Below are 71,807 nucleotides of genomic sequence, written 5' to 3'. Positions count from 1 at the left end.
TGAAGAGAAAGCAACCGCACATAAACGAAAATAGGTTAGTATTAAGTACCATGACAATAATCGTTACACAGTTCAAAATTCGGCTAGAACTAAGGTTTTCATCCTTGCATCTTAAACTGCAACATCTTATAACTAAAAGCTAACTGCCTCTTGCCTTATTTATCATTGATTCCTACCATATACCCTTTTATTTTTTTTATTTTTCAATTTCCTTTCTTCTTGTAGATGATTAAAAATTATAGAAAGTAGTTGGGTTCTAGTATTGAATTTTGAATAGAACATTCAGTAACCAGAATATATTGTGATTTGGGACTAACTAACATTGGTTACAACATAAGTCTCCATGATTAATACCTGGGCCTTGTCATCACCTAATAATTGTGTTATATGTCCAGACCAATAACAGTCACTACTCCACCAGTCCACAAAATTACCCACCCTCCAAGAATCACCAGCAATTACTGTGACTTCTGAGATCTCAGCGACATGAGGCATTTCCTTCTCATTATATAGAGGTGGGTAAGGTGGCCTCACCATCAATTCTCCACAATACCCTTTTCTGATCCTCGAATAATAAGAGGGCACCTGATATAGCTTTGTCCAGTCTACTTCTGCAGAAAGCAACAAAAACCAAATGGAAAGAGGTTATTTGTACATGTAAGAAAATGGAATCTACAAATATAAAATGTCGAAGGAAATTGGAGCATTTTTCTATTTTTCCCCTGTTTCACTTATCATATCAACTAAAACTTTTACTTATAAAAAATGCAATGTGTCAACTAGGTGCACGTGCGAGGCTGGAGGGTTTATTATCTGAAGCTACCAATGCAACTTGTGCAGACTGTGGAGCACCAGATCCCAAATGGGTGTAATTATTTACCCCTACTCTAATTTTGCCTTTTGTTTTTTATATCAACATGTGTAATTTGGCATGATCCAAAATTACTTTGAAAACTAAAACTTAGATATCTTATTACTGGAGCTTTTATTTGTATCAAATGTTCTGGAGTACATAGAAACCTTGGAGTGCATATATCACAGGTATGGACTATGGTATGGATGTCACTAACTGATCAAACACTTTTAACAAGTTCTGTTTTTGTTGATTTTTCTATTGCTTCCAATTGCATTAAACAGCTGCACAAGTCCATAGCTTCTCCACCTAGTAAGTAGCATGTACTACTTTCAGCCCACCACGAACTACTTGCATTATTTCTATTTAAGCAATAATTAGACTATTTTATTAAGATATTAGAGTTAATTAGGTGTTCCTTTATTAAGTGTTTTCCTATTACACTTAAAATACTAATTTGACTATACTAATTACTGAATCCTTAATTTACGACTTAGCATGGGACGGAGGGAGTGTTAACTTTTTCAATCCTCCAAATATAATAACATTGCAGCCTTATTCAATTCTTCTTCTCCTCTTCTCAATTAATTCTTCCCTCTTCTACTCAAATTCTTTTTGAATATATCAGGAATTGAAGAACTCTAATGTGTTAGTGCGCCTCGATTCATGGAGTGCGCGCCCCATCGCCCCATCGCCATGCGCACCAAATTTTTACATAATCCCCTTGCAGCGCCCCACGTCCCTAACAACATTGTATATAGTAGAAAAGGTACAATGTTAAACCACATAGAACATATATTAACTAGAGGCAACTATGAGACTTACTCTCCTCGCTGAAGTCAATATATTCTAAGGCATGTCCAAGTATCCCCTTTTTCTTGCAGATCTTCTGAATCTGATAGAAGGATATTAATATCCATGTAAGTACAATATGCTCAAAATTGATCAAAATCATCAAACAATATATGAACATAGCTATCAAATATAAACGGTATCGGCAAATGGAACAAAAATAATTATAACAATATATTATGTCAATGTAAAAAGAGAACTAAAACCACTATATGAGTCGGGTCACTTTTCTTGTCACCAATCAGTTTTAGGATGGAAAACCATGGATGTCTATCATGGTATCAGAGCGGAAAAAAAACTCACCCCTCCAAGTTCACCTTGAAGAGTTTGGGGAGGTGTAGGCAAATGGAACAATAATTATAACAATATCACACTTCAATGCAAAAAGAGAACAGAAACCACTATATAAGTATCATAAACCACTTCCCCTAACATCAATTGGTTTTAGGATAGAACCCTATGGATTCAATCAAAAGCAACATTAAGGTCTTAAGTTTCCTAAGCTTAGGTGTTCCACTAAGGCATATGCCTTTGGGAAGCAAGTGTGGAAAATATAAATAAAACTCATAAAATGAAGTCAATAACACATGACACAAACCAATGTTATGGATGACGTATGGCGGCTTACGGGGGATAAGCCAAAAAACAGCCACATGGATATATAGAGGTGCCCACGGTTCCAAAACCGCCAGTTTTGGTTTTGGTTCAGAACCGGCGGTTTTCCGGCGGTTTTCCGGCAGTTTTTTACGGTTTCGAACCGCCGGTCTTTTGCGGTTCCGGCTTAGTTTAACGGTTTTCACGCCTTTTTCGCGGTTCCGGCACGATTTCGGTTCAAAAAATTTAGGTTCGGGTAAATTCTCACGGTTTCGGTTCGGAACTGTAACCGGCGGTTATGGTTTCGGTTTTAACCGCCGGTTCGTTAAACCTTGGGCAGGTCTAGGGATATGGCATATCGATCTGGCGTGATATGGCGGTCGATAAATTAATTAATAAAGTGTTAGTAATATATGTATACATAAATTTAAAAAATTAGAAAATAATAAAAAATGTAAATATCAACTATTAAAACAATAAACATGACCTCTTAGGCAAGGCTTGCTTTGTAACCAAATCTACACACCACAACACAACATTGCCCTCCCCAACAAAATAATAGATTTAAGAAAATAAGTCTTCTTTTCCCCCAAAAGTTTCAAAAACTACGTGCAAGACTGAGATAAATGACCAGTACATTCCTAAGCATATTTTCCCAAAACACTTTCCTAAGTGTTCCCTTCGTCCATGAAATGTTGTCCACTTTTGCTTTTTTCCATTTTTGGTATATGGATCTCACTTTCTACTAACTCATTACACTCAAATTCTATTATAAAACTAATATATGAATGTGGAACCCACATTCTACTAACTCTTTTCACTCACTTTTCTTCACATTTCTTAAAACTCGTGCTGAGTCAATTGTGGACAACATTTTGCGGACGGAGGGAGTATCCCAAAGCAATCCACGTACTAGTTTGAAAATCTTCAAATAAAGAATTCTAAACCCAATCGAAAGCACAAGAAGCAAGAATAAATCGACAAAACTCATGTAAACAAATTCGACTATATAGAAATATCTGCATCATGTGCCTAGGCTCAGTCTGAACAGAGAAGAGATACACAAGTAACACAAGCAGAGAAGGAGCCTTCTCAAGGCAAATACCTGATGAAGTGTGAAAGCTCTTATGTAACTGATTAAAAGTAGTGAACGAATTATGCCCAAAAAACAAAGCCTGTCAGAGTATACGTCCGAAACACAGGATTATACAGAAGAAACTAAACCTATTCCGCAATTAAATCACTACCCGAAGATTATAGCTAATAGCCCTGAAATATTCTCCCACAATTCCTGTTGAACTGAAGCTCGAGATGTTTAAGAGGCAAGAAATCCAAAAACATGATTATGGAAATTTTTATCCCTTTTTAATCTCATACTTTAAGCTATACAAACTTCTGAGAGCAGCAATTTGAAAGCTTGATAAAGCCAAATACGTATATACAATGAAAATCTGAGCACGTGATGATTTCATCATTTTCCCTCTAAATTCGCATGAACAGACGGCATAACATTAAATGTATTTCAGAAAAAAAAATTACATAAAACAGAAAATAAGTAATGAGTGCTTGAGAACGAAATCCAGAACATATTTACCGTACCTTGCATCGGAACCACGCACCGCGAAACCCCTCTTCGAAAGACCTAACTTCGGCCAATTGACCAACCTTGAACGGTAGATTGACCTTGTTTTCCATCATCAACTATTCACCCAGATTTCCTGTCGTGTTTCAAATGGTTTTAGCTTGTTAAGTGGAATGGTTTTAGCTTTTAGATAGTTTGTTAAGTGAAAAGAGTAAAATAAAAAATAAAAATAAAAAAAAACTAAACCCCAATCCCTAGGCTCTTCACGTCCCGTCCCCGCAATATTAGGAGGGGTGTTTAATCAGAGTGGCCGCCAAAGGGGTAGGCAGTAACTCAGTATCTTGTTTGAAGTCCACCTCCTAAGGTCTCCCACTTGATCGATCCTTGCTCATTCTAGCAATTGCGTCCATCCGAAACTAACTGTGCTACTCCTGCAGACAAATAGAGATAATATTTCTAATTTTAGTTCGAATAAACTAAAATCAAAGTAAAAAAATTAAGTATTTTAAAATGATGTTTAAAAGCATTGCTCTAGGCATGCACAAGGGTCGTAAACCGCCGGTTCCGGGCCCGAACCGGCGGTTCAAGGGTCGAGAAAATGCCGAACCTGAACCTGCCCGCCTAGCTCCCGGCGGTTCCGGTTCAGGTTCAAAAAACCGGCGGGTTACGCGGCGGTTCAAAACCGCCGGTTTTCGGCTTGAACCGCCGGTTCCGGGCCGGTTCGGCGGTTCGACGAATTTTTATTTTATTTTATTTTTTTTTGCATTTTTCAACTTTTCAATTTTAATCAAATTAATTTACACTTTTCAAGTTTGTTTTTGTATGCAATGTGAGTAAATAAAATTGAAAAAAATACGGCTAAAGTTGCAATTTTATTGAAATTGCATGTTTACAAATTACACGTGACAAGTTACAACAATTACAAATTGAAAACATATGGCGGTCTTGAAGTCTTAAACAAAATTTAAATACAAATGAGACTACTAGTGAAGAACTAATTACAAATGACAAGAAATGACGTTGAAGTTCTTAAACGTATAAGTGTATTATATATATACTCTTAACCGGCGAAGAAGATCTTTCTACATAACTAAATTAAGGACACCTTTAGCAATTCAACTTTAAATGTTGAGTTTCGTCTAACAATCAACAATTATAGTAGAATTGTCAAAAGTTTCCCTCATTTAGCCATATAGAGAAATATACTTCATCGACTAGAGTATATACAAATACAATTATGAAGGAGAAGTGGGGTATTTATAGGAGTAAAATTGGAAGAAATAAAAAAAAAATTCAAATTTCAAATTTTCAAATTTTCGGCCGAACCGCCGGTTTACCGCCTGAACCGGCGGTTCAACCACAAAACCGGCGGTTTTTCCACAAAACCGGCGGTTTTTCCACAAAACCGGCGGGTTGGTCCACGGTTTTCCGACACAAACCGCCGGTTTCTGACCTCACCTAGCCCCTACGCCTGAAAAGCTTCCGGAACCGGCGGAAACCGGTCGGAACCGCCGGTTCAAACCGGCGGTTTTCGTCCAAAACCGGCGGTTTTCACCCAAAACCGGCGAACCGCCGGTTCATACCAATCCCTACTTTGAACCCCTACGAACCCCTACGAACCCTATGCCGTTCGACCCTTTGAACCGGCGGTTCGAACCGCCGAACCGCCGGTTCAGGTTCAATATATTGCCGAACCTGAACCGGCCCTTCCGACCCTGCGACCCTTCTGCCGGTTCAACCCGCCGGTTCCGGGCCCGGTTCCGGTTCATGAACCGGCGGTTCCGAACCGCCGGTTAACCGCCGGGTCGGTTTGTGCATGCCTACATTGCTCCAATAAAATTAGTCTGGATAAAAAGCACACAATAATTATTACTTCTGAAAAGAAAGACTAATGAGATTAACTTTAAGATTATCTCCATCGGCAACCTTGGGCAAAAGGGTCTTCGTAATGACAAAACAAAATGAATATATTAAAATAATAAAGTTGGAAATTGGGAGTGACATGACCCATGCAGGGGTACCAAAAAAATATTGAAATACCGCACCTACTGTATCGAAAAAGTACTGTAAACATTGGTTTTTCGGTATACCGCACTTTTCGGTACGATAACAGTATCAATTTTCCTATATCGCGGTATCGCAGTATACCGAATCCTTGGTGTATACCGAAAAATCGGTATATATTGAAATATTATATAAATATTAGTATATTATATTTAATATTATTTATATATAAAATAGAATAAAAAGAAAAAAATCACCAAAAATTCTACTTTTAAATATTTTATGTATAAATTTATTTATTTTTTGCATAACAGTATTAGGTGTATCGTACCGTACTTCGGTATACCGCAATAACGGTGAGGTAACAGTATTAAAAGTTAACCATTCCGAATTTTCGGTATACTAAAAATTCAGTATGGTATCAGTATTAGGCATTCTCGATACGGTATACCGTACCGACGCACTTCTAGACCCAGGTCACAAAACCATGATGCAATACATGCGCCTTGTTTTTTCATTTACTTTTATAAATTTAAGTTAGTATTTTAATTATACTAGTATTACTTATTTTATTTTTAAAAATAATTATTTACCAATATTTTATTATATTTTTTTAGGTCAATGATTGATTATTACATTTAATTGTATTTTGACTTTTAGTATAACAAATGATGGTTATTTTATTTAATTGCATTTTAATTTTGACATAAAATGGTCATTGAAAAAGCTCTAAGATCTCTGTAAGTTGATATGACTCTAGTTCGCATGCAGATTAAAACAGATAGGGTTCACGCACTTGATCAAGATAAACTGTTAATGGATCAAGTAAGCTACTAACTGATCGTTGGGTGAACAAACTAAGAAACTTAGGCTTTCAAGACCTTAACCCACAATACTATAGACTAGTAAAGGGAAGTAAGGGTCGAATCTCTCAGGGACAGAGGCATGTTGAGTTGTGTTTGGGACATTGGGAAGTTTTGGCTGCTGCCACGCTTTACAGTGGGTTAAGTTTAAGACTAAGAAACTGAACTGATCAAGTCACTAAACTAAACGGATCAACTAAACTGGACAAGCTTAAGAAGGAACATAAGTAACTGATCAACTAGACTATGGATGTAAAGGTACTTCTGCAAAAGGTAACTTGGGACCACTGACACAACCGAACGCACTACTATAAAACTGAAAACAATAAAAGGGATGACAGGGACTGCTACTCTAACGAACTACGACCTTCTTCTTCGCTAAGCAACTTAATTTAGAACAACTACGGCAGATCTAAGCAGAGCACCTAACATAAAACATGAAACGAACAAATCAAACACGGATCCATGCAAAATGAACGGAAAGAAAACAGATCTATAGTATCTATCCTAATTTTATGCAAGTTGATGAACTAAAACTTAGATCTACGTACATTTAACTACGTGAAATCCAAAACAGAACAACAAACAATCATCAAAGCATAATCTAACTCAGAGATCACCAACTCCAAACCAACATGCATCCCAAACTACATTTCAGACTGAGATCTAAACATAAACCAACTAAATCATGCAGATCTAATATCTAACTCAGAATAGAACACTATTGACTGGCGAAAACAAGACTAAATCTAAGCAGAAAAACTAAAATCAGAAAACATCATATCCAAACCAGCGTGCACTAAAAACTCCATTCATAAACGATCTTCAATATTGACAACTAAAACCTAAAATTCCAAACTCGGATTCAAGGATCGAGCAACAAACAAAATGTAACAAGAGTTAACTAAGAGAGAAACATCAAATACAGCTAAGATTCAGAAATTATCCAGAAAAGATAAACTAAAAACAGAGTACCAAAGTTTCGACCCCTCGGGGTTTAAGAAGAACACAAACGATGAAGGATTCTTGAAGATTCAGCTCCCTCCTTCCTAGATGAGGAAGAAGAGAGTGATGTGATGGTAGAACGTCGACTCCAGTAGCTGCTAACTGATGGGGTTTGGTGCCCCTTGCGCAGCGGAAGACTTGTACAAAATAAATAAATCAGATACTAATCTATTTGAACGATTATGCGTTAATCAATTGACATGTTAAACAGATAATTACATGCTAGAACGCAAATAATTCATGCTTAAAGAATATAAATCCTAAAACATGATTTCTACGGTTTAGGGTTACCGATTTGATTCTCCAAAGAATTGTTGATTGCTTGCGCCTTCTCCACGATGATCTTCAATACTAGACCACAGATCTTCTAACTAGTTCCCGAACTGTATTCCGAAATAAGTGTGGGCTGATCTTATCAATGTACTAGGACTCGAATAAAGAAGATAGAAAAATCTCACGGAGGAGATCTGAAGAAAAAACGTCTCCTTCATTAATTAGAGAGGGACGAAATTTTCTGGGAAAAATAATTAAAATTTTCTGTCTCATTTATTCTCCTATTTATATTAAGTTCATATTGGGCTCAGTCAAGGATCTATGAAAGGTTTTGGATATGGCATCACCCAATTAGCTTTTTACTAATTAAATTGAACCCACAATTTAATATAAGCTTATATTGGAATATTACAAGCAGTCACTACAGAAGTAATATTGCACTATCCACCCAAATCTGAAATTACAAGTAATCAGGGTTTCCGTTTTGTTTATTGTTTATTTCCCGCCCTTAAGATATAAATGTCCATTAATTAATTAATTTCTGCTAAGGATTTAATTAATTAACATCTTATTTATTCCAAGAGTATATCAAATGGCATGCAACAAGAGTACCCGATTGGAAGATTGAGCGTCACACAAGAAAAATCCTCAAGGGCGAAGGGCAGTAAAGACTTTTCGGAGGATAGTTGCCTTAGGGATCAAGACCTCACGCCTTCCTATAAATAAAAATAGAGAAGGAGGAAGGAGGAGCTTCCAGTTCTTGACACTCAGTAGATTTCAGCTCTCTTCTAGGGCTGAAATGGGGGCTCCCAACACTCCAAACTCCTACATTCCATCGCATACACACTTGGTTCCTGTCTTAGTTTAGTTTCGTAGTGGTTTGGTGTTGGTTTTTATCACTTTAACCGTTTGGTTCTGTAATTCCGCTTCGAGAAGGGGCGATGAAACAATTTCTATCTTTGGTTTTGTCTATTTTCAGTTTACATTACGTTTTGTTGCAGACTCTTGATGTTTTGATTCAGTGACATTTAGTGTTATGATTTCGATTCCCGTTGAAATGTTCTGTTTACCATGCATGAATTCTCTGATCTACTTTTGATTTTCGATTTATGATGGATATCTTAGCTCAAGTGTTTTGTTATGGTTTGATTTGGTTGGATCTGAGTTTTTTGACTTATGTTTTTGTCTAGTTCTGAAGAAAATTATGGATAAGCTGTTTTAGGATCTTTAGATCTAGTATCTGATTTGTGTTATCTGTATGATCATGGTTTAGTTTCTTATTTACGTAGGTGCAATTTAGTTTTTAGGAGTAGATTTAAATTTACAAGTTGTTATGATAGTTTTTGTTATTAGGAAATTGTTCAGATCTGATTTTGTTCTGTTTTTCATGATTTTGTGAAGAAGATGAAGTTGTTAGGAAAGTTTTACTTTATCGTACGTTTTGCAGGTGACTGGCAGTCGTCCATTTTTATTCTGTTTGGCTATTTCGGGAAATTTAAGTATGAGTTGATCGAGTAGCTTTAGTCCCGTTTAGTAAGTGGATCAGTTTAGTTAGTTTAGTCTCTCCAGTCAAGTAGTTTAACTTAACCCACCCCGTAAAGCGTGGCAGCAGCCATCCCCATTTGTGTCCGCAACAAATGTAAAACACATCGTCTCTGTGGGATCGATCCTTACTTCCCTATACTAGTTAATATTATTGTGGGTTAAGGTTTTGAAACGCTTTTGAGTCTCTCCGTTTGCACACTCAAGTTGGATTAAGTCGAGTTGATCAGTTGAGTTTCCACTGGATCCACTCACTGGTATTTGCAGGTAAGAGGGCATACACTTGGCCAGCTGGATCAGTTCAACAATCTAACTTGAGCAATTCACAACGACAAGAAGAGAAGAAAAGGAGCACAAGACAAGAGAATCGAAGCGACTTTCAGGTACCCCTTCCGTTCCAACTGAGATGACACACTTTCCTTTTTAGTTTTCCACAATCAAGTTGACACATTTCTAGTTTTTGGTAACTTTCTCTCACCCAGCACACGATTCATTGCAATAACAATACTAGCACCTCTAGATATTGATCACCAATACCCAAGATGTCAAGATTCTTGGATTACAAAAAATCCGCACCATTTGATAAATCAAAGTAGTGCATAATCAATATCGTATGCTCAATGCTATGTCGACAATGATTAAGAAATAACAATCACCTAGACCCCGTCTTTCTGTAAATAGCAAGAAAGACTTATTTCAACGGTTAGATCCTTCAGTGCTATACCACAACAGCGTCGTTTATTTTCTAAGGTAAGGAAACATGCAGACTGACACTGCAACCTATAATGACAGGTAGCCAAAGCCTATATAGGTTGTGAAATTCTATTTCTCTTCTACAAAGAACTGACTGCATCATCTTTTGTGAACGTCGTTCACGACCAGTCTACTATGCAAAAGAATTAGACTTATTTGCTTCTTATACATTTAAATTTTTGAGAAACATCTTATAAATGCATAAGCAAACATCAATGCGATAAAATTACCTCTTCTCGCCTTGGGTTAGAAATGGATTATAGAGTTTATAGTACACAAGCAATCCTATTCGTGCAACATGCTCGAAACATGTTTTCCAGTATACCAATCCTAACAATCTCCCACTTATACTCAGAATCAAGCTTCGAGTATACCCACTTTAAAAAACTCTCCCACTTATACTCTAAGCAGGTCTCGAATCATGATACATCGAACTACCATACTTTTCACCTCATGTGTAAAACATGCTGCTATACAGGCAATTTGTGAAAAATCCTATCAAGTTGTTCTCTAATGACATCTTGTTAACCATAATGTCTTGCTGCGCACTTTTTCCTTAATTAATTTCATACTTCCTCTCTATGTGATTGCTTAGCTTCATTAGCTCATGTTTCCCTCGAGTTAGACTTATGACCAGAGTAATCATAACAAAATGTAATACTCATACACATACTCGAAATCACGGTCAAAACTATTAGAGCATCTCCAAGGGGAGAGGTAAATGGAAAGGTAAACTAATATAACTACCATATTTACCTTTTTTCCTTGAAAAATCATTCTCCAAGGGGAGAGGTATTTGAGATCATATTATACCGTTTCCCATTTTGAAGAGGTATCTTTACCTCCCCATCAACGGAGAGGTAAAATCTTATAACTACCATATTTGCCTTCTTTTCATGAAAAACCCTTCTCCAATGTCAAAGGTATTTGAAAAGATATTACACTTTATATTTTTTAATGCATTTTGTACTATTATTTTATTTTTAAAAAATAATTTACCTTTTTATATTTATTTTCCCTTTGGAGTGTGTTACTTTTTAGAATGGTATATTTCACTTTTTAAAAAGGTAAATACATAATATACATTTTCTATATACCTTCTCCCTTGGAGATCCTCTTAGGAAGTTACTGGGATGAACAACTACCTTAGCAGTTTCTGATGAAACCACACTTGTAATTTTTATGATAGAGTCTATGATTTGATCACACCCCTTCATGTCTCAGTATTCAACTCCTAAAGTGAACACATAGTCAGAGAATGACTCGATCATCGATCAATTATAAAATCGAGTCGATGTAACCTAAAGGACATAACAACATGGATGCCTGATAAACTAGAGCATACCATTTAGTCTTCTTTAAGTACTATAGTATATTCTTTACCCGATCCAATGTCCTTGGCCATGGTTAAAATGATATCAACCTCCCCGGCGCTCTCTTCCCCCCGCCGTGGCTGTCTCCCGGCCGGCAATGGCCACGACAGCTTAGTTATTGTGGACACTCTAATCTTTGAGAATGCTTTGAAATTAAGATAGAGCCTCCATCTTCAAGATGGAATCCAAACTAAACGTTTAATTTCTGCAAAAGTTTAACAATCGAATAAAGTTTTGAAAATTCCTCTTTTTCTCCACTGAGATTTAGGTTTCGAGACACCACTGTCACTGCTATAACATCGTCGATCCTTCACCGTGAACCAACTCCAACCTCCTCCTCTCTTTGATCACCACCCTCCCTCTCGCATGCTGCCCCAACTATCTCCTATCTGTGATTATTTTTGGTCGATCGTTTGAGTAGGCGTGTGTAGGTGTTTGAAGAATTTCGATCAATACCTTCAATCGCTGAGTGTGTAAGGCTGATTTCGTGGTGCAAGGTGTGAAAAATGGAGAAGCAAATTGACGGAGAAACTGCAAAAGAGAAAACTGCAAAAGATGAGAGGAAACCGTCGACTAAAGAGATGGAGAGAAAAATGAGAAATTTTATTAATAGACTACATTTTGGTAAGTGTTCACTACATTTTGAATCCAACTCAACGAATCCTACAAATTTCCTGCCAAGTGATGTTCTATATGTTTGGACCACCATCAAACACCATTCAAATCTCTAAAGAGCCATTAATCACATTAGCAATTCTGTAACTCCACAAAAACGTATAATCTTCCAATCTTAGATGACTCAGCCAACTTAGTAGCATCTTATACCCCTAGCCAAGTTCCTTGTTGTGCAAAAACTTGCTGCAAAGCCAGCAATCTGCCTCAAATCTTTGAGCATCAAGACTAAGAACAATGACAACACCAATACGAACACCATCACATAGAAGCATAGAATAGCCTTTCTTCCTCACCCAAAACGAACAACAAATCCAGCTGTAATGCAACTATCTTGCCAACACAACGAACAAGGAAATCAATACTTCAAGACACGAGAAAATCCACTATGGATCAGCCACACTATCCCACCAGTCCATTGCTCAGAAGCTAACCAAGAAGCTCTACAGATCAACATCCACTCAACAATTTAGAGCATTAGAAGACGGTCAGACCCGACTATGCTTGACCCCAAATTGAAAACAAAAGCCAATAATAGGCTAGAAAACAAATATAGAATCAACCGATTGATTTAATCGGGAAGAATAAAATTGATTCACCGATCAGAAACAATACCAACGGAGTCACAGATCAAAAACATTACAACTGATTCACGTATCAGAAACAGATCGACAATCAACCGATTAAATCGGGCAAAATACACAATCAGAGATTCAACAAAGGAGGTATCATCAACAAATTTGAGACTCAGATCTCAAACCAAATAGAGAGATACACAAAAACAGAGATAGATTCAACCGATACTCGGTGAATAAAAAACAGAAACATAGATTGATATGAGAATTTTAAAAGAGAGAGAACGGATTAAAAATCGGCATTGAGAAAATAAAACAGAAACATTTGAAGAGAGAAAACTGAAAAACCAGGAGCACCGATAAGAAGACAGAATCCGGTGAGAAGTAAGACGAACTCTCCAGAGACTTGCGGAAGAACTACGCAGATTCTCACCAATCCAAAAAAAAACTGAATTCTAAGAAAAAACACTAACGAATATTCAAAAGAAAATTAGGATAGAGGTAATCAAAGACGCAACGAATTTGCACTCTGATACCATGTTGAAAACGGAGAATTAACCTGGATGGAAAAACCTCCATTGGAAGAGGTTGAAGAAATGCTCAATTAAAAAAATGGAGAGAAAAGGAGAAATTTTATTAATGGACTAAATTTTGGCTAAGTGTTGTTCACTACAAATATTACAATGAGAAGCCTTATATATAGGCTTGGTAAAACCAACTAATCAAACTAACTAATTACACCAATCAAACTAACTATACATTTTATTTTCAATTTCAACACCAGGTGAGAGGATTTCCTCAATTTGGATTTCTGCATGCAATTGGGATTGACGGCGAGCGTGTTGGGTTGAAGGATTTGTGTGTGAGCGAAGGAGACGATGTTGTATTTGCTAATGTATTCTATTTGGGAGAAAAAGTTTGGGCCATTTTTCTTTATTTTGTTTTGAGTTGTTGGCCTTCCGTTTCATTTTATTTAGCCACTCTATAATAAAGTATTTGGTCCAGTTCATACTAATTTAGTTGGACTGACATTATATTTTTGTTAATATGGACCTCTTATCTTTTTTTCTGTGGCCCATCATTGTTAAAAATAAAAATGATATTATTTGGATATGTAATTTCGTTTATTATAATAGCTGTTTAAATTTTAAATTTTTGCCTATTTCATAAAAAAATTGAAGATTTAATTATGCTTAATTTATTTTGATTCGACTAATAACATTTTTTTTGTTTGTGTAGCTCATGTTGGTGGATCTGTTGAGAGTAGTCCATAATTATAAGTGATTTTTGAGCAACATAGTTCGTGTAATTTGAGTAGAGTAATTTCAATTTTTCAAAATCCTTAGATTTGTGAGTGTTGTATGATTTTTTTCACAAATTAAAAATGTATTCAATTGTGTGAGATATCGAAATTCTTTTTTAGATTAGTTCGAAAGGTTCATGCTTCTTTATAATTATTTACAAATTGCAATTATTATTTTAATATTGTCTGGCCATGCATAGCATGAGTGCTAAAACTAGTTATCATTAAACATCATCCCAAATTCTTGAAATCGCATGGTTTTAGCAGTTACTACTTCTTATTATCATTAAACATCTCAAAGAGTTATTTTGTCATTTTGGGTTGTCTATAATTTATAGAAACATTTACTATATTCCACTTTTAATATGCGAATGACATTCCATTAACTTTTTACACTCACAACCCATCATAAAACAAATATCAAAAACTCATGCCAAGTTAAAATGACTCTTTAAATGGTGGACGGAATGAGTAGTTAGTAACCTTTGATTTTGCTTTTTCCTTAAAAAATACCCAAAACCGAACCGAAATAATTTTGGTTTGACTATTTCAACCCAAACCAAACAAGATTGAAATGGGTTGCTTCAGCGCAAATGAGTATGCATTCATTGATCTCAATTTGGTTGGAGAGGAATTAATGGTTGGAAGAAAGCAGTCTAAATAATGGCAAAGCAAATAATGGTAAGGCTGAATATCTGCTTCTGAATCTGCATCACTGTGTTTCACTGCACCAGTGCATGTAGAGAACACCATAACAACTGAAAACAACCTCCTCCCGAGGGGAACAAGTCAAACCACAAATGAAACAATATTTCTCAGTTTACTAACATAAGGAGTAATATACAGAGGGAAACAAAAACAAGTCTCGAATCTCTTCTATTCTTTCATCCGTGGAGGCGGAAATGAGTCTCTGAGGTGCTCGACTGCGTTTCTCCATCGGGAGTTTTGCGTTTTCGGCTATTCCCATACGGGAGCCTGTCACATGAAGAATCTCAAAAACTAAAATGGAGCAAACAAACTACAAAAAGGACAAGATTTATAACAAATACTATAAATACCCCAACTGTAGGGTGGTGTCTGAGGTTTCATCTGCAAGCCCACCGTTGCATGCTGTTTCAGGACTTCTGGACGACTCTTCTTTCTTGACTGGGTCGCTTTGTTTATGGTACTCGATACAGAGTGGCGTAGGAGAACTGCTCAGCGGGTAAAAACCTCGAAGCTCTTCAACCTACATTTCATGTGGATCCGTTATTATCTTCAGATATGCAAAGAAAAAAATGTGTCTTTAATGAAAAGTGCGTTCACCTGTCTACGTAATGTCTCATTTTCCAGCACAGCCCGTTGTTCCTGCAAATAGGAACAAATCAGTACAACGCTGAAAAACATCTGCATTTACATGATTTTGAGTTGCTTAGCCAAAATCAATGTTTTCGTATAAAAAATCAGTAAATTCCGAGCAAATTTCTTACCTGCATTCGACACTGTGCCAGCTCTTGCAATAATAACTGCTCCTGTAAATATGTGAGCTCCGAATATGTCAGAGAAAGTAATACAAAAATGTGATCCAAAAATTATTAAGTAGATATCCAGTTAGTGTTTGAATGATTAACCTTTCTATCCTTTATGCACATCAACCCTTCACTTAGCTGTCGTTCAAGTAGATGCAATTCTTGTGAGCTCATGCCCGTTAAGTCTTTACCCATCAGTCGCCTAAACACCCAACCATCGGGAAGCTATAAAAGGGATTTCCAAAATGTTAATGGGAAAATATAGTTAAAGAAATCATACAGCTGCTTCACTTTAAGCTTTTCTATCTCCTCTTTGAGGACATCCGTCTCCTTGGGCTGTGTTGGCTTCTGTAAAGATAACAAGAGCTCAAAACACAACTCCTTCCGAACAAGGAAGAAAAGATTTATGCTTTTAGCATGGTAAATCAGCTAAATAACCAATCAACTAATTAACCAAGGAAAAACAGAAAGTTGTACTGAGAAATAGCATACCTCGGGCTCGAGTTCGGGGGCAGGACTCTTTGTAATATCCACACATTTCTTGTATCTTGATAGTATTTTTTTCATACTGTGAAATATAAATAAAACAATGAAATTGGAATAAGATGATCTTTTGCATCACTAGTGTATTCGATTAGCCCTCAAAGTTGACGAAGATACATCAAACAGGGTTAAATAAATAGTCTAACTTTTGGCCTGAGTTCAAGAAACAGTCCGACCTCAGAACACAATAATCCAGAAACCAACCTTTCACCATACCTAAAAAAGTAGCACAAGAGCAAATATCCTTTACCTGAATGCTACATTTTTTGATTTTGCACAACAATTTAAATGGCTAAGCATTGTCTGACCTTAGAATCAATGTTAACACACTTACTCTCAGATGAACAAAATGCTATAAGGAATTGCAAGAAAATGAAAGAAAATTCAGGACTTCAGGGCGCCAACTGCCAAGGCAGCATTCTAGTACTGAAAATTTGCACGTTTTTCTACAAATAACACCATTCCACAATCACCCCACATCAACTCGAAAAGAAAGAAGGAAGGATAGGCTCCAAATCTTCCAAGTTATACAGAAAACACTGAGGTATTATAACTACATTGGTTTTAATGACAAAGTCAGTATTTTTACCTCAGCAAATTATTAGTATTTTTGTGAAAAGAATATAGAATTTAACACGGCCAAGACACTCTAATACCTTTACTCAGAATCTCAGATCAAACAAAATGATCATAGTTTTGCTTCAAAAGATGGTCTTATTCCTTTCTTTTTGTCGCATATGGCATAAATAGAAGCACACTGGGGTTTCATTAGGACAATAAAATGAGACTGCTAACAGATAGTAGTACATAACATGTCCCAGATGAGGCATATCTTTTAAACAAGTCCGATGTGGACAATACTTTACACAATGATAAACAAGGCATGATAACAATAAATCAACTGCTTCTCGTTTTCAGGTTGACATGATCAAGTACTTGGAGAACTTTGGATCAAAGTGAAGTCAAATTATTCCAACTTTCATTAAAAATTCAATAAGATTACTTTGCTTCTCATGTCATCACAATAATGGAAATACAAAGTATTTAGTAGCATTCCCAACTTCTCATCCCTATGTTGATCAGCAATGGAAATCTTCATACATTTAGACAATCAGTATATATCTTCTTGGCAGATACCACAGTGGCAGAACACCTCATTTTGAAGTTTGTAGTTCTCTTTTAAGCCATTAGTTCATAATCTAATACTGAGAGCATCAACAAATACACCAGCCTCACCCCCACCCCAAAATAAGTGTTTCAAACTAAATTAACAATGAAGATTAAGATAGAAACAGAACAGTGAAATATTCATATACACATTTCAGAAGTGCTTAAAAGATTGTTTGTAACCTATTTATGCAATGTTCCATTGCCTTTACCGATTTCAACATCAAGATAGCTTCAATATTACTACAATTATATGGTTTCAAGAAAACAATACTAAACCAAACAACGAAAATGAACTCACATATTTGCAAAGTGCAAAACAGGGTAAAAGGTCATTTGAAACTGCAAAAATGTGCAATCTAAAATGAGAACAATAACTGGCCAAAACATTAATCAACATAAATGAAGGAAAAACTCCAATCATTTCACACCAAAAGGAAGAAAAAAAAATCTTGAATCACCCAAAAACAAAAAACCAGAAATATCACAAAACAAGCCAACATGCAAAGCCCTCACTGCAACATTAAAAATAATCACCCCCAAATTCCCAAAAAAGAATCAATTTTTAACAACGACAATAACAAAAATCGAAAATCAAACCCCAAAAATTCAATCTTTAAGAAAGAGAATGGCATGCACACCTTGAATTAGCAAATTCAAAGAGTTTCCCAGTGTTGGAAAAAATAATAACAGCAACTTCAGCCTCACACAAAACAGCCAATTCATTAGCCTTCTTGAACAAGCCTGCCCGCCTCTTTGAGAAGGTGACCTGTCTGCTATTGATATTCTCGATCTTTTTAATCTCAATCTTGCCCCGACCCATTTAATATCCGAAAATGGAAACGAGGAAAAGGGTTTGGATGAGAAAAGGGGGAAGAGAGGGGGGAGTATTTATAATCCCACAAATGGCACTGAAACGGCAAGCTTTTGCATGGTCTACTCTTGTATGCGGTGCATGACACTCTCTCTCATTTCTGTCTCTCTTGCCACATTAAGCTCTCACTTTGCTTTTATTGGCCATCTGCGCGGGTCCCACTTTCCACTTTTCAGGTTTTCATATTCATATTTATGTTCAAGAATGGGTTTGTACAGTTGTATATACCCGGTGAAAATCGTTCAAATCTGCCTAGATTTGGTAAAATATCTTTGACAATGCTAGTATGAGAAAACGCTGCCAAGTGGGCGATTCTATTTTCGTAAAATGCGTACTTTTTTGGGGTTTGCCATATTTACCAAATTTGTGACAAAATTTGAATTTTTGATACCTTATTTATTAGCGTTTTAAGGCTACCATATAAACATGCACAAACCGAACCACACTGTCGGTTAATTGGCGGTTTGGAACCGCCAGTTCACAAACCGGAACCGGCGACGGTGGTTCGGCGGTTCAAGCAGGCCGGTTCAGGTTCAAAAAAATCGTGAACCGGAACCGGCGGTTCAGCGGTTCCAACGGTAGGATTCCGGCTAGGGCGTAGGTTTTCAGGCATGGTGTGCAGAAAAACCGGTCGTTTACATAAAAAATCGGGGGTTTTCGTCAGAAACCACCGGTTTCCGACGATTCAGGACGTTTTCAGGTGGCAGCGTATAGGTGGCAGTGTATAGGCCTGAAAACCGTCAGAAACCGCCAGTTTTCAGCCAGAAATCGGCAGTTCCCGACAGAAACTGTGGTCAGAAACTGCCGATTCAGGCGGTAAACCGGCCGAAATTTGAAATTAATTTTTTTTTTATTTCTTTCAATTTTACTCCTATAAATACCCCACTTCCCCCATCATTTTTACTCACCCCATTCTTGTGTTAACAAGGATTTCCTTCTCAATCTCAATTTCTCTATTCTCTATCATCATTCTCTCTAATTACTCAAGTTGTTTACTACTATATTTGTTGTTGTGTTCGTAATTTACCATTTATTCAATACTCCATATTCCATACTACTTTCATTTTCCATTATATCTTCTTCTCGTGGTGGATCGGGATGTGGTGATCGGGGCAAAGGAATTTCCCAAGATCAAAGTAGTCGTCCCCAAAAATCAAAGCGACCTAGTCGTCGAGAATTTATGGAAGAGGTTTCCCGAGTGGCGGTTGAACGCATGCAAGTAAGTTCTAAAAAATAAAATTATTTTTACAATTCATAATTTCATAAGATTGAGTTTTTAAATTTTTTTTGTGTTCCTAATTAAAACTTCAACTTATATAATATTTATAGAAATAAGAAAATCATAGGACCGCCATGCTACTCGCTCAAATGTATCAAGGTGGGGGGCGGTGGTAGTTCCATGCAACAAGATGACGAGTACGACGTGGCTATATCGTCGAACTCGGACATCATTCTCGTTCTCGTATTCCGTCTAGCACCGGCGGAAATGAGGACGTGCCTCCCCTCCACCCACTAAAAAAGCATTGAAATCTGATATTTTTGTTAAACACTACAAGAAGGTCCCGGTAGTAATTTCAAGTCCTAATGATCCACTATCTCAAGAAGAGACATCGGCGTTTCATGCATATTGTAACTATTGTGATAAAGTCTACAAATTTGCGAGTGGCGGGGGATATGGCACCCTCCGTCATCATTTGGTGACAAAGCATCCGGTAGAATGTGGCATTGCCGCTACCCAAACCCAACTAAACTTACAACCCGGTGGCTCAGGTTCGTCAGGTACGCATCTTTTTAAATATGATCCTAAAAATTTTACTGACGTTATGACTAGATGGGATGCAATGAAGCATTTTCCTTTTAATGTTTATGATGACAAAAAATTTGAGGTTACTATGCAAAGTGGTTTGAACGTAGCTGTCAAAAGAGTAGGTCGAATGACCGTTCAACGATCTACCGTTCGACAATGTTTGGAGAAAAAAGTTGAATTATCACGTTATTTACTCAACTTGGGATACAAAGTGAACATTTGCTCAGATGTACGGACTGATTCTTTTAATAGACATCCATACATGGGCATTACGATTCACTTTGTGTACAATAGTTGGACTTTGAAAACAAGGGTTTGATTGGTTTTAGAGAATTTGAGACACCACACACTGCACCCGAAATTACTTCTTTAATTATTCAAGTTTTGAATGAATTTCAATTATGCAATAAGATATTTTCTGTTGGTTTTGATAATGCAACTGCTAACACTGCAAGTATTAATGACTTGATTGCGGCTTGTGCTCCGGTTATTGGTGGTAAGTATTTTCATCAAAGATGCATATGTCATATTTTGAATTTATGTGTACAAGATGCGCTTGAATTATGGCAAAAGCATGTTACTCCTATTAGAACTGCAGTTAGATTAATCCATCAAAAGTCGCCTATTGGCAAAGCTTGGAAGAAGTATTGCCATCAAAAGAAGGTAAGATATACGAATTTTACCATGGATGTGTCTCATAGATGGAATTCGACATATGATTGTCTGAATTCTACTTTGAAGCATAAAGATTCTTTGTGTGATTATTTTAGAACATATCCCATTTTTTATTTATATCTGCCGCATAGTTGTTGGGATCATAGCGTGAGTTTATTTAAATTGCTCAAATATTTCAAAAATGTGACTGTTGAATTATCGGGTGCTTATTATTGCACTGTTGTTCGTGTTTTAGAGCATTGCACGTATCGCTTGGTTTTAAAATTGTGATGAAAAATGCTTACTCTTCTCCTGAATTGATGTGTGTTTTATATTATATGATTGACAAATGGCTTAAGTATTTCAGTGAGATTCCAACTGTGTTTTTGACTGCAAAGGTCTTGGATCCAAAATGGAAATTAGCCAGTACCTCCAGGATTTTGGATTTTTATTATAACAATTTGAGTTCTATTGATCTTGGTCCACTTCAAGCATTGCAAGCGGATACCAATGACCAATGTGGAGTAAACCTAACCGAAACATTTCAAATAAACCTCCCGGACAGGTCAATTGTCCAACAAACCTTCGAGTTTAACTTGCGTGCTCTCTACATCGAATATGAAACCAAGTATAACAGTACCCACCAAGTCAGAAGACCTACCCCTCCTCAACAACATAATTTTGGCTTCGCATTTCAAACTGATTATGATGACCCCGATGCGCAATCCCAATTAGCCGACCTATACAGCTACTACACCGGCGGATGGTCGACCTCAGGTGTGGTAAGTGAATTAGATTTATATTTCGATTCACTCTTTTCCTTTGGTGATGAAGGTCCTACAACTCCCTCCCAAATCGGCGTCCTCGATTGGTGGGGAACACACGAGACAGATTTGCTTGCCTTTTGATGAGGGTGGCTTGGGTATTCGCCGCTTCAGGGAAGTGTCAGTGGCTTTTGGGTTTAAGCTGTGGTGGAGACTGCTAGCTCAGGATTCTCTTTAGGCCAAGTTCATGACCCAGAAGTACAGTATACTTCCTTGTCATTTGCATACATCTCCTTGTGGGTCGCATGATAGTCCTACTTGGCGTCGTTTGCGTCGTATTTGGTCATACATGCATGAGTATATCCGTTGGTCCTTGGGTGAGGGGAAGATCAGCTTCTGGGATGATGTTTGGCTTGGGGCTAGTCCCATCCGGAGTCTGTGCGTCCTGGGAAATGATCCTCCTCAATCTCAGGCCGTTGCATCATATTGGCATGATTATGCATGGGATGAGGATATGCTGCATAGTTTATCTTTCAGGTTTGGCGTACCTATAGATGTGATAGACCAGATCAGAGCTACGCCGATCGAGTTGGGGGCGAAGGATGTGAGGCGGTGGAGTCTGACTAGCCATGGCGAGTTCTCTGTGACCTCAGCCTGGGAAAGCATCCGGACTAGATTGCCGAAGAGGGAGATTTTTGGGCTTATCTGGAACCAAAGGTTGACCCCTACCATCTCGGTGTTCATTTGGAGGTTGTTATTTGGTAGGTTGCCGGTGGATGAGAAGTTGCAGAGGAGGGGGATTGAGTTAGCGTCTAGATGTCAGTGTTGTCAGTCTCCTTCAGTCGAGTCTCTTAGTCATGTCTTTTTCTTGAGTCAGTCGGCTTTTTCTGCATGGGAGTATTTCGATGCCTAGTTTCCTTCCTCGCACACACCGATTCACACGAGCACTGATATTGCACTTAGACTAGGTCACTGGCGGAGGTCCTTTTTCCAGAGGGCTCCTGCCTTACATATTAGTTTTCTTGTTCCCTGTTTGTTTGCTTGGTTTCTTTGGACGGAGAGGAACGGCTGCAAGCATGGTGGTCATCCTTTTCGTCACTCTCATGTTATTTGGCAGGTCACTCACCACCTGCACGTGCTTGTCTTGGCCGGCAAGATCACCCCGACCCACTGGAGGGGATGCTCGCCGTCGGTTGATTTCATGCCTTTCTCCCCCAGACAGCGTGTTCTGCGGTCACTCATGGTCCTATGGCATCCCCTGATGCCCCTTGGGTGAAGCTAAACACTGACGGTGCCTTCTCTACATCAACAATGGAGGCGGGGAAGGGAGGATTGGTTCGAGGCTCTGATGGAGGACTTTTGCGTGCCTTCTGTGCTCCAATAGCCGCAACATCGAGCTTTGAGGTGGAGCTATTGGCTCTAATTCGGGGGTTCGAGATAGCTATGGAGCTTTCGACACACATCTGGATTGAGCTTGACTCAGCGGCTCTGGTTACCTTGTTGTCATCTAGACAGCTTGGCGCTGCGGATTTCAAATATCACATGGCTTTGATCCGGAGTATGACTTCTCAGTGACATGTTCGGTTCTCACACATCTACAGAGAAGGGAACCGAGCTGCTGACTTTCTTGCAGGTAGGGGGGTTCAGACCCCTGCCCTTACTTACTATGATCCAATCTCTGCGCCTCGGTATCTGAAGGCGCTGGTTAGGATGGACCAGCTGGGATATCCTAACTTCCGTTTCCGACATAGAGATGTGGGTTGATCCAGCTTCTTTGGTGGCTGGTTTTGATAATTTTCCGTTTCTCCCTCGTATATATATAGTCAGTTTTTTTCCACTTGATAGTACGGAGGATCTCGACTTGTGGGACCTCTACTTGGCTTCTTTATGTTTTTGTTTAGATCCTAGTCACTTTTGGGCTAAGATCATGTTGTTAGAATATTTTATCTTGATATTATTTACGGGTTGGAGGTCTGCCTAAACCTCCCGCCCACAAAGGGCGTTCTTGATTTTAAAAAAAAAATAGTTGTACATTCTTGCAATTTATACAACTTCTACCATGCATTTTGTGCTGCTAAAACTCATTGGAGGAGACATTTTATGTTCCTAAATTGTAGCCATTGTTAATGCTTACCTTGAGTTTCCAAACTGTGTCTGGCCTACCTTATGTGTAAAGCTGTATATTTATGTTTCAAACAAAAGAAAATTAACTTTGTGTAATAGGAAGTACATTAGACATGAGAGCTAAGGGTTTTAGTTACATTTCCAGTTTTTCTTGTTCATATCCAAAATGCTGGACATTCTTTACAATAAATTTTTGGTAACATTACATATTATATATAAATTACACATTATTCCTACAACCCATGCAGTTCCATTTAGTACCAGCATTTAGGTATTAGGTTATTATATACCATACAATTCACGTGTTCGCAGCACCACTGAGGGCCCCAAAGTGGTACAACAACCGTGCTGGAGTATCGTTTGGTTTTGGAGGCAAACTTGTGTCATTTAACTATGATGAATCTTCAGAGGTATTGATCAAAAGAGCTTTGATTATTGATTTTTCTTGCATATGTTACATTAGTCTGACCACAGGTTCTTTATCCAGGTATATGTGCACAATTTAATCGCAGAAGATGGTTTGGTAAGTCGATCTTCTGAGTTTGAAGCTGCAATCAAAGATAGAGATAGATCATCACTGAAACTTCTGTGTGATAGGAAATTGCAAGAATCTCGGTATGTCTTCGATTTCCAGCCTTATTCCCTAATAGTCTTATCTAAATCTACTATATTCTTCTCAGGTCTGATGAAGACAGGGAAACATGGGGATTTATGAAGGTTATGTTCAATGAGGATGGGACAGAAATGTCAAAGCTTCTTACCCATCTTGGTTTCACTCTTCCAGTTGAAGAAACTAAATCTATAAACAATGAAGTCTCTGAGAAAGGGAATAGTCTCTCTACTGATGATAGTGTGACGATTAAAGACACATCATTGTATACAGCTGACAGTGGGGAAGATTTCTTCAACAATCTTCCTAGTCCAAAGGTAGATTCCCCTTGTAATGATGAATCTGTCACTGGAGGCTCTAGTACGGAATACCAACAACAATTGAATGGCCGAGAGGATCCTTCATTTGATGATGCGGTACAATGTGCTTTGGTTGTTGGGGACTACAATAAAGCAGTTGCACTTTGCATTACTGCAAATAGATTGGCGGATGCTTTGGTCGTTTCTCATGTTGGTGGTGCCACCTTGTGGGATAAGACACGTGATCAGTACCTCAAGTCGAGTTGTTCTTCGTACCTAAAGGTGATTATGTTTTCCGAATTCGTATAGGCTTCTTCATGTTTTTTTTGTACAATTTTCTCTATATTTGTTATACCTCAGGTTGTTTCTGCCATGGTAAAGAATGACCTTATGAGCATAGCAAAAAGAAGGCCCCTAAAATAGTGGAAGGAATCCCTCGCTCTATTCTGTACCGTAAGTCTTTCTTTCGCTCACAAACTAAGATGTGTGATTGTTTCCTCTGTAAACATGGGCATGTAAACTTCATCTGGTGAAATCTCTTAACAATGGTGTGTACATGGTCATCATTCAGTTTGCTCAGGCAGACGAGTGGATTCTGTTATGCGACACTCTTGCTGCTAGGCTCATTGCAGCCGGTGATACAGCTGCAGCAACAGAATGCTATATATGTGCTGGGAACATTGATAAAGCAGTGGAGATGTGGTCAAAGAACCTCACACAAGAGCACGATGGTAACTCCTACATGGATCGTCTTCAGGTAAGCTTGTATAGAATATAGATGGATTCAGAAAACAAAAATTAAGCTGGACCGAACAACTTACGCACATGTTTGCTACTTGTAAAGATTTAATGGAGAAGACAATTGTGTTTGCTTTGGCGACCGGACTGAAGCGGTTTAGCTCTTCATTCTACACGCTAGTCGAGAAATATGCTGAAATTTTAGCAAGCCAAGGTCTCCTAACTATAGCAATGGAATACTTGAATCTTTTGGGTACCGAAGAATTGTCTACTGAACTTATTATCTTGCGCGATCGAATAGCTCATTCAATCAAGCCAGGTGCGCCTAAAATATGAAGTTTAATCATCGTTCCTGTGAATTGAAATAATCTACATATACAGACGCGGAGACTGAGAGTAGCGAGGCTTGTGATAAAACTGAGTTACAAACTGGAGCTGCTGATGAATCAAGCTATTGTGGCGTTCAAACTTATTATCAAGTAAGTATTTCATGTTTCTTGGGACGTAGAAGTTGCCTAATAAGTATATGCATAACATCAGTGTTATATTCTCCGCCTCAGGTGCAACAGTACATATCCTCAACAAAACGATGTTCAACCTGGAAGATTTGTTCCAGCTCCAGTGGTGATTATATATAGTGTGAATGTTTGTTGAGATTTTTGCAAAGCTGATGATTCCTTTCTGTGCATACAGGCGCACTTTCCTCATGCGAATACTCAGCCTCCTCCCGTGTCGGAGCAGTACCTGCAGCCACCAACTCTGGCTTCTCATCTGTACCAAGTACGCGCAACTCTTCAACTTATATAATAAACTTAACCGTTGTTCTGATTTTGCCCCGTCTCACTTAGGGGACTGATTATCAACGTGCTACTGGATACGGAGCCACTCCAATGCAAACAACGGTTCCTACAGTTTTCACGCCACTCAGTAATTCCTCACAACCTCCTAGTCCTGCTCCTATACAGCCACTTGCTGCTCCCCCGCCAACTCTACACACTGTCGATACATCAAACGTACCTGGTAAGTAAAATCAAGATTTTATGCATTGTTGTTTTGTTAGTTAATGAAGAGAGAGGAAAAAGTAGAAATGGCATTGTTTCCATTTTAGGAAATACATTAGTTTGAATCCATATATGATCTGTTGTGAATCTGCAACAGCGTCACAGAAGGCAGTCATCACTACTTTAACAAGACTTTACAATGAGGTAACCGAGGCATTGGGAGGAGCGCCAGCTAAGAAACAGGAAATAGAAGACAACTCAAGGAAGCTGGGAGCCTTGTATGCAAAGTTCAACAGTGGAGACATATCAAAAAATGCTGCAGAGAAGCTCATACAATTATGTCAGGCACTCGACAAGGGTGACTATGGCAATGCCCTCCAAATCCAGGTAGAAGCTACCAATAATTTTAATATATGTGTGAATGATCGATACATTTCAATGTGATGTTCTTCTATATAATATAGGTTCTTCTCACGACGAGTGATTGGGATTGGGATTGGGATGAATGCAACTTTTGGCTATCAACACTCAAAAGAATGATGAAGACAAGGCAAAACTTGAGATAGCTCACACAAATTCCTATTTACCATCATCTTTTATGGCTTTACCGGCTTGATACATACATGCATACGTACATACATATCAACCTCACTCTAAGCGCATCAGAGCATATTGCTGTTTGGATCTGGAGAATTGTACTTTTTTGGTTAAATGTAATAAAAGAAATATTTGTGCATAGACAATAAATAATTAAGAAAAACATTTGTGAGCTTTGATCTGGAAATTATTTACAGTCGATTGGAAAAGACACGCCTCCAAACTCTCAATTCATTCATCACTTGCCAAAATACTACTCTATCCGTTTCTTGTTAATAGAGGCATTTCATTTTGGCACGGAATTTAAGAATAGTGTGTTAAATGGATGGCGAAAAAGTAAGACAGATGAAGAGAGAATAAAGTAAAATGGATAATTACTTTTTGTCTAAAATAGAAATGACTCAATTAACTTAGAACTTTCCAAAATAGAAAAATGACTCTATTAACATGGAACGGAGGGAGTAGTACTAAATTAGTAGTATGTCTTAAGTAGGGTGTCGAATCCACGAGAAAGATAGAATCATTAAAATAAACCTAAATGGTAGGAGTCAATTCCTATAGGTGAGAACTCGTCGGACAAATCTATGAGTTTCTAGGAGAAGAGCTGCGGTCGGCGATTGTGTAGTGCAAGAACTAGGGTTTCGCAAAACCCTAGTTGGAGATTTTTAAGTTCAAGTTTAAAAAATACAATACCAATGTGATAATGTATTTCTTAAGTGAATAAAATATACACTGCTCCTATTTATAATACTAGGACTCTATGTGGTTAAACTCTTTTTTACATTATGGGAAAGATGAAATTGAGCTTATAATTTTGTTCGACTCGTTACATTAAATTAAAGCAAAAAATAATAAAAAGTAAATTCAACAGGGGACATAATCCTTGTAACGCTCGGGATGACGTCTCTGGCGGTGTGATCTCTCGACCCTAAGCCCTGGCTCATTGGGCCCTCTAACTGACAGCTGGGCTTTCATCCCTGGCTCTTGGCGAGTAAATGGGCTCGACGACTTGAGTGTGTTGCTCTTGGACTGTTGTACTGATAGGGACCTCGAGCCCGAAGCCCAAACGACCAACTAAGCCGTGGCCCGACATCTTTTATTGTTAGTTTATTATTTAATTTCCTTGTTTAGCTATAGTATTTTTGGAACACAAACCTTGCTCCTCAAGCAAGATATTTACCGTATTTTAGCATAGGATTTATATAAATCTTTTCGGGTTTTCTTCTTGATTCTTTCCCGAATCGTACAGTCGAATCAAGTAGGGTCCGGACTCTATAAATACTAGAGTCCATTAGAGAGTCAAAAACATTGAGAAATAAAGTATAAACTTATTCTCATTCCTGGTTCTGGCGGAAATCGCCCCCTAGCACCTCAACTAGGGTTTATCTTCCTTTTATTCTCGTGTCAAACGTGCGTGCTCAATCCCGATAGAACAAGGTTCTATCAATTGGTGCTTCCATTGTTAACTCTTCCTCCATCCAAATCTCTCAAAACTCACTACTCACGACAAAATCCTCACAATCTCAATCCAAACTCCAATCATCACAGCCACGTAGCCACCGCTTGTTTCCATGGCTTTTATTCAGGAATCTTTACAACAACATGCTCTCCGTGAGATCCTCGTGGACTTGCGCCAACTGGTTGCTGCTCATGGTGAATTTCTAGCCAATTTCAGACGTCATACACTGACCGAGGAGCCTCCGGACAGCCTTGTCGAGCGCTCACCTCCACATCCACCGTGGAATACTCGGCCGCCGGCCCAGCAGCCAGTCGTAGAGCCTCCGCGGTGTTGGACACTTCCTCCGTCGATCACACAGCCGCCGCCGGGATTCAAGGCAGAGCCCTTACCGAGCCTTCGCGTCGATCCCCCTCGCTTTGACGGCGAAAATGCTCAGGATTGGATTCATAAAATCCAACACTACTACAATAATCAGTACATGCCGCTCCATGATCGTTTATACCTGACCCAATTCTTGTTTGATCATCCAGCAGCGGAGTGGATGACGTACTGGGAGGCAAACAATAAAGGCAAAGGGTGGGACGATTTTCTATTGGCAGTCCGTTACCAATTTGCTCTGGGATTCACTGTGGAGGTCAACGATGAAGAGCAATTAGGTGGCAGTTCGTTGTGTGTTGGTATCCCCAACGAGGTGATGGACGCCGATGTTGTTTCACAAAAATTTGCATTGGAATTGGTGTCTGATGATGTCCCTAGCAAGGTCGGCGCTCCCTCTGATGGAGTTGTTCTCTCCGTTGCATCAAAACGTGTTACAGACTCACTTTTTGTGACTGATCCTAGCGACGAGGCTCTTAAGTTGTGCGAGTTTTCTAGCCACGAGGTTGATGGTGATGATGCTCTTCTTGCTGTTGAATCTGCACAAATAGATGCACAATATATGGCTACTCCTACACCATCCGATAGTGATTATACGGAGTCATGTCTCGAGCAACAAAATTTGCTCGGTGTTGGTGATCAAAACTTGTTCAGATTGGAACAAACACTCACCACCGATGGTCGCTCGATCCCTCCGCGTGTACTCAGTTTTACTGTTATCATGAATGTGAACGGTGAAGATTGTGGAGTAGAAGATGGTGCGAAGATGGACTACTTAGTAAAGCATGGTTTGGAGCTTCCTCATCGGGAAAAGCAAGATGAAGATTCTGTTGCAACTGACATTGAACGAGGAATGAGACCTCAACATGAAGATGAAAGCATTCCTACTTGCTTACAGACGGGATCAGTCAAATCTCAAGTTCCGTCCCCGTGTCCGCTGAATCTTGAGATGGAGATATTGTTGGACCATTTTACGGCCAAAATGACGAAGCAACAGGGGGAGAACATGAAACAGCCTTATTACCAAATATCTGTCAGCTGCCCCCTCTCCACCAAGCTGAGCAGGCAATTTTACGCCCCTTTTTCTGTTCTCGGGTGGCATTCTAATTCCGAGCTCTATGCTAATGTAGTGCACAAAGGAGATACATCTAAGGCTGGTCATTACTACAGCTTCATTCACTTACACTCCACTGAATGGTACATATCTGATGATTCTCGAGTTTCTGCTGCAGATGGTGATGAAGTTTTCGAGCAGATGGCATATATTCTGCTCTACGCTCCGCACAGCACTCTCTGGTTTACCGATTTCATTCTAGCTCTGCAGTCATCAAATGGATTTGCTTCTTTAGTGGCATCACAACTACTCCCTACTTTTGAGCTTGGACAGGGTGATGCAACTATTTTGCCTCATGATAAGGAAGGAAACGGATTAGAGACTAATGGAGATTACAAGCAGCTACAGACTACTATTTCCTTCGTTCCTGACTTTACAGAACAGTGTCAAGATGAGATTTTGTGTGGGGGAAATGGAGCTGGTGAAGCTGATAAAGATCCAAGTTTAACCAGTGAAAATAATTTAGTTGCTGATGGAGATGAAGGTTTGTTTGCTGATGAATATTACCAATTTGCATTTTGGCAATTGCTATTTTTATGCATATGGCTTGACCCGTCTGATGTTTTGAAAAGGAAACAAGGCAGGGTGTTTCTAGTTTTGCTTCATGCAACCATTTTTGATCATTTGAAGGAAGTTGAGAATAATGTAATCATGGTAGAGGGTTTCAATTCAGAAGAAGAGAGTAGCTGGATTGATGTTGTAGCAAACTTAGGTGGGGAAATCCATGCAGCCTCCAGGGAGTTAGGAGACCATGTCGAGAATGATCTATCACTCGATTTTGGGATAGCAGCTTGTGGGGATAATGACAAGGGATGTCTGTTCGTTGATAACAGGAGCTTCTACAACATTGGTCTGCCGAGATCGAGGCTTATAATTGGGCCGAACATTCAGTGTTTTGGCTTGCTTGATGAGTTTGGCAATTATACTATGCGGCCATGTCTCTCGAGTGCCGTACAAGTTCACGCATTTGATGTGACTAAGGCCTTGCAGGAATCAGGAGGCGTAGACCTTTGCTTTCCGATTGAGGACGAGCCATTCCTCCTCGGATACAATATAGATGGGGAGCGAGTTATCGATGGGTTCTTCTCTCGTCCATGGCTTCTTAACAAAAATCAGTTTTCGCTGATTCGATTATTCACTACGAGAGAGGGCATGATTGCTTATCATTGTGGTGTTTCTAAGCTTGATGAGGCAGATGGGGTTGCCAGGTGTTTGTTGGAGTTTACGATAGGTGTGACGGGTTCTCTGAAGTTCGACTCATGGCCACCGCGACTTTTCGTCATCATTGGAGGTGGTTCTGGTCTAGGAACGGGGAGAACTTGGATTGCTGCTATAGCAGACATATGTAGGGAAGCAAATGCAATCTCAAGAGAGTTTGAAGAGGTTGTTCTCAACGTTATGCTGCTAATGATTCAAGCCCATTTATTAGCTAAACGGAGTACAAGAGCAGTATACAATCCAGGTAAGAATCCTAGCATCAAGACCGAGTCGTCAATTAATTTAGCGAGTGCAGATGAAGGGCTAGAAGTTCAAATTGGAGCAGAGATGGCAAGCTTGGAAGCTAGGCAATCAGCTGCAAAGGAAGCATACATGGCTTGTGGCTCCTGTGTGTTGCTTCAATTTCGAGCTTTAGAACACGGAGTTATAAAGTTGATCTTCTGCTGCATTTTCTTCATATCCGCCTTGAGGACAAGGCGATTGTTATCGGGGAGGGAGTTGATAGGGACCTCGAGCCCGAAGCCCAAACGACCAACTAAGCCGTGGCCCGACATCTTTTATTGTTAGTTTATTATTTAATTTCCTTGTTTAGCTATAGTATTTTTGGAACACAAACCTTGCTCCTCAAGCAAGATATTTACCGTATTTTAGCATAGGATTTATATAAATCTTTTCGGGTTTTCTTCTTGATTCTTTCCCGAATCGTACAGTCGAATCAAGTAGGGTCCGGACTCTATAAATACTAGAGTCCATTAGAGAGTCAAAAACATTGAGAAATAAAGTATAAACTTATTCTCATTCCTGGTTCTGGCGGAAATCGCCCCCTAGCACCTCAACTAGGGTTTATCTTCCTTTTATTCTCGTGTCAAACGTGCGTGCTCAATCCCGATAGAACAAGGTTCTATCATGTACTCATATCAACTCCCCCAATGGGATGCTCCTTGTTCCCAAGGAGATGGAAGGAAAGCATGTCAAGATTATCTCGAGCAGTTCCCATGTGGTGATGGAATGATGTGCAAGCTTTGCCAATTGAGATCGTGCGACCGGATGTTATCGTTACGACTGGAGCTTGAGCAAAACCAAGTTCTCTACACATTTTCCTTTTCGGATGTCTCACTCTAATTGACACATTTACTAAAATGGAAACATAATTTTATCTACTTAATTATCTCTCTTACTTAATATTTTCTCCACTCAACTCACAAAATAAAACTGCATAAAATTGCATGTCAAATAGGATATGCTCCATTTAAAGTTAGACGGAGGAAGTGATACTTTTAGTAAATGTGACAAGTTTTGACGAGCAGACTCAAATATCCAATTCAATTACGCTTCATTTGTATAGAATTTCAAGGGAATGTATTTCTTTTTTTAAATACTGGTAGTATACATTCTCAATCTAACTAAATAAACTAATATACATAGTACGATGAATTAAGCATAATGTGACGTTTAAAAATAGTTGTACGGTAGAGGAAGTCTTGCTCTTTCCCCGCCTATTCAAAAGGGAAAGAAAACACTAGTTTGAATCTTTCAATCAACGCCAGCCAGAACAATCCCAATATTTTGGTGTCATAAAAGTGTTTCAACTCTAATTTGAATTGATCGAATATACCATACTAGCATGGATGATTATTTGAAGAAAAATTTTGACGTAGAAGCCAAGAGGCCATCCGAAGAAAATCTCAAGAGATGGCGATCCGCGGTGTGGCTCGTCAAGAACCCTCGTCGTCGCTTCCGTATGGTCGCCGACCTCGCAAAGCGCGCCGAGGCTGAGCGCAAACGCCGCAAGATTCAGGTTCATTTATATATTTCTCAGTACATGTTTTCCTACGCACTTCGTCATATGGAAATAGGATCAAATTAATTAATTTTACTTCTAACTCTGGATATGTGTATCTATATAATAGAGCTTTTAATTTGAGTGATACTATGATAGATTGATAGGAGTAAAAAGATGATCATAAAGTGCAAACTAATTAATTGATCAAAGTAAATGGTAGGGTCTCATAAAAAGTAATAACAAAACACAAATTAGTATTAATAAGATATTGTCTTCCATTAATAAGTAGGAAGCTCAGTGTTTCTGTGGATTGTATTTAAAAATATCTAAATGTTCTATTTAGTAGAAATTGGTACAGAATACATATATGACATTCTGAATTAATGCAATGAAATTTGCATGATTGCATGCAAACTACTACTTGTAATCCCTTTATTCGTTCCTTTCGTTCCTTCATAGTTGAATTATTTTTCCAATATTAGGAAGTTTCTCTATCGTTGAGTCATTTTCATAATAGTACTCCTCTGTTCCTCAATATATGTCTCACTTTAACCCGACACGTTTTTTAAGAAATATAGAAGAAAATGGATTGTAAAAGCTAATGGTATGTAGGTCCTACTTTAATATATTAGTTTTATACAGTAATAAAATGTGAGTGGAATTGAATTAGTGTAATGTAAGGCCCATTACCAAACGTAGTAAAAGTGAAGTGAGACAATTTATAAGGGGCGGACCAAATTGAAAAACTAGGACAAATAATGGGGATGAAGGGAGTAATAATTAAATCACTTTTTTTCTTTCCTACTTTATTTCCTTCTTACTACTTTATTTCCTCTACTTTATTCATTTTTCTACTTAATTCTCTCTGCTTTTTTTTTCTTTCTCTTAATTTATCTACCTTTTTACCTCATTTTCTCCTATTTAATATACTAAACATCCATTTCTTACACCTCATGCCAAAAAGAAGTGCATAAACTATGAAGGAGGGGGAAGTAATTTTTTAGTTATTTGGACCTTCTATCTATGTATACAAGTATACTAATTTTAGTCTCTTTCATCAAAATCAAATCCGAACATATAGAAACAGTACAAATTTAGTTCCACTAATATTTTAAAGTTAATCATTTTCTGTCTCTTTGTTTCATTTTTGTTACAGGAGAAGATACGAATAGCTTTGTACGTTCAAAAGGCAGCATTATATTTTATCGACGGTAACCCTAAATCCAAAACAAAACTCTTTTGGTGAGATTTGTGTGTGATCTGTTAATTACATAACTCATACTACAAAGTATTTCACTTTTGTTTGATATAGTACAAAAAAATTTAAGTTTACGGTACATAAAGTTTCATTTGAGTTTCTTTTAGTACATTATTTTTGTCACTTCCGCAGCCGTTGATCGAACCGAGAAGCTGAAAATCCCCGACGACGTAAAGCAAGCCGGATTCAACATCAGCCCCGACGAGCTCTCCTCCCTCGTCAGGTCCCACGACCTCAAGCGCCTGGACTCCCACGGCGGCGTTGATGGCATCTCCAAAAAGCTCTCCGTCTCCCTCGAAAACGGCCTCTCCCCTCCCGACATCCCCACTCGCCGGACTCTGTTCGGCGAGAACAAATTCCTCGAAAAACCCCCCCGCCCACTCTGGATGTTCGTCTGGGACGCCATGCAGGACCTCACCCTCATCATGCTCATCGTCTGCTCCTTCATCTCCGTCGCCGTCGGCCTCGCCACCGAGGGCTGGCCCAAGGGCTTGTACGACGGCATCGGCATTATCCTCTGCATCCTCCTCGTCGTCGCCGTCACCGCCCTCAGCGACTACAAGCAGTCCCTCCAGTTCCGCGATTTGGATAAGGAGAAACGCAACGTCACCGTCCACGTCACCAGAGCCGCTAACCGCCAGAAAGTCTCTATTTACGACCTCGTCGTCGGCGACGTCGTCAATTTGTCGATCGGAGATCAGGTCCCCGCCGATGGCTTGTTCATTTCCGGATACAGCTTATACATCGACGAATCCAGCTTGTCAGGGGAGAGCGAGCCTGTGCAGATCGAGAAAGGGAGGCCGTTTCTACTCTCTGGCACCAAGGTTCAGGAAGGTTCTGGAAAGATGGTGGTGACTTCAGTTGGGATGAGGACGGAATGGGGGAGGCTCATGGTGACTCTCAGCGAGGGCGGCGACGACGAGACTCCCCTGCAGGTGAAGCTCAACGGCGTCGCGACTGTGATAGGAAAAATCGGGCTGGTTTTCGCGGTTTTAACGTTTGCGGTGCTCACTATAAGATACCTGACTGTGAAGGCCTTTGATGGGGAGATTGGCAGCTGGTCGATGCGAGATGTCGTCAGTTTGCTGAATTTTTTTGCGGTGGCGGTGACTATACTAGTGGTGGCGGTGCCGGAGGGACTGCCTTTGGCTGTCACATTGAGTTTGGCTTTTGCGATGAAGAAGCTGATGAACGATCGGGCGCTGATACGGCATCTGTCCGCGTGCGAGACGATGGGATCGGCAAGCTGTATCTGCACGGATAAGACGGGGACACTGACGACGAATCATATGGTGGTGACGAAGATCTGGATGGGTGGGGAACAGAGGAATGTTGATGGGAAAAAGCTCGAAAACGTGGTTACTTCTGAGAAAGGGAAGCAGGTTTTGGTTGATGCTCTGTTTCTCAACACTGCTGCGGATGTGGTGAGAGGGAAGGATGGGAGGAGTGAGATATTAGGGTCGCCGACCGAGACTGCGCTGATCGAATTCGGCCTTTTGTTTCACAAGGACTTCAGAGGGCTGAGGCAGGGATGGGAGATTTTGAAAGTTGAGCCGTTCAATTCGGTGAAGAAGAAGATGTCGGTGCTCGTGCAGAGTAGAGGCGGTGGCGAGGGAGGGGGAGGGAAGCGGGCTTTTATCAAAGGTGCGTCGGAGATTATATTCGGGATGTGTGACAAGAGTGTCGGGAAGGATGGGGAGTCGTTGCCAATATCGGATGAGCAGAGGAAGATGATAAATGGGGTTATAGACGGTTTCGCTTGTGAGGCTCTGAGGACGCTGTGTGTGGCGTTTAGGGATATGGAGCCGTCGTCTGATGAATTGAGTATTCCTGAGGAGGGGTATATGCTGGTTGCGCTGGTGGGGATCAAAGATCCGCTGCGCCCTGGGGTTAAAGAGGCGGTCAAGACGTGTTTGAATGCTGGGATTCTGGTGCGGATGGTGACCGGGGACAATATTAATACGGCCAAGGCTATTGCTAGGGAATGTGGGATTTTGACTAGTGATGGAATCGCAATTGAAGGGGCGGAGCTGAGAGATAAAAGTGCTGAGGAGATGAAGGATGTGTTGCCCAAACTGCAGGTTTGATAGAGAGCTCATAATTTTTTTAAATTGATCAAATGTAAGGTTGGTTTAATTAATTTGTGTAGGTAATGGCAAGATCTTTGCCTTTAGACAAGCATAAATTGGTGTCTATGCTGAGAAAGGAATACCAAGAAGTTGTTGCAGTCACAGGTGATGGTACCAATGATGCACCAGCCCTCCATGAGGCAGATATTGGGCTTGCAATGGGTATAGCAGGAACTGAGGTTGGTATATACTCCTTCTATTTTAAGTTAGTTGAATCGTATTCCATTTTGTGTCATCTAGTTCAGTCATTCACTTTTTTTGGTAAAAAAAATTTATTTTCTTTCTTACTTCTCTCCTACTTTGTTGTGTCGTTACTTTTAACTTTTAAACATCAATTTCTTAAATATTGTGCCAAAAGAAATGTCTCAACTGCTTTTTTCGAATTTCAGGTGGCAAAAGAGAGTGCTGATGTGGTGATAATGGATGATAACTTCGCAACGATATTGAATGTGGCGAAATGGGGTCGTTCGGTCTACATCAACATTCAAAAGTTCGTGCAATTCCAGTTGACAGTGAACATCGTGGCGCTGATGACCAACTTCATCTGCGCGTGCGTGTCAGGGTCGGCGCCACTGACGGCGGTGGAGCTGCTGTGGGTGAACATGATCATGGACACTCTGGGCGCGCTAGCCCTGGCGACAGAGCCGCCCCACGACGGATTGATGAAACAACCGCCCGTGGGAAGGAACGCCCACATCATCACGAGGGTTATGTGGAGAAACATCATCGGCCAGAGCATCTACCAGTTGATCGTGCTCGGTGTGCTCCAGTTTTACGGGAAACAAATGCTTAACCTCGATAGTGAGGCCACTCTTAGCTCCTTGATCTTCAACACCTTTGTTTTCTGCCAGGTACGTGTATATATATATATATGATAACTATGATAAATGACAACCATGTAACTAAGTAGCATATATTTATTTCTGAATGGGAAGGTATTCAATGAAATAAACAGCAGAGACATGGAGCAGATAAACATATTTCGAGGGATATTGAGCAGTTGGATATTCATAATGATAATGGTGTCGACGGTGGGATTCCAAGTAGTAATGGTGCAAGTGTTGTGTAAATTTGCGGGGACAGTGCCATTGAACGGGAAGCTGTGGGCGGTGAGCGTGTTGGTGGGAGCGGTGGGGTTAGTGGTTGGAGCGCTCCTTAAATGTATCCCAGTTCCCAACGTTCCGAGCAACAAGCATCACGACGGATACGAACCGTTGCCGTCTGGACCAGACCTCGCTTAGATTACATATATTATTACTATACTACTAATAATGTTGTCAAAGGCAAAGGGGAAATCTTGTGCTCTTCATTTTCCTTTCTATAAATAATTAAACATTCCATTTTCCCTCAATTATAAACATTGTCTTCCTTCTACACAATAATTCTAGCAATAGAACTGAAACAAATTATAGAAATATACAAGTAAAATCTTTATGAAAATAAGCAATTTTTTATGAAAATAATAAATCATCTTTTTATATTATTATTCATGCGTATTTCTTAAGATAAAAGTGTGACTCATTACACCAATGTTTCTCCACTCATGCGCATTTCTTTAAGATAAAATAAGCTAATTTATAGTGGAGAGAAAATAAAATAATAGAGATGATAAAATAGATAGAGTAATATTTCTATTTAAATAAATAGTATTTCCTCTATGTCATAAATTTTGTCACACTTTAATCGAGCACGGGTTTTTATGAAATGTAATGGAAAGTGAGTTAAAAAAGTTAGTGGAATGTGAGTCCTACTTTTATATATCCCTTACGTCCCACCGAAGGTGACCCACTTTCCTTTTTGGTCTGTCCTAATTAAAATGGTTCATTACTAAAAATAGAGACACATTTATTCCCGCTCTTACTTTATTTTCTCCACTCAACACACAATTAATTTGCATAAATGATATGGATTGGGATACGACGAAAGACCCGTTGGATATATTGATCCAAGAAACCCATGTATAAGGATTGCTAGCAGACTCCCTAGATTGAGAATCTTCTGGTTTGATCAACTCCAAGAGCTTGGAAAACCTCGACTTGTTGGCTATATGATCAGCCAAGAACCTCGGTATGGTTGAACCCCACAAGAACTTTCTCAAAGTATCTTGATAAGTTCCAAACAAGAGAAATACTCTACAAAGAGAATTCAACTCGCAAAGACAAAGTCTATTTTTGTATTTCATCAATGGTCCCCAAATGACATGCTTACAAGCCTTTTTATATAGGCTAGAATGGATTCTTGAAGTCTCACATCATTAGTACAACTTAAGCCACACTCATAATAACTCAAAAGTAACTCCTAAACTATTGGTGTGGCTTTAGAACATCTAAAATCACTTATTTAACACAAAATGTAACTAACAATGACTCTTCCTTTTGGCTGCTCCATTATGCACGAAAATGCATCATTTTATCTTCAACTTGGGCCTCCCAAAATGTGACATATAGTGACTCCAAACTTCATGCATTAGACCATCCACTACGCGTCTCGCCGGCGTCTCGCGTCTCCGGGACGGGACCCCGGCGCGACGCGTTGCAGCTCGCCATCCCGTCCCGCGTCTCGTCCCGCGTCGCGTCCCGTCGAGCCACGAGACGGGCTGTCTCGCCACGCGCCTAAGCGACGTGGCGCGACCCGCCGTCGTGCTTGACGCCCACTCGCCGGCCCGCGAGTGGGCGTCGTCACGTGCTGACGCAATAAATATTTTTTTAAAATTGGAATTTTAAAAAAAATAAAATAAAAAATAAAATAAAAAATAAAAGAAAAAAAAATTGTAACGGTAATAATACCGTTTGTTGTTTTTTTTTTTATTTTTTTATTTTTAATTAATTTTTTTACTCTATAAATACTTCTAAACTCATCCTCATTTCACACACAACTACACATCTATTCTTCCTATCATCTAAATTTTCTCTCAAATTTTCATATAACAACTCAAGATGTCCGGCGACGGCGACGACAACTACGGCGGTTCCGGCTCCGGCGGGTGGGATCTCAACGCGTTCGGCGATTGGGAGACCATGATCAACACATTGGGCGGTTCCGGTTCGTCAACGCCGGGGACCCAGGGTTCGGCGACGCTAGGAGGGTACCAACCACCCAATTTTGACCTTGATGCATATGTTCGTCCCTCCGCCCCGCGGTATTCGCAGGGATTATCCCAGATCCGGGAGGATTTTCCCGTTGATCCCACGCCGGGAGTAGGCCGAGGCAGTGGAGGTGGCCGAGGCGGTGGAGGTGGCCGAGGAAGTGTACAACCCCAGGCGGGCGAGGACGAGGAGGAAGAGGAAGAGGATCTAGGCCGGCATCCGTACAACAACCTCGAAACGCTGGCGGTGTACAACGCCTGGATCACCGTCTCATACGATCCCATCGTCGGGAATCAACAATCTCGGAAGTGTTTCTGGGAAAAGGTCTGCGAGGTCTACCACCAGATAAAGCCGAAAGGCTCCCGCAAGCGCAAATTTAAAATGCTTCGCTCTCACTTTGACCGAGTCGACAGAGTAAAAAAATTCTGCGGCATCTACTCGGCCGAAGAGGCGCGCTACCAAAGCGGCGCAACGGCAACCGACATTTTGACGTCCGCTTTGCGCACCTACTACCAGGACGAACGTCATCAATTCAGATTTATTGATGTTTGGCAAGCCGTCAAGGACGAGGAACGGTGGTCCGACGGTTTTCGCTCCAGCTCGGGCTCAACCTCGAAGCGCACGAAGCATACGGCGAGTGGCCAATACTCGTCTGGTGGTGACACCGCTGAGGGCATCAGCCAACCTGAGGCTGAATCCCAGGAGTTTGCGGGTACTGTCGGCGATGTTGGAGGATCCGCGAGTGGGCGCCGTCGGCCGCGAGGACGAAGGCGGCGAAAGCGGCTAGAGCAAGGAAGGGCCGAGGCGAATCAATCCAGCCGGCCTCGGGATCGGGCTCGCGGGGAGGCTCGGACACACTTATGGTGGCGTAGATGACCGCCACAATGGCGGACACTTCCCGCTTCTCGTACGCCCAATTCACGGCCTGGTGGAACGGAATTGTGTATATGGCAGCACAACTTGGCCTTCCGACTCCCCCTCAACCTCGACCGCCTCCGGAGGATGATTAGCCGGTGGAGTAGTTTTTTTATTTTTCTTTAAATTTGTATTTTAAATTATGTTGTGTGTTTCTTATATTGTGTGTTTTTTTATGTTGTGTGTTTTTTAATAAAGTGTGTTTGTTTTAATTGAATTGGGTTGAGAAAAAAAAAATAAAAAAATGAAATTGAATGAATAGTAATTAAGAGACGGAATAAGGGACGGTTAAGGGACGGAGCGTTGCAGGTTCCGTCCCTTAGTTAAGGGATGGAGGAAAAAAGGACAGTGGGGCCCTCAAATAGTGGTCAGATAGTATTTAAGGGACGGTTTAAGGGACGGTATAGAGACAGCGTAGTGGATGGCCTTAGGCTACCCATCAATTTGAAAAATATTCACCATTTGGCTCAATGTTGGTTGGTCTTTGACTTGAGCTTTTATTTCAGCAACTAAAAACACCATGGACTTCTTTATCTTCTAGCTCTAGCTCTTGTAATTGGTCCACTTTGAATGATCAAAGGATACACCGTATTGTCCTTGTAGAATAGCTTGGGTGCGTCTCCATCAATAAAATCTCATGACACCCAAGGAAAGAGTTCTTCTTGGAACGAAGGGAGAGTATTAATTTTATAATAAAATCTGAGTAAGAATGAATTAGTAGAATATGGGGTACACTATCAAAAATGATTTTTAAAAAAAATAAAATGTGACAAATTTGGTGAGAACTTCAATTTTCAATTTATATTCTAAAGAGTTTGCAATTTTAGCGGTGACACCTCAAATAGCATTATGTGAAGAACAACCATGTGTAGAGGGGAAGCAATGTATTCTAGTCAAAAATTACTTAGTGATGAGAACATGAATTTATACCAACATACTCTCACAAGTATTTTTTCTTATTAATTCATCAATTAAACTAATTTACATATCAAATAAACCACCAACTTTTCGATAAAGTGGTCACATTTTTTAAAACTTATGTTGAATCGAAATGAAGCATTTAATCCATACGAGAAGTACTTGAAAGTAAAACCACATAGGCATTTAAGGGAAAGGATATAGTAGTAGTACATAAATTTTACCAGCAAACGAATCAAAACCACTGCGGATGATATAGAAGAAACATTGGCAAGGCATCCTTTTCTCTTGCATCTTTACAACCTTGACAAATCCCATATATTAATACATAGTACTCTACTTTAACCACCCCAAATTAATTGGAATATGTTTTTGCTGGCGGGCACACTGGTTGCTCTGCCTTTTGAGCATTTCCTCTTGTGCTGTATCATCACCCTCCTACATTAAGTAAATATGATACCGAAATTTGAAAAAAAAAAGAAAAAAAAAAAGGCATGCTTGCTAGTTGAATGTAAGGTTGAGCCAAATTCAATGTATAAATCACAGTAATAACATTGGATATTCATTTACATTCCCTCAACTTCTAATTTGAGTCACTAAAGTTAACCCATGCACATTCCTATTAAATTCGTTATGTAATCTCCCTCACATATCTATCGATAATTGGATGACATTTATTTATAATAGGAACAAGAATGCAATAAGAAGCTGACTGTTGAAAGCAATGAACTGGCAACAGTCTGATTCCCAATCAATAGGGATTCTGAAGTTGACATGACTTTATCATCTTATGCAAAACCTGACAGATGTATATATATTTAAACTATGTTTCCTGAAGGGTTTGGATCTTACTAAAAGGCATTTGAATTTCAGAATATCAAAACTCTTCTGCTTAAGAGTAATGTAACAACCAAAACATAATTTGACCACAGCATCAATAATGTACATAATATGATGATGCTCTACTCTTTTTAATGCCGCCTGAATACAGAATTCTACAAAACTATGTCTTGTGTGTTATACTCCTATTAACTAACCTTGCGCTAACATCAAATTATTTGTTCCCAAAACTTATGTTTTATGACACATAAAACATAAGGTTGTAATCCAGGTTTAATTACAGTGAAATTACTTAACCCTAATAGACAATAGTTACATGTTCTAGATCTCAAAAGACAATTCTTCCAGTAACTGCATAATGGAGAGAATAGTACCAATGTAAGAGTGAAAAAAGTATTAATCAGTAGTCAGCAATCAGCAATACTAAGAACACTATCTTTGCTTCCATTAATGAACTAGAAAGTGAAAACGACATCAATGTGCTCTAAATTTGTCAAAAAATATAAAATACTCCAGTATTGACTAAGATGCAATAATATGTTAATACTAAAGGTAACAAGAGAACTTACCAGAAGAGAATAGGCACAAGCAAGAGACAACAATGTTGGGTACATATCTAAAACAGCAAGAGCAATTTCCTCTGTTACCTGGGAAACCTGCATTAATAATTATTCCAAATTATCAACTAATGACAACAAACTAAAAGAGATTCATAAACTCTTTTCTTGCACTTCTATTTTAGATCAAGTTCGTATCCTCTTGCATCACAAAGTAAAAAAAGGTTCGGTAAAGGATGCAGTTATATAATCAACCATGAATTCCACCAATACTCTTGGGTAACAGGGTAAGTGGTGAAAATTTAAAGATCCAGTTGTACTCCTTGTGTAGCACGGAATAAACTCTTAAAAATAATAAAACAGCGATTATCTTATTAGCAACAATGCAGTTTTCAACAATAACTAAGTAGAAGAGAGGAAGTCAATGTGGTTCTACTATCAACCATCACTATCAGTACATTATAAAAGGGAAATGCTATAAATAAACAATTACATGCAGACATGCTGGGAATAGTGAACAATTATGTTGCTTGTGCATCTGGGATATGAGCCATACCTGCATGAGCTGGATACCGAATACATTCATTTTATCCAAGTCTTCACACCTTTTGATAAATTCATCAAAAGGAGGGCATCCACCAATGCACTGTTGCGTGGTATCTAGAGATCTGTAGTATTGGTTGATTGATTGAGTAACCCTCCAAGATCTCAGTCGTGAAGCAACTGCATTAACAAATGTTTTAAGTCCTAAAAGAGCTGTAACCAGAATATGATGTACTTTAGGAAAACCTCAAAAATAGACTTAGTATTGTAGCCCATACAACAAAATGATAGTAGGAATCAGAAGGTTCTGTAAAATTCATTTGCTATCTGCATAACATAATATTGATACTGCATCTTGCATGAAATTAAGTACTGTTAAAAGCTATCCAGGCTAACCAAAAGGTTAATAAAATAACATCATAAAACAAGAGAGTAGGCAGTATTGCTTACGCCGTTTTGATGCTTTCAGCTGCCTCTGAGGAATTTGGATCACCTTCCACCAAGATATATCATATTCTTAAGCCCACATCGCTTCAAAGATATTTGAATTGATACATGAAAAAGGATAAGATATATAAAACATGTGGTCTGAACTCTTCAAAGCAAGGGAAGAAAAGAACTTGCAATTATTATCAATGTATAAGAAAAGTCAATTCGAAAACCAAAGATTTCATCCAACAGATAGCCATTGAAGTTGAAGAACACTGGAAAAATCAGAAAAAATAACGAAGAAAAATGGCAGGGCATGAGGTGGACAAGAAGGGCCATTCTCTGTGCAACGGATATCCAACTAACTAATTAGCCAACAAGTACTTCATACTTCTTTACATACATATTTTCATCCGTAACCTCATCAACTTTGATGGATACCTGCTCTTATACATTCAAGGGTGCTATTAAAAATTAGAAAATAGCTGACTACAGTTTCCATAAGTAATCCAGGTTTCCATTTTATTTATTATTTATTTCCCGCGCTTAAGATATAAATATCCATTAATTAATTAAAGTCTGCTATGGACTTAATTAATTAACATCTTATTAATTCCAAGAGTAGACTTAGCAAGAAACACTTATTTATTATTCATAGAGTAATAAAACTCCAACTGGCCAGTTTCCGAATAATAAAACCTTGTTCAACCTCCTCTTGAGGACATTATCAAACGAGACTCACCTCGTGCACGATTCAACATAATAGCAATCCTAGCACCACTAAATAATGATCACCACTACCCAATATACCTGGATCGTTGGGTTACAAAAAACCCGCACCTTTGGTAAGTCAAAGTAGTAGATACTCAATGTCGTATGCTCAATGCTAACGTATGTAGATTAAGAAATTAATTATCAAGACCTCGTCTTTCAGTAGATAGCATAAAGACTCGTCTTGTTGTTAGATCCATTCAGTGCTATACCACACCAACGTCATCTTATTTCAATAAGGCTTAGAAATAATCGGACTGACATTGCAACCTTTCACGATAGGTAGCCAAAGCCTATCTAGGTTGTGAAATTCTTCTTTTTCTTTTGCAAAGCATTGCATAGAAACGACTGTAGTTACCTTAAAGTGGACGACGCCCACAACCAGTCTACTAAGCAAAAGACTTAGGCTTTGTTTACTTCTTATGCATTTAAATGTTTATTAAACATCTTATAAACGCACAAGCAAACACAATGTAATAATATATTGATTCTATTCGTGCAAATTGCTCGAATGATACTGAATCGGGTCAAAAGTGAATTGTAGAGTTTTTTCGTACACAAGCAAGATTCTATTCGTGCGAACTCGCTCGAAACATGCTTTCAGTATACTAAACCTAACAAGGCTGGCTCCGCCTCACTTTCTAAACTCAGAGGTGTAGGGTTTGTTGTGGTTAACCCGGACCTGGTATTAACAGGGGCTGTTGTTTCCGTGGCCCGCCAACTAGTCTGGGTATCCTTTTATTTAGATATATCGTTCCAGTACCCGTACCTCGAGCCTTTGCTCATAAACTAAAAATGAAAAAGAAGAAAGCAAAACAGATAAAAAACTATATACACCAAATCACTCTAAACACAAACATAAAATACGCCATCCATCCCCGGCAACGGCGCCATTTGAAGTGACTGATTGAAGGAGTGAGATATGCGTGTGTGCAGGTGCAGATCAAACAGGTCCAGAGGATTAACTCAGCCGCTAGGCCTAGCAAATCGTAAAACTATCTGAATGTTTCGTTGGTATACTCTTAATCACTATCAAAACCTTAACCCATTTGCTATTGGCTAGTATAGGATAGTAAGGATCGATCCCACGGAGATGGAGGTGCTAGTAAATGTTTCGAGGACTTGGGAGGGGTTGGCTGCTGCCACACAACTCATGGGTTAAGACTTGTTTAACTACTAGACTTAGAGCAATTTAAAGGTGACTAATCTATCTACTAGACCTAGGAAACAAGAAAAGGTACATACGCATGCATGACTGGCGGAAATGAAGTTAACTAGAGGAATTCAAATAACTAAACTACTGAGCCAGGTAAACGGGTTTCTGAAAACAGCTAAACAATTCTTAAACATGCAGTGGGGACCATTTTCCTGATTTAGCTACGATGACAGAAAACCTGCAGAAAGTAAACAACGACCAGTGACAGATCAGACTTCTAACTAACTTCTAACTTCATCTTCTTCAACGAGCTAAATAAACACAAACGAAAACAGAGCATCAAACATGTGAAAATAGAGCAATCTCATATCTGACTTCAAACATTACGATTAAGCATAAATCTACTAGATCTAAACTACTAGGCCGAGCAAAATAAGAAAGTAGCAGTAAACATCCATAACCATGCAAATAAGAACATCATGTCTCAGATCCACAACTCCGATCAATAGTTCAACTCAGATCAATAAACACCAACTCAAATACATTCAGATCCATACTCCTCAATTCAGATTCAACCGATTCAACAGCAATTTAACTCCGATCAACCCGATCTAAACTCCAAATCAAACATCAATTGCGAAAATCATCCAATTCAGTAAAAACCAACAATCAAACATCAGAAACTGCTAAATAGAAAACAGAAACTTTCATAACTACCAGATTAAAGGTTCAACACAGAAATATTTAACACTAAGCTTCCAACAAAGAAGTTCACGACGAACAAAACAACGGAAAATAAAGCAATTGTATCTTTGCCCTTCGTAGGGACGGTGTTACACCACGGAAACTGAACTAGACCACCACGAACTCCCAGAAATTACCCCATTGATGCTAAGTGCGCAGAGAAATATGTGTGTGAAGCGAAGAGAAATGAGCTAAGAGTGAAAAGTGAATGTGTGAGGCTCGGACTCCTAGCGTACCCAGAAATTACCCCATTGATGATGCCTCTCTTCATGATTGTGTCTCTATTTATAGTTGAGGCTCGGACTCCTAGGGTACCCTCTTGTCATTTTTGCCCTCCTAGAAGATCCTTCAAAAGATAATTTTCTACTCACAGCTGCCCCCGCCTTTGCTCCTATAATCCCCTGGGTCAGGTTGCATGCTTGTGGAACTAATCCCTTGGTATGTGTCCTTGGTTTGACATTCCACAAGGACCGTGTGGTTGGTGGAACTAATCCCTTGGGATGTGTCCTTGGTTTTCACCTTATCCATGCATTTTACGAGGACAGTTGATATGCTAACAATCCTCAATGTCCGCAGCCTTTATTTTGACCCCTACGCTCTATTTTCTTCTGCATTTTAATACGACTTTTGCATTGAGTCCCCACTCGATATACAAGCCTCTGATTCAGCTTGAACCTTGATGTTGATCACTTGTGATATACAAGCCTCCGTCCCGGCTAAGATGACACATTTTGTGGCCGGCACAGAATTTTAGGAGTATATGTTAATGTGTTCAATTGAAGAGAGAATATGTAGGTGTAAGTATTAAAATGGAGAGAGAAAGAGAGATGAATATTTTTCTTGGAGTAACAAAAGTGCAGGGGTTTGTTGCCCCTTGTACAGCGGAAGGCATGCATAAACAAATAAATCATGCATACAAATCTATTTGACTGATTATGAGATTTATTAACCACATGTTAAACAATTAATTGCATACAAGAACGCACATAAATCATGCTTAAGGAATTAAAACCCTAATTTATGATTTCTTACGGTTTAGAATTACCAATCTGCTTCTCCAAAGAATTGACGATTGCTTGTGCCTTCTCCACATGAAGATCTTCACACTCAACCACGAATCTTCTAATCTGTATCCCAAACTTAGATAATGACCTTTGGGTGGGCAATGCTTGTCAGAATCGAAAGGGCTTGATTAGAAAGAAGACAGAATATCAGTTTTCTCAAAAACCAATTTTTCGTCCACTCCCAGAGAGGGAGCACGAAAATTTTCATTAAAATTATCATTAATCTCCTTTTATATAGAGTTATTATGGGCCGGATTAGGGATCCGTGGAGGTTGGACTTGGGCCAAACCGTTGGACTTTTACTAATTAAATTTAGCCCCAATTTAATTCAAATCCAAACTGAATATTATTATAATCCACTATAGTATAATAATATTGACTGCCCGTCTAATCCCAAATTACGAGTAATCCGGGCTTTACCTCTTTAATTTATTATTCCCGTGTTTAAGATATAAATATCCATTAATTAATTTTAAGTCTGCTATTTGACTTTAATTAATTATTATTCTGGAATAACGGTCGTGTTTCTGAATAATAAAACATTTTTCAAACACCTCTTGAGGATGTTATCAAACTGGACTCACCCAGCACATGATTCATTGCAATAACAATACTAGAACCTCTAGACATTGATCACCACTACCCAAGATATCAGGATTCTTGGATTGCGAAAAATCCGCACCATTTGATAAATCAAAGTAGTGCATAATCAATATCGTATGTTCAATGCTATGTCAATAATGATCAAGAAATAACAATCACCGAAACCTCATCTTTCAGTAAATAGCAAGAAAGACTTATCTCCACTGTAGATACTTCAGTGCTATACCACATCAGTGTCGTTTATTTCCAAAGGTAAGGAAACATGCGGACTGACACTGCAACCTTTGGCGATAGGTAGCCAAAGCCTATCTAGGTTGTGAAATTCTATTTCTCTTCTACAAAGTGGAGGTGCCCACGGTTCCGGAACCGGCGGTTATGGTTTAGAACCGTCGGTTCCAGTTTTGGAAATTGCCGAACCCAAACCGAATCGCGAGGATGTTTCGCGGTTACAGTTTCAGTTTCGGTTCCGAACCGGCGGTTTTCCGATGGTTTTTTCACGGTTCCGAACCGCCAGTTTTTTACGGTTTTGGCTTGGTTTCACGGTTTTTCGCGGTTCGGGCACGGTTTTGGTTCGAAAATTTTTGAACCTGAACCGAACCACAGTTAAAAAATCGACAGTTTCGGTTCAGATAAATTCTCACGGTTTTAGTTTGGAACCGTAGCCGACAGTTACGGTTTCGGTTTTAACTGCCGGTTCGGTAAACCTTGGGCAGTTCTACTACAAAGAACCGACTGCATCACCTTCTGTGAACGTCGTTCACAACCAGTCTACTATGTAGAAGAATTAGACTTATTTGCTTCTTATACATTTAAATGTTTGAGAAACATCTTATAAATGCAAAAGCAAACATCAATGCGATAAAATTACTTCTTCTCGCCTTGGGTTAAAAGTGGATTGTATAGTTTTAGACTTATTTGCTTCTTGTACATTTAAATGTTTGAAAAACATCTTATAAATGCAAAAGCAAACATCAATGCGATAAAATTACTTCTTCTCGCCTTGGGTTAAAAGTGGATTGTATAGTTTATTGTATACAAACAATTCTATCCGTGCAACATGCTCGAAATATGCTTTTTAGTATACCAATCCTTACAAAAAAGGAGGTTAGGTGTATTAATTAAAGAGAAAAAGTTTCTAAAAATAGAAATGTGGCATCTTTCTTGAGACAGGCTCAATAGGGAAACGTGTTATCTTAGTTGGGACGGAGGGAGTAGTGTTTTAGCTACTAATCAGGTCAAAATCACTTTCGCCGTCAAATTAACAATCCCGTCATTTTTAGGATAAAAAATTGACCAATTCATAAATGTCTTGTAAGGGTATCCACTATGGATAGCAGCGGCTATAGCCGCGGTTTGGGGCGGAAGCGGGGCGGCTTATAGTGGCGTTGGTGTCCGCCCCCGGGGGCAGACACCGAAATGGGGGTGGTAGGCGGCGAACGGGCTTCAGGCGACTCCGGGGCGAGGACGCGCCTCCTCCGGGGCGGACGCGGCGATAGGCGCGGCGCCTATAGTGGCGAACTTGTCCGCCGCGCCGGTGGACGATTTTAATTTTTTTTTTTTATTCATTTTAATTCACCTATAAATACACCACATTCCATTCATTATTTTCACACCATTCCAACTCTACATCACTCAAAATTTAGTGATTTGTACTAGATTAAATTTTCGTTGTATAATTTTTCCTGTACTTTAATACGACGAAAATTTAGTGTTTAATTTTAATTTTAATTTTAATTTCTTCACGTATAGTCGTCTTCTTCTAAATACGTATAGCCCGATAAATTTATTCATAATTGCTTGAAACATTATAAAATTAAAATTGATTATAAAATTTGGGGGCTATTGGAGGTGTCCACTATAGTGGTAGAAACAAAATTTTGGGACTATGGACAACAAAACTGTGGCTATGGACAAAAACTGGGGTGGGGCTATTGGGGGTGTCTGCCTTATAGTGGACACTCTAAGCTATCTAACAAGGTGTTTTTGCTCAAAATAGTGAAACAACCATATCTTTTTAAACAAAAGTAGACTTTGATCTTAGTTATATTTGAGCAAAAGATAAAATAAAAAAAATTATACTCTCTTTGTCCTATTAAAAGATGAAACGTTTTCTTTTTGGTTATCATATTAAAATTGAAACGTTTCCTGAAATGGAAACAACATCATCTCTACTTTTCCCTATCTCTTACTTTACTCTATCTTTATTAATTTACAAAATAATACTTCATAAAACCCCGTGCCAGAAACCAAATGTTTCATATCTATTGGGACGGAGGGAATATTTAATTGGCATAAGATGATCATGAAATGATATTTAATCAAGATATTGGGACGGAGGGAGTATTTATTTGGCATAAGATGAACATGAAATGATATTTATCCTTCATAATTTGATACCCAAGTTCCATCCATTGACGTAGTTGGGTAGATTGTAATTTAAACCCCAAATAACAAAAAAATTAGACACTTTTAAAACATCAACGAGTGCAAGTATAGACGAAGAATTTCCGCTTCAACACTTCATTTTGATCAGCATAAGCACTTCCTAATGACACTTCATTGTCTATTTTCACTACTACAAACGTTAGAGGTGAACATAATCGAACTGAAACCAGAAAACCACAGACAAATTAAGATAAGAACAATACTTGTCCATGAATTGTAAATCGTCCTAAAATTATGTGTTCAAAGACTAAATAGTTTTAAACAAGGAATAATTACTTATAGAACATCAAACAATGTATCATAGAGGTTTAAACTCCATAACTCAAAAGGTTTATGCGCGTGGCAGTAATTTCTCGACGTCCAGCCATGTCCATCTAAAACGTACAAATAAATCTCTCTATCTCTGTTATCTCCCTCTACACGGTCATTCACCACACCAAGTGTTTCTCGACGCAAAAACATTAAAAAGAAACTCAAACTAAACGAACAACAAAACTTTCTTACATCTTCCGTACCTGCATTAGACGTAACCAGCATCGCCTCTCAAGAGTGAATGTTGGCAGCTTATATGAGGTATTTACTGATTTAGATGTGTGTATCCAAGTAACCAACATTCTCTGTCAGTCGAGAGTAAGCTCCCATCGATTCTATATTTGCTTGTAGAAGAGAACATAGGCCTGGTTGTGTAAAACTTTGCTAGTGCTGATGGTAGTAAGAGATGAATCATCAAACCGCAGCCACTGGCCATTAGGGCAACGGACATCAGCAGTATAGTGGCCTTTCGATGCTTCCCTCCCATGATGTGTTACTGTGGCAACAAGTTCATACCTCCGTCCCTGCGCATATAGACATATGATATCCTTTTTAAATTGACTTTTCATGCAATTTCTGTTTAGTACATGCTACTGAACAAAGAATGCAGTCGAAAAGGAAAAAGGTTGCATAATCATCACCTAAAATACAGTAATTTTTTAAAATTTTGTTGAAAGCAAGCTAACATAACATGCAGAGGAATCATAGTACTATAAAAAGAAAGCATCTGTCATTATATTTATCAGTTAAATCTTTTCCTACCAAAACATCACCCGCGCATAAGATTTATATACAGTAATCGAGACATAAGATCCCTAAAACATCTTTGGTCATGAATAGCGTAGCAGCACTGTTTATTGACTGTTTACCAGATTTGTTTGTAACATCATGATTAAAATGGGCAATTAAAAATGCGAATTGCTCCCCAATCAATCTAATGCACTTAGCATTTGTGGATGGAAAGTCATATTCAGGAGTGTTGAATTCAATAATCAAGATTTGGCCTCTCACATATATTTTTACTTCAACTCTGATCACATTTATCAGTAACAGGAAGCATGTGAAGGATTCAGAGAAACGTTACCTCCACATTAGGGGAAACAAGCAGATCACGGCTCAATGAAAGTTCAGGAGGGAAATGTACATCCTTGTGCAATTTAGTGCTACCATAGCTGCCATAGCTGAAACGCTTCAGATGTAGGATCATAATCTTTGGAAGTGTTTGTATGTTGATAGACTTTCTGGCAGCAACGACCCCAACCTGAGATTTCATGATATATTGTCGCCATTAGTAAATATTCCCATACTAAAGCCCCATGCAGTGTACATACAGCAACAAGAATGCTTCGTCGCTAAAAGCAATCATATAAAGTAAAGGACAAACAATGAAGTAACTATGATGATTATAGTATATACAGTGCGATTAAAAGAATACCCAAACACTATAAACTTTAAAGAAAACATAGCATAGCATAAAGTGCAATTCAAATGGAAGCCATATGGAAACTGAATGTTTTCAACAAGAATTCTTCACTAGAGAAGTCAACTTACTTTTCCTGCTCTTGATGCCCGGTACTCATCAAGTGTTTCTGGGGTAGAAAGTAAACGAAGAGCATCTTCAATAGTTCGAATAACTTCACCAGAGATATCGAGATGAAGTAGAAAAAATGGCTCGACTGTGGCAGAAGGCCTGTTGCCTGTCCATAACAAGCATAATAGTCTTAATCATAATAACTATAACTGTTAGCAAAGAAAATTTTGGATTGCTAATTCAACTATGCGAAACCAATCAAACCTCCACTAACACAAAACATAGACATCCCACTTCTGCTATTCCATTAGCTGTGCAATTCTTATCTTTTCAATAACTCAATAAAACAGTGTGCGGGTAACAGAAGTAAGCTGTTGTATAGTGTTACAATGTTATACCTACTAGTATATATCATTGGCCATAAGATATAGTGCCACTGCAACATGGACAAATCTGCATATCTAGTCTTTCTAGGATGGTGGACTAAACCACACAGCCTGTGACTGTTATGACTCACTGGTCTGGTTCTCAACTTGATTTTAACATAATATTGCAAAACAAGCCATTCAGAAATGCCTAAAACAAGCAAGTTCCTTCCTTTTAAACAGGATTGATGAGTATCTTGTCCCTCTCATTTCACAGACTTCAAAATTCACACTAACAAGGCAGCAGATTTTTAGACTTTCCATACAACTTCCACTGATACTTTCATGTTTTGGCCTCCTAGACAATGAACATAAGATGCTTGAACCAAATCAGCCCAAACAAACATTTGATGAACTTCAGAATTCAATAAAGGCTATTTTGCAGTCTCCCCAGGTTTTCTGCAGATCCTACGATATCTACTAGCTACTGACATTTCCCTAATTCTGATGTTACTATCAGCATTATTCGTGCCTCATTTGGAAAGCAAATGGCATAATAATTAAAAAAATACATGCTTTGGTTCATGCTTCGTTCACCAGACAAGGATCTAAGGATTTTCATACCATTGGTATAGATCTGATCTCCTATTTTATTCATATCGATAAATACTTCTTTATTCCTCTTCCACTTATCAAAATGAAATACTGGAAGCAAAAATCTAATAACTACTGCATTTTGCATATATGAATGAATTGTGAAGCCCAAGATAACATATAATTCTACATCTTGCAGCACCGGACTTCCATATCGATCACCAAATTCCAAATGATTGGAATTTGACAAGCCATCCAAGTTGTGAATCCTATTGATCCTAGATGGTCGACTATCTTGATATGTGTGTGAAATACCACTTAACTTATACACTTGTAGCCTACATGTACACATTGCTCAACCAAAAGTACCACCATTCAAAAGGATATCAAGAGATGAAGCATGTGATGCATGCATGACTTACTCTTACCTAGAAAAAAAATCCAAAAATAACAAAATTAAAACATTAAGGCATATTATAATGGGTAATTAGAATTGCAGGAAACATAGCCAGAGATGAGAAATTCAGGAAAAGAATATTTACATCATTTCAAATCATCAATATTAATCGAGATTCGAGCAATCAAAATAGTTTTTCCTCTAGGCAACCTGAGCCTCCATGTGATAAGAGTCAAATAACATGCATCGAGTCTAGGGAACTTTCCTAGATTAGCTAAATTTGAGGGTGCTTCAATGTGAAAAATTTGTTCAGAGAAAAATATTCTTCCAGTGAGGCAATTGCAGTGCAGTCAATAATCACTATTTAGTTACAACACATCGTAATGAGCAAACAGCACAAGCATAACAGTGCAGACAAGTATCAGGTAACTTACCTTTTGCCTTCACAGTACTCTGCAGCTCTCCACCAAAAATTGAACTGAGCTCTGAAGGAAAGAAACTCTGTCTTCTTATCACTGCAGATTTATTCTTTTGTCCAACTGTCTCCCACTCTTCATCTTCTGATTTGGAAACCAGAGTTTGATTCCTTCCATTCAAGTGGGACTTCCCTCCAAGCTTCAGCAATTCATCATGAATTTGATCCATAACAAAGCTCAAAAACTCTTGTGCATCCTCTTGCCTGAGAAGGAAGTTAAGTAAACTAAGTTATATTATAAAAGTAGAAGTAGGGATGTCCCAGCTGCATAAAATAGCATATGGCATATATCTTTCAGCGATAACTTTCTAATGCAGGGATATAAATGTATATACATTAAAGCAAATTTATTAGATGACTATATCAGTATATACCTATTTCAGGAGCATTAGAATACTTCACTATGAAATTTTATCTCCATGAGGTGACATCTTGTCAATATTTATAACATAAAAACAAACTCTTTGAGAAAAAAATCATCCTAAATGGGAAATAAAAGAAGACTAGGGTAGAGAAACAGACCTAGGCCTTCCTGATGTGCTCCAAGATACATCAGGGGTAAATTTTCTCAATACCACTTCAAACATAGTTGGGTTAAAAGGCCTGCCAGCTTCAATCTCAATGCTATCTTTCTTCTTGATATTAGCTCCACCAACCACATCAAATTCACCAATGAACTCAGCAAAGGCATTTAATGTTGGATAGCCAACCTAAGAATAGATATTAAAATTTCTCAATGATTGAAGTATTTAAAAAGCCCTTTTGTTATTGATGCGATTTATAAAATGATTTGACTTTTTAAAACGGCAAACCTTTGGGATGTTCAGCTCTTTTAGTTGCAGTAAAAGTTGAACAAATGGAAAACAAGCCAAAAGAGCTTGCAACGTTGCATTCAGGAAACACAAATTCCCAGGGTTGATCAAGCCTCGAGGTGTTATACCCTGAGCATCTAAAACAGAAGCATCCATCTTTAGACGAGACTCTTTGTCATGAGTTTCAACAGCAGCAGCATTTATGGTACCATTCAACTTTAAACCTTTATGACCCTCAATTTTAGAGATAACTTTTCCATCCATCTCGTCATCATCTGATACTTGTAAAGTTCGAAAGTTACTGCCATCAACTACTTCATTTCCATGAAGAAGGTGCGTAGTATTTTTAACATTCCCATTCTCTGACGGAATAGGACAAGTTTCTGTAGCTGATTGCTGTACGGAGTGCTGGTTTCCCTTCTGGATTGTAAAGCAGTGTGTATCTTCAGATCCACTGGAAAAACCAACCTGTGTGTCAGGTATATTGCCAAAGCTACCAAACATCAATCCAACACTTAGGGGATTGGCTGACGTTTCTTTCCTTTCTTCAGGCTTATGGTTATTAAAAGGTTTTTGATTCAGTAAAGAACGGGTTTCATCCTCAGAAAAGGATCCAAAAAGCAACACCTGCACAAACAAGTAGCAAACAAAGGGCTATTTAGGCGCGGAGAAGGCCAAAAATTAGAAAATAGAGTTATTGGAGCCTAAATGCGTGAAATCTGGGGTATTTCGTTTTATAAAGATTATTGTGATTTTTCAACAATTTAATTTTTTGCCCGAATTGCATCCAGCATAATGCTGAACATTCTGCAACTCCTCAATTTCAAGTCCAAAACTCGTAGGGGAATTACTATATTACAATAAGATGAAAAAAGAGGTGTATGCAGCCCTATTTGATCAATTCAGAATAACTGAACTAAGCGGGTCTGTGGGTGATAGTCTTCCCCTGTGTATTCAATTGGGGGAAAGTAAAAAAACGTATATTTCCAACATCCAACAACTCCATACCCAAAATACTAGAAGAACAACAAATTAAAATTCTAATTTATATACATCGACATTAAGCAAACTAAAAAGCTATAAGCAACAAAAAATTTAGAAGAGCCGATAAGTAACAAAGATCTCACATCAAACCATTAAGAATTTACACAGATTAAAGTAAAGTTCGTAATAAAAAGTGGGAAAAATCAGACCTTGGAAGGATCAGTCATGTTAGGACGTAATCCAGGAATCTAGCAAAAGTTGGGATACAGATTCTGGAATGTGAAATAAAGAAGAAAGCGATGCCGAAAAGAATTAAGGATTTATGAGGGAATTTATCTTGAGAAGTGAGAGGGAGGAGAGCGAAGATTGAAGAAGACATGTGAGAGTTTGGACCTTGAGAAGAAACATCTACCTAATACACCTACAACACAACACAACACAACACAAATCCAATTTGGTTTGGGAGATTTGAGGGATTTTGATTTTCTATTGCTATCTTTATGCTTGCTGAGGTTTAGGTTTTTCATATTAGAAGAGTGAGGAGAGCGCGTGTACAAGGAGGATATTTTTATTTAGTTTTATTCTATTTCTTTTATTTACAAATCTGATTAACATATACTTCGAAAGATAATACTCTAATAAAATGTAGTTCTAAAAATATTTTGAAATCTCCTCCAAATAAGAATAATTAACTTCGCAGTTAGTTCATTTTACTAACACTAAAATTAGCTGGAAAAATATGTTTTTGGTTTGATTTAATCAAAATTAGGTAATTAATCAAATAACACGAGAATAAGGTCACCGGGATGAATCACACAATTATTCTCAATTATAGAGAAAGTAGATTACTTAGTTTAAGGTTGTCAATCAAAAGCAAATATAGATAACTCCAAACAGTAAATAATACCCTTAAAAAGTCATCACTCTTATGTTTACCATTTTGAGGATATTAACTATAGTGTTATTAATTTCGATCTAATATGAAGATTCTCTCTCGATATCCCTACGTACCATTTTCCATGCACACGTTCTTTTTGAAACAACCAGAAGCATTACCGATTATAATTGAATAACGTAAAGTCGTAAATGAAGTCTTTGAATACTAAAACTGGACTCTATATAAACATAAAGTATTACTTTCATCCATGGAATTCATAGTTCAATTTAGCTACCCATGATAAATAACTACGATCATATTAAAAAAAGTAGACATTAAATAACAACTAGACAAAATCCGAAAGGTAGAGTCTTGAAGCTTTTTCGTCTTCCCTTGCCTTGACCCAACTCTAATGGTGACGATGATGGTGGATGAAGATGATGGAATGGGAGTGGAAATATGTGGAGTTGGGTGTTTAATTACTAGACCTCTTTAATGATGCACTATGGAGAATATTTATAGACTTGGAGGCTCCATCTCTGACTATATAACAATTTTGGCCTCAAAAGGTAAGACTTTGCTCGAATTAGGGCAAAACTCATTCGTCGTACAAAGTAAGTAGGACCTCCTTGTGCAATCATGTAAGTTGATGAAAATATTGTTATTGTTTCATGAATTAAAAGTTGTGACCAATAATGAAACCCAGTATTTTGTTTGTTTTTGTTAGATGGACTTGTCTTGCTTCAACGATAATGTCTCATCACAAAACATTAAAGGGATAAGTTATCCTGAATGCACGATAATCAGGTATGTGACTAAATATATTGGGGTTTGTGTCAAACAATGTGTATATACAACTTTGTGTTGTTTGTAGATTATTTCGACGTTATGTGTTATCTATCGCATCTATATGGATTGGAATGTTTGGCAAATGGATGTCAAAACAATTGTTCTTAATGAGGAAACCATTTGCATGAAACAATTTGAGGGCTATGAAGTCGAGGGCAAAGAACATATGGTATAGAAGCTTAAGAAGTCCATTTATGGTCTCAACCAAACATCCAGAACATGGAATATGTGTTTTGATAAAACTGTAAAATATTTTAGATTTGATCAGTGCCTTGACGAAAGTTGAGTGTATAAGAATGTTGAAGATGCAAATGTAGTTTTTTTTTAACTTTTAGCGGATTATATTTTATTGATTGGAAAAAATAATAAAATATTGTCGTCGTGCGAGACAAGTTGTCTACCAAGTTTGAGATGAAGGACATGGGAGATGCGGGGCATATTCTTGGGATCAGAGTGATCCGAGATAGAAAGAAATATGCACTAACCAATTAAATTATACTCCATTCATTCTTAGGAAGTTGAGTTGTATTCCTTTCAAGCTTATGAACTAATAGTTTGTTGTTGTTGTTCTAAGTTTTTGTTCCTATTTGTTTTTGTTGTTGAAAATAGTTGAATCATTCATTTATTCAAATTATACATTTTTTTATTAACTATATTTCTTACTTTTTCAATATTAAATATATATGTTTTCCAACTATGAATATTTTACTTTTATTTGAAATTTAAAAAACATTAGAAATATGTCACGCAAGTATATCTTTTTATGCTGTTGAGGTTTAGGTTTTTCATATTAGAAGAGTGACGAGTGCGTGAGTATATTTTTGTGGATACACACAAGTATTTTTTATTTACATAAATATGTCAAGGAGGATATTTTTATTTAGTTTTATTCTCTTCTTTTATTTGCAAATGTGATTAACATATACTTCTAAAGATAATATTCTAATAAAATATAGTTCTAAAAATATTTTGAAATCTCCTCCAAATAAGAATAATTAACTTCACAATTAGTTCATTTTATTAACAGTAAAATTAACTGGAAAAATATGTTTTTGGTTTGATTTAATCAAAATTAGGTAATTAATCAAATAACACGAGAACAAGGTCACCGGGATGAATCACACAATTATTCTCAATTATAGAGAAAGTAGATTACTTAGTTTAAAGTTGTCGATCAAAATCAAATATAGATAATTTCAAACACTTAATAATACCCTTAAAAAGTCATCACTCTTATGTTTACCATTTTGAGGATATTAACTATAGTGTTATTAATTTCGATCTAATATGAAGATTCTCTCTCGATATCCCTACGTACCATTTTTCCATGCACACGTTCTTTTTGAAACAACCAGAAGCATTACCGATTAAAATTGAATAACGTAAAGTCGTAAATGAAGTCTTTGAATACTAAAACTGGACTCTATATAAACATAAAGTATTACTTTCATCCATGAAATTCATAGTTCAATTTAGCTACCCATAATAAAATAACTACGATCATATTTAAAAAAAGTAGACATTAAATAACAACTAGACAAAATCCGAAAGGTAGAGTCTTGAATCTTTTTCGTCTTCCCTTGCCTTGACCCAACTCTAATGGTGATGATGATGGTGGATGAAGATGATAGACGAGGATGATGGAATGGGAGTGGAAATATGTGGAGTTGGGTGTTTAATTACTAGACCTCTTTAATGATGCACTATGGAGAATATTTATAGACTTGGTAGCTCCATCTCTGACTATATAACAATTTTAGCATCAAAAGGTAAGACTTTGCTAGAATTAGGGCAAAACTCATTCGTCGTACAAAGTAAGTTGGACCTCCTTGTGCAATCATGTAAGTTGATGAAAATATTGCAATTGTTTCATGAATTAAAAGTTGTGACCAATAATGAAACCCAGTATTTTGTTTGTGTTTATTAGATGGACTTGTCTTGCTTCAACGATAACGTCTCATCACAAAACATTATAGGGATAAGTTATCCTGAATGCACGATAATCAGGTATGCGACTTTAAATAAATTGGGGTTTGTGTCAAACAATGTGTATATACAACTTTGTGTTGTTTGTAGTTTATGACGACGTTATGTGTTATCTATCGCATCTATATGAATTGGAATGTTTGGCAAATGGATGTCAAAACAATTGTTCTTAATGATGAAACCATTTGCATGAAATAATTTGAGGGCTATGAAGTCGAGGGCAAAGAACATATGGTATAGAAGCTTAAGAAGTCCATTTATGGTCTCAACCAAACATCCAGAACATGGAATATGTGTTTTAATAAAACTGTAAAATATTTTGGATTTGATCAATGCCCTGACAAAAGTTGAGTGTATAAGAATGTTAAAGATGCAAATGTAGTTTTTTTAACTTTTAGCAGATGATATTTTATTGATTGGAAAAAACAATAAAATTTTGTCGTCGTAAGAGAAGGGTTGTCTACCAAGTTTGAGATGAAGGACATGGGAGATGCGGGGCACATTCTTGGGATCAAAGTGATCCGAGATAGAAAGATATATGCACTAACCAATTAAATTATACTCCATTCATTCTTAGGAAGTTGAGTTGTATTCCTTTCAAGCTTATGAACTAATAGTTTGCTGTTGTTGTTCTTGGTTTTTGTTTCTATTTGTTTTTGTTGTTGAAAATAGTTGAATCATTCATTTATTCAAATTATACGTTTTTTTATTAACTATATTTCTTACTTTTTCCATATTAAATATATATGTTTTCCAACTATGAATATTTTACTTTTATTTGAAATTTAAAAAACATTAGAAATATGTCACGCAAGTATATCTTTTTATGTTGTTGAGGTTTAGGTTTTTCATATTAGAAGAGTGACGAGTGCGTGAGTATATTTTTGTGGATACACACAAGTATTTTTTATTTACATAAATATGTCAAGGAGGATATTTTTATTTAGTTTTATTCTCTTCTTTTATTTGCAAATGTGATTAACATATACTTCTAAAGATAATATTCTAATAAAATATAGTTCTAAAAATGTTTTGAAATCTCCTCCAAATAAGAATAATTAACTTCACATTTAGTTCATTTTATTAACACTAAAATTAACTGGAAAAATATGTTTTAGGTTTGATTTAATCAAAATTAGGTAATTAATCAAATAACACGAGAACAAGGTCACCGGGATGAATCACACAATTATTCTCAATTATAGAGAAAGTAGATTACTTAGTTTAAAGTTGTCTATCAAAAGCAAATATAGATAACTCCAAACAGTTAATAATACCCTTAAAAAGTCATCACTCTTATGTTTACCATTTTGAGGATATTAACTATAGTGTTATTAATTTCGATCTAATATGAAGATTCTCTCTCGATATCCCTACGTACCATTTTTCCATGCACACGTTCTTTTTGAAACAACCAGAAGCATTACCGATTAAAATTGAATAACGTAAAGTCGTAAATGAAGTCTTTGAATACTAAAACTGGACTCTATATAAACATAAAGTATTACTTTCATCCATGGAATTCATAGTTCAATTTAGCCACCCATAATAAAATAACTACGATCATATTTAAAAAAAGTAGACATTAAGTAACAACTAGACAAAATCCGAAAGGTAGAGTCTTGAAGCTTTTTCGTCTTCCCTTGCCTTGACCCAACTCTAATGGTGCTGATGATGGTGATGATGATGGTGGATGAAGATGATAGACGGGGATGATGGAATGGGAGTGGAAATATGTGGAGTTGGGTGTTTAATTACTAGACCTCTTTAATGATGCACTATGGAGAATATTTATAGACTTGGAGGCTCCATCTCTGACTATATAACAATTTTGGCCTAAAAAGGTAAGACTTTGCTCGAATTAGGGCAAAACTCATTCGTCCTACAAAGTAAGTTGGACCTCCTTGTGCAATCATGCAAGTTGATAAAAATATTGTTATTGTTTCAAGAATTAAAAGTTGTGACCTATAATGAAACCCAGTATTTTGTTTGTTTTTGTTAGATGGACTTGTCTTGCTTCAACGATAACGTCTCATCACAAAACATTATAGGGATAAGTTATCCTGAATGCACGATAATCAGGTATGCGACTTTAAATAAATTGGGGTTTGTGTCAAACAATGTGTATATACAACTTTGTGTTGTTTGTAGTTTATTTCGACGTTATGTGTTATCTATCACATCTATATGGATTGGAATATTTGCCAAATGGATGTCAACACAATTGTTCTTAATGAGGAAACCATTTACATGAAACAATTTGAGGGCTATGAAGTCGAGGGCAAAGAACATATGGTATAGAAGCTTAAGAAGTCCATTTATGGTCTCAACCAAACATCTAGAACATGGAATATGTGTTTTGACAAAACTGTAAAATATTTTAGATTTGATCAGTGCCTTGACGAAAGTTGAGTGTATAAGAATGTTGAAGATGCAAATGTAGTTTTTTTTTTAACTTTTAGCGGATTATATTTTATTGATTGGAAAAAATAATAAAATATTGTCGTCGTGCGAGACAAGTTGTCTACCAAGTTTGAGATGAAGGACATGGGAGATGCGAGGCATATTCTTGGGATCAAAGTGATCCGAGATAGAAAGAAATATGCACTAACCAATTAAATTATACTCCATTCATTCTTAGAAAGTTGAGTTGTATTCCTTTCAAGCTTATGAACTAATAGTTTGTTGTTGTAGTTCTAAGTTTTTGTTCCTATTTGTTTTTGTTGTTGAAAACAGTTGAATCATTCATTTATTCAAATTATACGTTTTTTTATTAACTATATTTCTTACTTTTTCAATATTAAATATATATGTTTCCAACTATGAATATTTTACTTTTATTTGAAATTTAAAAAACATTAGAAATATGTCACGCAAGTATATCTTTTTATGTTGTTGAGGTTTAGGTTTTTCATATTAGAAGAGTGACGAGTGCGTGAGTATATTTTTGTGGATACACACAAGTATTTTTTATTTACATAAATATGTCAAGGAGGATATTTTTATTTAGTTTTATTCTCTTCTTTTATTTGCAAATGTGATTAACATATACTTCTAAAGATAATATTTTAATAAAATATAGTTCTAAAAATATTTTAAAATCTCCTCCAAATAAGAATAATTAACTTCACAATTAGTTCATTTTATTAACACTAAAATTAACTGGAAAAATATGTTTTTGGTTTGATTTATTCAAAATTAGGTAATTAATCAAATAACACGAGAACAAGGTCACCGGGATGAATCACACAATTATTCTCAATCATAGAGAAAGTAGATTACTTAGTTTAAGGTTGTCAATCAAAAGCAAATATAGATAACTCCAAACAGTTAATAATACCCTTAAAAAGTCATCACTCTTATGTTTACCATTTTGAGGATATTAACTTTAGTGTTATTAATTTTGATCTAATATGAAGATTCTCTCTCGATATCCCTACGTACCATTTGTCCATACATACGGTCTTTGTGAAACAACCAGAAACATTACGGATTATAAGTGAACAACGTAAAGTTGTAAATGAAGTCTTTGAATACCAAAACTAGACTTTATATAAACATAAAGCTTTACTTTCATCCCTAGAATTCATAGTTCAATTTAGCTACCCATAGATAAAATAACTACGATCCTACTAACAAAAAAGTAGACATTAAACAACAACTAGACAAAATCCGAAAGGTAGAGTCTTGAAGCTTTTTCGTCTTCTCTTGCCTTGATCCAACTCTAATGGTGATGATGATGGTGGATGAAGATGTTAGATGAAGATGATATAAATGGGAGTGGAAATATGTGGAGTTGGGTGTTTAATTTACAGACCTCTTTAATGATGGACTATGGAGAATATTTATAGACTTGGAGGCTCCATCTCTGACTATGTAACAATTTCGGCCTCAAAAGGTAAGACTTTACTCGAATTAGGGCAAAACTCATTCGCCGTACAAAGTAAGTTGGACCTCCTTGTGCAATCATGTAAGTTGATGAAAATATTGTTACTGTTTCATTAATTAAAAGTTGTGACCAATAATGAAACCCTATATTTTGTTTGTTTTTGTTAGATGGACTTGTCTTGCTTCGACGATAATGTCTCATCACAAAACATTATAGGGATAAGTTATCCTGAATGCACGATAATCAGGTATGTGACTTTAAATAAATTTGGATTTGTGTCAAACAATGTGTATATACAACTTTGTGTTGTTTGTAGTTTGTTTCGACGTTATAACTTATCTATCGCGGCCTATATGGATTGGAATGTTTGGCAAATGGATGTCAAGAAAATTGTTATTAATGAGGAAACCATTTACATGAAACAATCTGAGGGCTATGAAGTCAAGGGCAAAGAACATATGATATAGAAGCTTAAGAAGTTCATTTATGGTGTCAACCAAGCATCCAGAACACGGAATATGTGTTTTGATAAAACTATAAAATCTTTTGGATTTGATCAGTGCCTTGACGAAAGCTGAGTGTTTAAGAATGTTGAAGATGCAAATGTAGTTTTTTTTACTTTTAGTGGATGATATTTTATTGATTGAAAAAAACAATAAAATGTTGTCGTCCGTAAGAGACGGGTTGTCTACCAAGTTTGAGATGAAGGACATGGGAGATGTGGGGCACATTCTTGGGATCAAAGTGATCTGAGATAGAAAGAAACGCACTAACCAATTAAATGATACTCCCTTCATTCTTAGGAAGTTGAGTTGTATTCTTTTCTGGCTTGGGAACTACTGGTTTGTTTTTGTTCCTATTTGTTTTTGTTGTTGAAAACGCTTGAACCATTTATTTATTCAAATTATACGTTTTATATTAACCATATTTTTTTTATTTTTTTCATATTAAATATATATGTTTCACAACTATGAATATTTTTACTTTTTTTAAAATTTAAAAAACATTAGAATTGTTACAATTAATTCTTTTTTGAAATTCTTGAAATGTGTTTATACATTGCAGCAAAGGCGATTCCGTCGCCTTGGCGGCCCCCACACTCCGGCCCGACATCATGTGAAATGTGTTTATACATTACTATATGTAATAAGGTTTTATTGTATATTTACTCATAGATCCTTAGTAGCATATTTTTCTTTATTTGTAATGCTTGCGATCCTCTTAAAACCATTGTTTCAAAGATATAAAATTATGTATGAATCCTGAAGAGTTGAGTAATTGTTTGCACGATCGTATTATACTTGGTCCTACGTTAGAGGTTGTTTATGAGGTTAACCAATTCATGATTTTGTTGGATCAGTCTCAGAGTTGAGTTTATTTGAGCTCTAATAGCATTTCAAATTCTGATTCGACATCAAATGGTTTTGCTAAGATACATTCAGTTGAATTTTTAAATGGTTTGAATTGTTCAGGTACACCTAAGCATGAATTGTTATTGAAAGTTGGTACTCCTGAGATGCTGTTAAGGAATATAGACCACTCTAATGGATTGTGTAATGGCACATGATTGAAAATTACACGGTTAGATGATCATGTTTTGGAGGGATAAGTATTGGGTGACCATAATATTAGGCACAAAGTACTGATTCCTCGAATGTCTTTAATACCATCTAATCTAAGGTTGTCATTCAAATTCCAACGACGACAATTTCATTTGGCTATGTCGTATGCAATGACCATCAACAAACGTCAAATCTCTTTCTCATGTTGGATTATTTTTGGAAAAATCAGTGTTTAGTCATAGACAACTATATATTGTTGTATCAAGGGTCATAGGTCGTGAAGGTCTGAACAATTTAGTTTGTAAAGATGTTGGTGATAATATGGGTGATTCCACTATTAATGTACTTGCAAAAAAGTTTTTCAAAACTTATGAACTACTGGTTTGTTGTTATTTTTCTAACTTTGTGTTCCTATTTATGAATATCTATGTGTTGTTGATCAAAACTGTTGAACTATTTATCTATTCAATTTATAAGTTTTTTTCATCTTTAATCATTAGTCGCACATTTTTCTTTATCTGTACATCTTATTTTAATTAACCCGTACTCTTTGATCCTTAGTCACACATCTTTTCTTTGTCATTTGTTTAATTTTATTTTTCTCCACTCATCAGAAATTAAAATTAAAATCGATTTGCCGAATATGAAATGTTTCATTTAGAGTGGGTTGAGAGAAGTACATTTCTCTTTTTATTATTGTTAATGGGGATATTGACTTCTAATATCATGGAACTTTAAAAAAGTTGGGTTTTCCCACAAACTTTAAAATTGACAAATAATATCACGAACTTTACCCGAGTTTGTTATTTCCCACCAGTGAAAAAGTTATGGCAAATAATATCATAATACAAAAACAATTTCGAGATGTCACGCAGGCCCTTTCTAAGGTAGAAAGAAAGATTTATCGCGACTGGGGTAAGATATAAGAAGCGGGGAAGAAAGGGGAATTGAGACAATATCACGCTTGGACAACAATAGACCGAAAGTAATTTATAAAATCATAAAACAGATGTATCAGAATGATCGTAATGTATCTCAGTGTGTAGCGCATTATTAAAAAAGATAAATAGTTCAGCGGAAGCAAACAAGAGTAAAAGAATGACGTCATGTATGAAGACACAACCCATTCCGTACTGGATGACAAGTAGACTTTAGAGGCTCCACTCAACACCCACCACGACTCGTCAATGCTCAACCTGCACATAGGGAAAACATATGCAAGGCTGAGTACTTGAAAAGATACTCAGTGGACAGTTGCCGAAAGTATTTGCATAAAATAGTTGTCAAGCCAATTTCAAGTGAGCTTGGGGTTTAACTTTCAAAATAACCTAAGTACACAAATATTTCATTTCCATAAACGTCGACTGATCAGTCATTTTCCATCACCCATACCCTATCTGAAGGTATCCTCGTGTACCGGGAATGTGGCCACATTCCACGGCGGTCACTGAACCGATCAAATGAATGACAAATAGCACACGATCCCCACATGGTGTACACTAATCTAAGCGGGGTTTGCAGCCCACACTTAAACCCAAATTTGATTAATCCTCTGGCAAAGCCAGGTATCTAACACACAGTCAGGCATCTGACACAAAGTCAGGGCAGATAGGTATTTCCACAAAAATCCAAAACACGGCATGACAATCATTCATTTCACGTCAAAGTATTTATCATCACTGGGAACAAAGCCCAAAATATTTCATGAACGGTACTTAAAAGAAAACCCACCTCGTTCGCTTAAAAGATCTCGCACTTGAATATTCCTCTTTCCGGATTAGAGTTCACGGAACAATTCCCTTTAAACAACAAGGTAGTAACACAACAATCAGCGCGAGAAAACTACTAATTAGAATGCATGCACCCTAATTAAAGTGTTTTATCCCGTTTCTCGATTTTCACATATTTTCGATTATTCGGCGGCCGCCCAAGGCGTCGCGTGCGATGCCGGTCGGCCCCTCACGCCCCCGAACTCCTCCTTTGACTCCTCGTATTTCCTCCACGATGTCGAATTAAATCCCGAGATTTACTTAAGCGCATAATTAAATTTCCCCTAGCAATTATATTTATTTCGCACTTGGGATAAATTATTCAACCTTCAAATTATTCCGGGAATTAGTTAATACCCCACAATTAAATTTTATTATTGGCCCAAAGATTTAATTATTTCCTCGACCTTATATCTCCATAATAATTCATGAGCCTAAGGATTTATTTTTTAATGAGGCCCAAAGCAATTAAAATCAGCTCACACAAAACTATAACCCAAGCCATCTTATTCCTCCTCCTTGAATTTGTGTGGCCCAAAAGCTACTCCCTTCACCAACTATCGGCATCCTCCACCTCCTCTATTTCTCCCCAAATCCGTCCAAGTCCCCAAATCGGAACTCCACAATCCGTCGTCCTCCCTCCGTCACTCCACGCCGATGGATGCCGGAGGCAGATTAGCACTCCCTCACTCACCATCTCGGCTATCCTCTCTCACTCCGTCGACACAACCGAGAAACCCCCAAATCTCCCGTCGCACGCCGCCTCACTCACGCCGGCGACTGTTGCTCCCCATCATCTCGGTAATTCGCCATTAGAGATCTTCAATTCGTTTCCAAGTTTTGAGATCCCCAAAACGACGAGCCCTAACATCGCCACTGCTCCGTCGCCTTCCCCACAGCAGCCCGGTTTTCCCCCTCACACTCACGCATCAGCTACTACCCTTCCTCCTTCAGCCACCGGTGCTGTTCCTCGGTGGAGTCGCCAATGCAGGGGGAAAAAATGTGTCGCCGTCAGCCCGCTGCTGCTGCCCGGTTCGCGGAGCTGCAGCGATCCTCTCAATTTCCGTCGACAGCTGTTCGGCAGCCCCCGAAACAACTCCGAACAGCCCCAAAACCAACTCGAACCTCACCGAAACAGCCCCGACTAATCCTGAAGATAAGTTCTTTTACAAAGTTACGTTTCGTTTCGCATTTTTGATTAAGCCGTGGGAGTGTTCGGTTGTTGTGTTTGATTGATTGAGTTATATGTGGGAGATTGATATTAGAATGCTATGTTGATATCAGTTTAGGGTTTAGCCTCTTCAAAATAGTTCATCAGTCATCTATTCAAATAATAATAATAATATTAAAAAATGGGATTCAAATGGTATAAGAGCCATTTCGGTCGGTGGCGGTAATGATGGCGGTAATGATAGTATATGATTATTATTATTTTCGGTTTGAAATAGTTGAATCAGAATTTAATTGTTACTTTCAAGTTAAAAGTGATAAAGTTTGTCTTAGTTTAGTTTTAGTTAAAGAAGCGTTGGAATTCAGTTCGGGTGAGCTTGTAAGACGGTTGGTAAGCCTTGTTTTGGTGTTCCACGTATAATGTTTCCCTGCGACCAGCTTCTTTCTCTAAAACAATGCTATCTTAAACCTTTGAATTATTATTATTTTCAGTTTGAAATAGTTGAATCAGAATTTAATTGTTACTTTCAAGTTAAAAGTGATAAAGTTTGTCTTAGTTTAGTTTTAGTTAAAGAAGCGTTGGAATTCAGGTCCGGTAAGTTTGTAAGACGGTTGGTAAGCCTTGTTTTGGTGTTCCACGTATAATGTTCCCCTGCGACCAGCTTCTTTATCTAAAACAATGCTATCTTAAACCTTTGAACCTTTAAGCAAGTAAGTTCAGAAACATGTTAATTTTTAAAAATGAGAATAAGGATAATAACAATATTATCTTGAGTAATGAAGCTCACGTCCCAATTGATTACTCAAATTAGAGTATACCTAAAGAAAAAATAGAAAATTTTTATGATATAGGCCTTATTGATTTCAAGACCGCCTTTTCTATTAGAACCTATGAAGAAACCAGGAGTATTCTTTATGAATCAGATAGTTTTCCCCTGCTTAATAGAGAGTCTGTCAAAAAATATATAGAAAAGGGCTATAGATATGCTCACTTTGGTCTAGGTCAAATAGTTGTCAAACCTCTTGCTCACATAGGTGTTGACACATCAATATATTTAGCTTTAAGGGATAAAAGATTAAAAAAGTATCAAACTTCTCTTTTAGCAATGGTTCAAACTAATATATGTATTGCACTAATTTATTTCAATTGTTCCCCAAACTTCTCGGTAGATCTTACTGATCCTATGATATTAGAGTCTTTGGTCGTAGACGTTCAAATTCAAGGAGATGAATTTCATGGTTGCAAAAATTTTGCAGTCATGTTCAGGATATACCTTCGACTTATGTCTTCTCATTTAAACCCAAAATTTATTAAAAATCCTTTCTCAAAAGGAGAAACAATCCTCTTATTGATGCGGAACAATCTACGACTTATACTCCTAAAAGACTCAAATGGAATGAGATGACCATTCCAGAACAATTTATTATTAAGGGACCTCAGTTTTCCAGAAATATTGAAAGGAGAGAACCATCTCAAATTGTCGAAGAACCAGATGGTACTGTCACTATTAAGTTTGAAAGATCATATTCTTTCACAAATTTTAGGGATAATAAAAGATATCAGTACTGCGAAAACAGAGCTTCTTGTTCTGACATTCCTAGTACTTCAGGAAGTAAATATACTTTTAAAATGCCTATACCACAACAAACCCAAACAACATAAGACTGTGTGGGAGATTCTTATTCTCCTACTAGAAGTACTATGGTTATAATCTCTGGTGAAGAATTTGAGCCAGATTTGGATTACTTAAACAAAGAATTAAGTTCTCCTTTCTATAAAGAAAAAGAAAGATGGTTTAACAGATTAGATAATAAAATTAAAAGAAAAATAAAAGATGAATGGATGAAAGAAATGAAAAAGATAAAATCAAACTTTTTATTCTATGATTTTGTTGCCATCTTTCTCTCCTCGGAAGGATGGTATGATTGCTTTAGAAAATCAACCATTGAGGTAAATACAAATTTTAGTGAAAAAGACTTGGATACATTTTTTATTCTATGATTTTGTTGCCATCTTTCCCAGATATTTACTTGTCATATAACTCAAAGCAGAGTAGATGAGGTCTATTTTAGTTCTGAATTTAGTAAAAGAAGCGTTGGAATTCAGGTTTGGTAAGCTTGTAAATCGGTTGATAAGCCTTGAGTTTAGGTGTTCCACGTATAGTGTTCCCCCTGCGACCAACTTCTTTCTACTAAAAACAGCTCCTTTTTAAACCCTTATCTCTCTGTTTGTTCTTGGCCAGTAGATTTGTAAATCTGTTAAGATCCAAAACTGAAAAGAAATATGATAAAAATATTGTTTCAAGTAATGAGATTCATGCACCCATTAATTACTCAGATTGGAGTATCCCTAAAGAAAAAGTTGAAAATTTTTATAATATAGGTCTTATAGATTTTAGGACTGCTTTTTCTATAAGGACTCATGAAGAAACTAGAAGTATCTTCAGCAAGTCAGGAAGTTTTCCTCTCCTCAATAGAGATTCTATAAAAAAATATAGAGAAAAAGGTCATAGTTATGCCCATTTTGGTCTCGCCCAAATTGCTGTCAAACCTTTAGTCCATATAGGAGTCGACACACCCATTTACCTAGCTTTGAGAGACAAAAGATTGAAGAAATATCAAACATCTATCTTAGCTATGGTTCAAACTAATATTTGTAATGGCCCAATATACTTCAATTGCTCCCCAAACTTTTCTGTTGATCTGACAGACCCTATGATTTTAGAATCCCTTGTTCTTGACATTCAGATACAGGGAGATGAGTTTCATAATTGCAAAAATTTTGCTGTCATGTTCAGAGTCTACCTTAGGCTTATGTCTTCAAACTTGAACCCTAAATTTAGTAAGAACCCTTTTGTGAAAGGAGAAACTATTCTCTTACAAGTAGATGCTGAACAATCCACGACATACACTCCTAAACGTCTTAAATGGAATCGAATGACAATCCCGAGTCATTTTATCATAAAAGAACCTCAAATCCCCAGGGACATTGAAAGGAGAGAACCATCTCAAATAATTGAAGAACCTGATGGTACTGTAACAGTCAATTTTGATAGGACAAATTCTTTCTCAAAATACCGAAACAATAGAAGTTTTAGATATGATGATAGTAGTGCATCCTGTTCGGATATTCCTAGTCCCTCAGAGAGAAACTGGACATTCAAAACACCCATACCACATCCAAACTCCACGTTTGAAGAAAATATAGGTGGCCCTTACTCACCCACTAGAAGTACTATGGTCATAACTTTTAATGAAGAATTTACACCAGTTATGGAGTATTTGAATAAAGAATTAAGTTCTTCTTTTTACAAAGAAAAAGAAAGATGGTTTAACAAATTAGATAATAAGATTAGAAGCAAAATAAAGAATGAATGGATGAATGAAATGAAGAGAATAAAATCAAACTTTCTTTTTTATGATTTTATAGCCATATATCTCTCTTCAGATGGATGGTATGATTGTTTTAAAAAACCTACCATTGAAGTTAATTCAAGTCTTATAAAAAAATGGTGTTTGTCAAATAGTGGTACTGTCATTTCGGCAGTTCATCCTCCTCTTCAATCTTTAAAAATTCAAACTTATAAAGGAGAAATTATTGCACACCCTTTTAAACAAACTAAAAAGCCTAATGAAAAAGATCCTGCTGAAAATGGAGAATTACAGAGGATCATCCAGCAGAATAATTATTCAAATCAAATTCTTAACACTATTGCTAACCAATTAGATACTATTTCCACCAAGAGTCCTTCACCCGTCAAACAGAGTATCCTGAATGATACTACTAGACCTTTTTTCAGAAGTAATAATATTTTTTAAAATAAGAATGTAACTTTTAACCCAAAAATTGAAAAATTATTAACAAAAATTTCTGAAAAACTTGGTGAGCCAAGTACCT

General features: G+C 37.6%; 5 protein-coding genes, 1 long non-coding RNA gene and 1 pseudogene across 7 annotated transcripts in view; 3 read left to right on the top strand and 4 right to left on the bottom strand.

The window, feature by feature from the left end:
• The window catches only part of LOC121742023, a 7,015-nt gene extending 2,758 nt beyond the window's left edge, over window positions 1-4,257 (bottom strand). Inside the window, exons 1-4 of the mRNA XM_042135035.1 lie at window positions 4,128-4,257; window positions 3,899-4,017; window positions 1,679-1,748; window positions 355-611 (exon numbers count right to left, since the gene is read on the bottom strand). Coding sequence (XP_041990969.1) covers window positions 355-611; window positions 1,679-1,748; window positions 3,899-3,997 — 426 coding nt within the window. The 5' untranslated portion in view covers window positions 3,998-4,017; window positions 4,128-4,257. The remainder of the gene's footprint in view (window positions 1-354; window positions 612-1,678; window positions 1,749-3,898; window positions 4,018-4,127) is intronic.
• A 10,651-nt stretch (window positions 4,258-14,908) lies between these two features.
• On the bottom strand, window positions 14,909-18,412 carry LOC121811177 (agamous-like MADS-box protein AGL15). The gene is made up of 8 exons (XM_042211977.1): window positions 18,104-18,412; window positions 16,245-16,320; window positions 16,033-16,100; window positions 15,855-15,954; window positions 15,714-15,755; window positions 15,550-15,591; window positions 15,303-15,472; window positions 14,909-15,219 (listed from the first exon to the last, which is right to left on the bottom strand). The coding sequence occupies exons 1-8, from the start codon at window positions 18,283-18,285 to the stop codon at window positions 15,129-15,131; spliced, it is 771 nt and encodes a 256-aa protein (XP_042067911.1). The 5' UTR covers window positions 18,286-18,412; the 3' UTR covers window positions 14,909-15,128.
• Window positions 18,413-22,809: 4,397 nt separating this feature from the next.
• Window positions 22,810-25,652, top strand: LOC121810579 (annotated as a pseudogene).
• Window positions 25,653-25,782: 130 nt separating this feature from the next.
• LOC121740932 (protein transport protein SEC31 homolog B-like) lies at window positions 25,783-27,078 on the top strand. Of its 2 annotated transcripts, XM_042133589.1 has the most exons (5): window positions 25,783-25,811; window positions 25,893-26,112; window positions 26,181-26,352; window positions 26,491-26,720; window positions 26,798-27,078. In XM_042133589.1, the coding sequence occupies exons 3-5, from the start codon at window positions 26,223-26,225 to the stop codon at window positions 26,897-26,899; spliced, it is 462 nt and encodes a 153-aa protein (XP_041989523.1). In that variant the 5' UTR covers window positions 25,783-25,811; window positions 25,893-26,112; window positions 26,181-26,222; the 3' UTR covers window positions 26,900-27,078. The 2 variants fall into 2 exon arrangements, with proteins under 2 accessions (XP_041989523.1, XP_041989524.1); XM_042133590.1 differs by lacking the exons at window positions 25,783-25,811; window positions 25,893-26,112 and having other exon boundaries at window positions 26,156-26,352.
• Window positions 27,079-32,720: 5,642 nt separating this feature from the next.
• Window positions 32,721-37,587, top strand: LOC121740872 (putative calcium-transporting ATPase 11, plasma membrane-type). The gene is made up of 6 exons (XM_042133520.1): window positions 32,721-32,894; window positions 34,036-34,090; window positions 34,270-36,218; window positions 36,287-36,445; window positions 36,656-37,117; window positions 37,202-37,587. Exons 1-6 carry the CDS (start codon window positions 32,721-32,723, stop codon window positions 37,505-37,507), a joined length of 3,105 nt encoding a protein of 1,034 aa, XP_041989454.1. The 3' UTR covers window positions 37,508-37,587.
• A 3,760-nt stretch (window positions 37,588-41,347) lies between these two features.
• LOC121741013 lies at window positions 41,348-43,989 on the bottom strand. Its single transcript, XR_006037745.1, has 4 exons — window positions 43,576-43,989; window positions 43,139-43,305; window positions 42,595-42,681; window positions 41,348-41,623 (listed from the first exon to the last, which is right to left on the bottom strand). It is a non-coding gene; the product is annotated as an uncharacterized LOC121741013 (long non-coding RNA).
• A 6,603-nt stretch (window positions 43,990-50,592) lies between these two features.
• Window positions 50,593-56,350, bottom strand: LOC121742286 (ubiquitin carboxyl-terminal hydrolase 24-like). The gene is made up of 7 exons (XM_042135390.1): window positions 56,017-56,350; window positions 54,824-55,450; window positions 54,534-54,721; window positions 53,971-54,215; window positions 52,201-52,346; window positions 51,734-51,910; window positions 50,593-51,173 (listed from the first exon to the last, which is right to left on the bottom strand). The coding sequence occupies exons 1-7, from the start codon at window positions 56,032-56,034 to the stop codon at window positions 50,985-50,987; spliced, it is 1,590 nt and encodes a 529-aa protein (XP_041991324.1). The 5' UTR covers window positions 56,035-56,350; the 3' UTR covers window positions 50,593-50,984.
• Between the last annotated feature and the right edge of the window lie 15,457 nt (window positions 56,351-71,807).

This window comes from Salvia splendens, chromosome 7, assembly GCF_004379255.2.
Source record: "Salvia splendens isolate huo1 chromosome 7, SspV2, whole genome shotgun sequence".
Classification (NCBI taxonomy): domain Eukaryota; kingdom Viridiplantae; phylum Streptophyta; class Magnoliopsida; order Lamiales; family Lamiaceae; genus Salvia; species Salvia splendens.
Note: the sequence above shows the minus strand (reverse complement) of the source record. Positions and strands in the feature narration are given on the sequence as shown.

Coding starts and splice junctions, on each gene's coding strand:
- LOC121811177 (XM_042211977.1), bottom strand. CDS start 18,285: ATGGGTCGGGGCAAGATTGAGATTAAAAAGATCGAGAATATCAATAGC. Junction 15,592..15,713: donor TGGCACAGTGTCGAATGCAG/GTAAGAAATTTG, acceptor TCCTATTTGCAG/GAACAACGGGCTGTGCTGGA. Junction 15,220..15,302: donor GACACCACCCTACAGTTGGG/GTATTTATAGTA, acceptor TTCATGTGACAG/GCTCCCGTATGGGAATAGCC.
- LOC121742286 (XM_042135390.1), bottom strand. Junction 54,216..54,533: donor AGCACATCAGGAAGGCCTAG/GTCTGTTTCTCT, acceptor CTTCCTTCTCAG/GCAAGAGGATGCACAAGAGT. Junction 51,174..51,733: donor TTGTTTCCCCTAATGTGGAG/GTAACGTTTCTC, acceptor CTATATGCGCAG/GGACGGAGGTATGAACTTGT.
- LOC121740932 (XM_042133589.1), top strand. CDS start 26,223: ATGCAAACAACGGTTCCTACAGTTTTCACGCCACTCAGTAATTCCTCA. Junction 26,353..26,490: donor CGATACATCAAACGTACCTG/GTAAGTAAAATC, acceptor AATCTGCAACAG/CGTCACAGAAGGCAGTCATC. Junction 26,721..26,797: donor GCAATGCCCTCCAAATCCAG/GTAGAAGCTACC, acceptor TATATAATATAG/GTTCTTCTCACGACGAGTGA.
- LOC121740872 (XM_042133520.1), top strand. CDS start 32,721: ATGGATGATTATTTGAAGAAAAATTTTGACGTAGAAGCCAAGAGGCCA. Junction 36,446..36,655: donor TGGGTATAGCAGGAACTGAG/GTTGGTATATAC, acceptor TTCGAATTTCAG/GTGGCAAAAGAGAGTGCTGA. Junction 37,118..37,201: donor ACACCTTTGTTTTCTGCCAG/GTACGTGTATAT, acceptor CTGAATGGGAAG/GTATTCAATGAAATAAACAG.